This window comes from Leucopleurus acutus (genome assembly GCF_964270905.1).
Source record: "Leucopleurus acutus genome assembly, chromosome: 2".
In the NCBI taxonomy this organism is placed as follows: Eukaryota; Metazoa; Chordata; class Mammalia; order Artiodactyla; family Delphinidae; genus Leucopleurus; species Leucopleurus acutus.
In genome coordinates, this window is record NC_139143.1 from 26,924,839 (window position 1) to 26,989,863 (window position 65,025).

General features: G+C 39.0%; 1 protein-coding gene and 1 pseudogene across 2 annotated transcripts; both read right to left on the bottom strand.

The window, feature by feature from the left end:
- Window positions 1-8,749: 8,749 nt before the first annotated feature.
- LOC309973711 (prohibitin 1-like) lies at window positions 8,750-13,074 on the bottom strand (annotated as a pseudogene). The gene is made up of 3 exons: window positions 12,977-13,074; window positions 12,472-12,653; window positions 8,750-9,912 (listed from the first exon to the last, which is right to left on the bottom strand). The product of its transcript is annotated as a prohibitin 1-like (transcript).
- Window positions 13,075-18,368: 5,294 nt separating this feature from the next.
- On the bottom strand, window positions 18,369-58,867 carry DESI2 (desumoylating isopeptidase 2). The gene is made up of 5 exons (XM_082832944.1): window positions 58,645-58,867; window positions 30,872-30,944; window positions 28,198-28,291; window positions 26,498-26,639; window positions 18,369-20,218 (listed from the first exon to the last, which is right to left on the bottom strand). Exons 1-5 carry the CDS (start codon window positions 58,684-58,686, stop codon window positions 19,985-19,987), a joined length of 585 nt encoding a protein of 194 aa, XP_082689070.1. The 5' UTR covers window positions 58,687-58,867; the 3' UTR covers window positions 18,369-19,984.
- Window positions 58,868-65,025: the final 6,158 nt, after the last annotated feature.

Below are 65,025 nucleotides of genomic sequence, written 5' to 3' on the forward strand. Positions count from 1 at the left end.
TTTTCAACTAAGGAAAACAAAAGAAAAAATAAACAAATGGGACTACATAAAATGAAAAAGCTTTTCCACAGTGAAGGAAACTATTCACAAAACGAAAAGGCCACTACTGAATGGGAGAAGTTATTTGCAAATAATATATCTGATAAGTGGTTAATATCCAAAATATACAAAGAACTCATACAACTCCACACACACACACACAAAACCAAAACAAATAACCCAAATAAAAAATGGGCAGAGGACCTGAATAGATATTTTTCCAAAGAATACATACAGTTGGCCAAAAGGCACATGAAAAGATGCTCAACTTCACTAATCATCAGGGAAATGCAAATCAAAACCATAATGAGATATCACCTCACACCTGTAAGAATGGCTGTTATCAAAAAGACAACAAATGGCAAGTGTTGGCGAAGATGTGGAGAAAAGGGAACACTTGTGTACTGAATGTAAATTGGTGCAGCCACTATGGAAAACAACATGGAGATTCCTCTAAAAATTGAAAAGACAACTACCATATGATACAACAATTCCACTCCTGGGTATCTATCTGAAGAAAACAAAAACACTAACTAGAAAAGATATACACACCTCTATGTTCATTGCAGCATTATTTACAATAGTCAAGAAATGGAAGCAACCCAAGCTTCCATCCATAGAAAAATGGAAAAAGAAATGTGATACACACACACACACACACACACACACACACACACACACACACAGAAATATTACTCTGTCATAGAAAAGGATAAAGTATTGCCATTTGTGACAACATGGATAGGCCTAGAGGGTACTATGTTAAGTGAAATAAGTCAGACAGAGAAAGACAAATACTGTATGATTTCACCAATATGTGGAATCTAAAAAGTAAAACAAATGAACAAACATAACAAAACAGAAGCAAAGTTAGATACAGAGAGAAAACAGGTGGTTGCTAGAGGGGAGGGGGATGGGGAATGAAAGAAATAGGTGAGGGAGATTAGGAGGTACAAATTTCAAGTTGCAAAATAAATGAGTCACAGGTATGAAATGTACAATGCAGGGAATATAGTTGATAACCCTGTAATATATTTGTATGGTGGTATCGTAACTAGACTTATTGTAGTGATCGTTTTGAAATGTATAGAAATATTGAATCACTAGGTCATGTACCAGGAGTTCCTACAGTGTTGTAAATCAATTATGCTTCAAAAACAAATAAGCTCATATGGGAATGCCCTGGTGACACAGTGGTTAAGAATTCTGCTGTCAATGCAAGGGACATGGGTTCAAGCCCTGGTCTGGGAAGATCCCACATGCTGCGGAGCAACTAAGCCCATGAACCACAACTACTGAGCCTGTGCTCAAGAGCCCGTGAGCCACAACTACTGAGCCTGCGTGCCACAACTACTGAAGCCTGCATGCCTAGAGCCCATGCTCCGCAACAAGAGAAACCACCACAATGAGAAGCCCGCACACCGCAATGAAGAGTAGCCCCCGCTCGCCGCAACTAGAGGAAGACCTTGCACAGCAATGAAGACCCAATGCAGCCAAAAAATAAATAAATTTATAAACAAAAATAAATAAATAAAATGTTGAAAAATAAATAAATAAAAATTATATGGGAGGATGTGTTATATGCAAATAGTATGTCATTAAAAAAATAAGTAAATAATTAAACTCATAGAAAAAGAGATCATATTTGTGGTTACTAGAGGCAGGGGGTGGGGGAACAGGGAATTGGATGAAGACAGTCAAAAGGTACCAACTTCCAGTTATAAGATAAATGAGTAGTAGGGACATAATGTACAACATGGTGAATATAAACACTGCTGTATGTTTTATATGAATGTTGAGTATAAATTCTGAGTTCTCACCACACACAAAATTATTTTCTATTTCTTTAATTTTGTATCTATATGAGATGATGGATGTTCATTAAACTTATTGTGATAAACTTTTCATGTTGTATGTAAGTCCAATCATTATGCTGAACATCTTAAACTTATACAGCGCTGTATGTCAATTATACCTCTATAAAACTGGAAGAAAAAAATTGATCATGCAGTAGGCTATTAAACCTTAACAACTTTCAAAGAATTAGGATACAGTCAACATTTTTGGACTACAATGCAATTAAATGGAAAATCAATAAAAGATAATTGAAAATTCTCATGAGTTTGAAAATAAATGCACATAATTCTAAAAAAAACTTGTGGGTTAAAGAATAAATAATATTTTACATTACCAACTGTAAAATAGATAGCTAGTGGGAAGCAGCTGCATAGCACAGGGAGATCAGCTCGGTGCTTTGTGACCACCTAGAGGGATGGGATAGGGAGGGTGGGAGGGAGACACAAGAGGGAGGAGATATTGGGATATATGTATAGCTGATTCACTTTGTTATACAGCAGAAACTAACACACTGTTGTAAAGCAATTATACTCCAATAAAGATGTTTTTAAAAAAGAATAAGTAATATTGAAGACTAGAAACTATTCTGAACTAGATGATATCACCAATATTATGTAACAGAACCTGAGGAACACAAATATTTTGAGGAAAATATATGATTTAAATTAGACAACAAGATTGTGAATTCTGAAAGTAGCTGAGAATTCATGAAAAACAAAGAATAGCATAATAAACCAAAAAATAAAGAGAAAGAAGGAGCATTAAAAAAAACAAAAGCAGAAATTAATGACAGACAATATAGTCATACAAGAGAGTACAAATAAACCCCAAAGTTAATCTTTTGAAATTAAAAAAAAAAAAACTTGTAAAACGGAAAAACCAAACTGGCAGTACTGAAAGAGAAGGGTCGGGGAGGGGAGAGAGAGAAAAAGGAAAAAATATTAATAATAAAAAAGAGGACATAACTATATATCTAGAAGAAATACAAATGGTAACAAAAGAATATTATGAACAATTTTATGCACTATGTTTGAAAAAATAGATAAAATGGATAAATTCTTACAAAAGTATAACTGACAAAAGATAGAATTGAGAAACAATTGAATATCTGAATAATCTTGTAATTATTAATGAAATTGAATCAATATTTAAAAATATTCCCATGAATAAATCATCAGGTCCAGTCAGCTTAACAGCCTAGTTCTACAAAACATTTAAGGAATTTACCATTCTGCTCATACACAGACTTCTAGAGAACAGAAGAAACTTTTCCTAATTCATTTTATAAGGCCAGCACAAGCTTGAATCCAAAATCAGACAAGGACATTTCAAGAAAGGAAAATTATATGACAATTTCACTCAGAACTTAGAATACCTATCTATCTACTTATCTATATATATACTTACCTACCTGTCTGTGCTCCTGTCTATCTATCCTAAATCCAGCAATACATTAAGAAGATATAATGACCAAGTTGGAAGTTGGGTTTAGGCCAGATGTGCAAGGAATGCAAAGTTTAAAATCAATTATTTAGAAAATCAATTAATGTAATTCACCACATTAAGAAATTAAAAGAGACTTCTGATTCTGGCCATTATGGACTAATAGGGTTCCAACTTGCTCTCCTGCTGTAAGCAACTAAAAAATCGAATGTGAGATGTGGAACAACTATTTTCAGACATTGGACACAGGCAGTGCAAGACTGTGATCCCTGAAGGTGGTAAAGGAAGTATGTGAGGTGAACCTCACAACTGCCTTGGCTTTCTGCCTGTAGGCACCTTCTGGACCACAGTGTAGGGAGGGGGTTCCCAAGCAGAGCACGAGTCACTGAGTTGAGAAGATAGGGTTCAGAGTTCAGGAAGGCAGAAGATGCTGCAAGTTGTGGGACAGAGTTCTAGAGAGGATATAGTTACGTAGAGAAAAGAGATCCAGCATTCTCCATAGGGGTCACCTTGAGACTTTGCTTGATACTAAGTGACAAAGAAGTGGGTGAAACTCCATGAATCTGGGCAAAGAATGACCTGGAAGCTTTAAGCTAAACAATTCCCAGAGCTCCACAGGACAGAGTCAGACCAGTCAGACTCGAAAGGCCTTGTTAATCATCTGGGGTACTCCATAGTGAGACCTGAAGAGTCACACCTTAATAGGAGGGCTAAGCCACCCCTAGAGCATGGGCTACTACGAACCAGCCATAAAAGCTTACAAACAAGCCTCGGAAAGATCAAACTGATCTGCAAGTTATTTAATTGCCAGCCAGAAAAATACCCCTCAACATCCTTTAAAATACAGACACTCAGCAATGTAACATTTGAAACATAGAACATTCAATCAAAAAATATTATGTATGCCAATAAACAGAAGAATGTGACCCACAACCAGAAGAAAAATCAGTCAATAAAAACAGACAGAATTTAAAAACAAACAAACCAGAAATGAAAGCTATGATAGAATTAGCAAATAAGAACTTTAATATAATTATTACAAATATGCTCAAGGATTTAAAGGAAAACGTGAACAGAATGAGGAGAGATGGAAGATTTCTGGAGACTAAAACATATAATATACTAAATAAAAATTTCACTTATTGGGATTTATAGCAGATTAAGCACTGCAGAAGAAAATATCAATCAACATCAACACATAGTAATAGAATAGAAACTATTTGCAGTAAAGCACACAGAGAAAAAAAGACTAGGAAAAAGATCAGAGCATTTGGCCGTGTGACAATATCAAAGCATTCTAACATATGTGTAATTGGAGTTTCAGAAGGAGGAGAGAAAGGGTGAGGTGAGGGGAAGCACTGCAGAAAAAGTAGTTGAAGACATAATGAGTAAAATTTTTGAAATTTTTGAAAACTACAAGAAAACCACTGTATCACAGGAAACATTAAAGGAATTCTTCATGTGAAAGGAAAATGATGCCAGATGAAAACTTGGATCTATACAAAGAACACTGGAAATGGTAAATATGTGGGTAGATTTAAAATATTTTTTGTCATTTAAAAGTTTCTTTAAAAGGTAACCATTTTAAAGCAAAAACAATGACAAAGTATTGTGTGGTTTATAACATACATAGAACTAAAATGTATGAAAACTAGCACAGAGAACGGGAGAGAAAAAATTGAAGTATACTGTTTTAAGGTTTTAACAATATATGTGAAGTGGTATAATACTAGTTGAGTGTAGACAGTGATGAGGTAATGATGCAAGTTGTGAACCATGAGCAACCACTAGAGACAGAACAAAACAAAACCCAAAGACATATGAACCTAAAACCGCCCTAGAAAAATAATTTAAAAAAAAACCCGAAGACAGATTGTTAATAAAGTAGATAAAATGGAATACTAAACTGTGGTAAATAAATCCAAAAGAAGTCGGGAAAAAGGAATAAAGAAACAAAACACAGGACAAATGGTTTAAAAAAAAAAAAAAAAAGCTAAGTGGTAGATTTAGACGGAACCATATTGATAACTGCATTCCATGCAGAAGTCCAAGAGCTCCAATCTAAGAGATTGTCACACTGGGATAAAAATGCAAGATTCAATTATATGCTGTAGGTTTAAAAAAAACACCCACTTTAAATATAATGATACACAGATTGAAAATATAAAAGGATGGAAAAAGATAAAAAACATCATAAGAAAGAGTGGTTATATTAATACCAAAGTAGACTTCAGAGCAAGGAATATAACCAGGGATAAAGAAAGAGATTTTCATAATAATAAAGGGGTCAATTCATTAAGAACATAATTCTAAATGTCTAGGCACCCAATAATAGAGCTTCAAAGTACATGAAGCAAAACTTGACAAAAACTTGAAAGACCAAAAACTTTCATTTAAGATCAAGGAAACATTGCTTGGGAGGTCTTAACCAAAGGCATAGAGATAAATAAATAACAGACAACATTAAAATTATATGGGTTTGAAAGGAAGAAACAGAACTGTCATGATTTGCAGATGATATAGTTGACTATGTAAAAAACTCCAAAGAATCTCAAATATATAATTAAAACTAACAAGAGAGTTTTGCAAAATTGCTGGAAAAAACTTTACCTATAAAAAACAATTGCAGTCACAGGTAGGAGAAAATATTTGCAAAACAAATATCTGCTGAAGGACTGTTATTTAAAATATACAAAGAACTCTTAAAACTCAACAATAAGAAAACAAATAGCCCAATTAAAAAGTGAGCAAAGATCTGAACAGTTACCTCATCAAACAAGATATCCAGATGGCAAATAAGCATTAAAGAGATGTTCAGCATCCTATGTCATTAGGGAATTGCAAATTAAAATAGTGAGATACCACTGTACATCTATTTGAATGGTCAAAATCCAAAATACTGACAATGCCAAGCACTTACGAGGATGTGGAGCAACAGGAACTCTCACTTATTGCTGGTGGGAATGCAGAATGGTACAGCCACTTTGGAGAGCTTGGCAATTTCTTACAGAGCTAAACATATAATCCAGCAATCACGTATCTTGGTATGAACCCAAAGGATTTGAAAACTTAAGTCCACACGAAAACCTGCACATGAATGTTTATAGTAGCTTTATTTATAATTGCCAAAACTTGTAAGCCACCAAGATGTTTTTCAGTAAGTGAATGGAAAAACAAACTATGGTACATCCATACAGTGAATATTATTCAGAAAAAAAAAAAGAGGTATCAAGCCATGGTAAGACATGGAGGAACCTTAAATACATATTGCTAAGTGAAAGAAGCCAAGTCTGAAAAGACTACATATTGTACGATTCCAACTGCATGACATTCTGGGAAAGACAAAAATAGAGAAACAGTAAAAACACCAGTGGTTTAGGGATTAGGGGGGTGGGAAAAAGAGTAAGTGGAGCACATGGGTCTTTTGTTTTTTTCACATGGGTCTTTTGAGGCAGTAAAATTATTCTGTATGATGCTTCAATGGTGGATATGTGACACTATGCATTTGGTAAAACCCATAAAACTGTGTAATAGCACAAGAGTGAGCCCTAATATAAATGGACTTTAGTTAATAATAATGTATTAACTGGCTCATCAATTCATAAATGTGCCACACTAACGTAAGATGTTAATGGTAGGGGCAAGTGTGTGTGTGGGAGGCGGTATATGAGAACTCTTTGTTCTGATCAATTTTCCTATTAATTCAAATCTGTTTAAAAAAATAACATCTATCATTTTTCTAAAAAAATGAAAAAGTCAATGGCATTTTTACATATGAGGAACAATGAGTCCGAAAAATATAATTAAGAAATAAAAGATATCATTTACACTAGCAAGAAAAAGATATAAGGAACATAGGGATAGAGCTAACAAAATACATGAGAGCCCTTTATGGAGAAAATTATAAAACTTTATTGAAGGACACTGAAGGTCAGTATACATGGAGTGATGGATCATGTTTTTGGATAAAGACAATATCATAAAGATATTGGTTCTTTACAAATTGATAAATTAATTCAATGCAATTCCAATAGGATTTGTGTGTGGGTATGTAACTTGAGAAGTTGATTCCAAAATATACATGGAAGAGTAAAGGGCCAAGAATAACCAAATAACTTCTCGAAGAAGATGGGGAAGCTTACTTTACCACATATTGAGAGTTATTATAAAGTCTTAGTAATTAAGACAGTGTATCATTAGTCTGGAGACAGTAAATAGACCAATGGAACTAGAGAGCCCAGAAACAGATTCACATATATATGGAAACTTGATTAATGGAAATGGAACTTGTAGGTCAGTGGGTAAAGGGTAGACTATTCAACGTATTGTGTTAGGGCAAATAGTTACCTATATGGAAAAAAAGAAATAGATAACTCTCTCACACACACACACACACACACACACACACACACACACACAAAATCAATTCTGGTTGGATTAAATTCTTAAATACAAAAAGCAAAGATTGAAATATTGAGAAGAAAACGTAGGAGAATATCTTTCCAATTCAGGTGGAGAGAGGGATTTCTTAGGATTAAAAAAATATTTACCAAAGAGAAAAATACTGATATTACTGACTACTTTAAAACGAACTTGTTTATCAAAACATACTTTAGGACTTCCCTGGTGGTCTAGTGGTTGATACTCCATGCTTCCACTGCCACGGCATGGCCCAAAACAACCAACCAACCAACCAACCAAACAAAAAACACACTTTAAAGACAGTGAAAAGACAAGTAACAAACTGGGAGAAAATATTTGTAACACATAGAATTGTCAAAGAAGAGTAGGCAGAATATGTAACTATTTTCTACAAATCTGTAAGAAAAAGATAAATAACCTAACAGAAAAACAGGCTAAAGATAGGACAGACATTTCACAGAAAAAAAAAAAAAGGCCCAGAAACATAGAAAGATTCTTACTCTTATTAATAGTCAGGAAAATGCAAATTAGATGTGCAGCTAGATGCCAATTTATGCCTACCAGACTGACAAACATTAAGGAGTTAGTCAATATCAAGTCTAGGCAAGGGTGTGGAGTAATGGGAACGAAAATCTTCTGCTGGTGGGATTGGAGAGTGTTACAGCTACCTTGGAAAACAATTTTGATTACCCAGTGTTGAGAAGATGATACAAGGACTTTCGGATGATTTGTTAAATATTATAATATATCTAGCAGGGGCTTTGATTTTTCCATGATGCATGTAAGAGAAAAGTGCCATGATCCTCTTCTGATCTGTAAGAGAAGTTTTTTTCAAGTATCTATAACTTTTAGGAATACTGAGACAATTTATTATAACATTATAATTAAGTCAGTGAATTGAGACAAGCAACCAAATATTGGTTTCTTTGGAGGTTATTTTCACATGGTGGTTATTTTCACAGGATGTGGCAACAATTTCTAAAGTCATAGGAGTCGAACAAGACCCTGCTGCTCTGAGTTGCCAATAGCGATGAAGAGTCACATGTGTCCACTTTACATGGAAGAACAGGACACATTCCGTTAAAAGTTTTGAACCAAACAAGCAGGTTCTTTTTTTTTTTTTTTTTTCTTTGATAGAGTAGTTAGAGATCTGAAGTGATTTTACTTTTATTTTCTTCACTTTACTCCAATCATGAAGTTTCACAGTGATTTCTGGGGTGGAAGAGGGAAGGTGATGTTGAGAATCATCAGGGCTGTGGTCCAGATGGCCCCAGGAGGTGTGGGCCTCACTGGGGCAGCTGGAAGAGCACCGACTGCCCGGCGGGCTGGTACGTGATGTCCTCCGAGGCCTCCAACTTGCGCAGCTCAATCAGGCGGTCGCCTGCAGGGGCAAGTGAGTTGGCTATCAGCCCTGCTGCCTTGAAATCGCCCTCCGCAGAGATGACGGCTGCTGCTTCTGAGGCTCAGCCTTTTCCATCACAAATCTGGCTCCTCTGCTTCCTGCTGAGCCATCTATTTGGCTTCCACCACTTCTGGGAACTCCCTTCCGAAGGAGTGTCAAGGGTTATGTCATCCAGGATGAGCCTAAAGGTGGCTGCTCGCTCCATGAGGTCATTGCTCACCTGTCTGGAGACCAGCTCTCTCTGGTGATAAGTTCTCCAGCATCAAAGTGAGCCACCACGGATCTGAGGATCTCTGCAGCGTGTGCTCATCAGAGTCTTCTCTGATGCTGGTGAAGGTTCGGGGAAGTGGCTAGTAACCGGCTGGAAGACGATGAGCAGGGTGATGTGGACATTCTGTAAATCTTTGCTTCCAGTGATTACTGGCACGTTACGTGCTGGAGGGCGGTAAACAAAGATAATTGGTTTCTGTACCCAAGGGATGGGAAAGCAAGTCCCTTTTCCTACAACAATGTCCTGCACTCCACAGAACGGGTCAAAGGTGATAGGATACCTCTGTGCCCAGCATCTGTATTATACAAGGCAGAATTTGCCACGCCTCCTGCAACGGCTAAGGCCAGGCTGAACTTGACGATGGACTCAAACACTGTCTCCTTCTGCTGGACCCACTCATACCTTCGCGAGCCCTGGCTCCTCCCGGGCTCACCCCCTTCCCCTCCGACACGAGGCAGCCCATCCCCTACATTCTCACCTGTCAAGCAGATTCTTTGAACCACTTTTGTGATGTTGAGTATTGTCCTCCCAGCGGCTGTATGGGAGCAGGGAACAGCACTCACCTCTGAGTAATGAAAAAAATACTTTTCAGGCCCAGGCTCTGAAATTTCATTATATGAAATTATAAGAAAATAGCCTGTGGAGCTCTGTTTGACTAGCAGATGGAGAGAAGACTGAATAGGATTTTATTTAATGAAAGTGCAGTAAGAGGAATACATTGTTTTTTTCTAAAAATTAATAAAGTTGGATGTGTACATTCCCTCCAACTTTGCGGCTCCTCTCCCAGAGAAGCGGAAACCCTCCCATCTTCCCTCCAGCCTCACAGCTCCACCCCCAGAAGAACCCTTCCATCTGCAGCAGAAGGTATGCCTTACGATATTCATAGCCATAAATTGAAACAGGCCAAATGTCCATTAAAAGTCGAATATATAAATAAACCTGTGGTGTAGTTGTACAGAAGAATACAGCAGTGAAAATGAACTATAACTGTACACATAAACATGCATGAATTAAAGCAATACATAGAATTTTTAATTTTTAATTTTTTTTGGCCATGCCATGCACCTTGCGGGATCTTAGTTCCCCAAACAGGGATCAAACCCGGGCCCCCTGCAGTGGAAGTGCAGAGTCCTAACCACTGGACTACCAGGGAATTCCACAGTATGTAGAAATTTTTTAAATCACAAGGGAATATATACTAAATGATTCCATTCATAAAAAGTTTTGAAATAGGTATAAGCAAATAATCTTGGGATGCATATGTGGGTATTGAAAAACCATTAAAAAGAAAAAGCAAAGGAATGATTTACACAGAGTTCGGGATAGCAGTGGCGGGGAGAGGAGGAAGTGACTGGGGAGGGAGATGGTGCTTCTGAGGTCCTTCTCAGGTTCTACTTTTTAGTCTGGGTGTTGGGTACAGGAGGTGTTCGTTTTATTATTTTTCAGACTGTACATATACATCCTATATATTCTTTCATATATATGTGTGTGTGTATATACGTATGACACGTATATATATAAACCAAAGTGTTGTTTATAAGAGTGAATGGGACATGAAAGTGCATGAACTTTTGTTGTGGAGTGAAATCGGGAAATGTTGCCCTGCTTGGGATGAGGGAGTGAAGGGAAGGTTTGTCTTGGGTTTTCGGTTGTGGCTGAGAAACCATGGAACAGGTCTTATGCTCACAGGAATGATGCAGTGGAGAAAGGGAAGCTGGTGTTTTGAAGGAGAGAAGGAATAATGTGGGAGCAAGTCCTTCAGAGATGAGAGAGGGTGGAATCCAGTGACAAAGGAAGGCTTGGCTTTTGAAAATAGTAAGGACGTTTTCCCATTGTAACACAGACAGTGACTCTGGGTACGAGCTCCAATGAGTATGTAGGTTGAAAAATTGGAAGCTGTGAGATAATAGTAAATATATGTCTTGGTCTTTGGCCCCAATTCCAAGCACAGAGCTCCTAGAACTCTTCCTTGTAAATTCCTAAGTGATACAAGCACGAGGGGAACCTTTGTTCTATTGAGGCCACTCTGGGTGGGTGCCTGATGGCTCCTGGTCTCCAGGAAGACTAAGCTACGATTAGAGGCTTGGAATTTTTACCACCCTCCGATTCCCCACACCCCCTTCCCTCCACTTCTCTAGAAGGGTGAGAAGGGCTGAAAATTGAGTTAATAATTGATCATCCCTGCGTGAAGAAGCCTCCATAAAATCCCAGTGGTATGAGGTTTGGAGAGTTTCCAGGTGGCTGAACACATCCGCAGACCAGGAGGGTGATGCACCCCAACTCCACGGAGACAGAAGCTCCTGTGCCCAGGATGCTCTCAGACCTCGCCTTGCAGAGCACAGGCTCCGGACGCGCAGGCTCAGCGGCCATGGCTCCTGGGCCCAGCCGCTCCGTGGCATGTGGGATCTTCCCAGACCGGGGCATGAACCTGTGTCCCCTGCATCGGCAGGCAGACTCTCAACCACTGCGCCACCAGGGAAGCCCCGCTTGTATTTTTTAAATCATATCCTTTAATAAACTGTTAAATGGAAGCGTTGCCCTGAGTTCTGTGAGCCTCTCCAGCAAATCAGACTCAAACCTGGGAACCTCCGATTTGTACCCAAGCTGGACAGAAATTGTGGGTAACCTGGGGCCGTACTACTAGCAATTGGCATCTGAAGTGGGGGGCAGTCTTGTAGGACTGAGCGCTTAACCTGTGGGATATGATGTCATCTCCAGGTAGATAGTGTCAGAATTAAGTTGTAGGCCAACCAGCTGGTGTCATGGAGAATTGCTTGGTGTAGGGAAAATCCCCACACATCTGGTGAAGAAGTGTCCCAAATGAAGTGTTCTGTGTGACAGTAAGGGAGAAACACAAGGGAGGGAGAACTGGGTATTTTCCCCCATTACAGAGGTCAACTGCCTAAATTGTCTGTGTTTTCAATGAAGCATAAAGTGAAGTTCTCAACTGAAATGCGTGTGGGGAACGCGTGGGAGGTTTGAAGAGATAAAGTCTGAAGTGTCATCCGGGAGAGCAGCGAGCAGGCTTACAAGGGACCTGCAAGAAACCGCGTGTGGTGCTGAGAGACGGGAACATTAAGATAAAACTCGTCAGCCCAGTCGTGTGAGTTCACCCTAGCAACATTCAGCGGGTCAGGCACAGAGAGGTCTGGGTCTGAACAGGGCTGGGTTGGCCAGGCCATGAGATGAAGCGAGAAAAGGGCACAGAAGTGGAGGATCCTGAGACGGAAACAGTTTAATTACTGACCGTGGAATTTAGGCTGAGTGAGAAGAAAAATGAAAGATGGGGGAGGGAGTGATATTAGTAAAACCAGTGCTGAATTTAGTGGCTTTGGGATCTTAATGAGGTCAAAGACTTGCCTCAGTGTGTTGGGTACTCAGGGCAGCTGGGAAGTTAGTGGTCAGAGATTACTTGAAATGAAGATTTTAGCAGAGGCGCAGTTACTGGTGACGACAAGTCCAAGGTCTGCGTGCCTGGTGCAAGTGAGATCAGGAGCCTGAGACAGTGATGGTAGTTCTCAAGCCAGGATAGGGCTGCCTACCTCCTGGGGGCAATATGTGTGGGGATGCTTAACGTGGCCACGACTGTGGAGCGGGAAAAACGCTGGTAATTAGTGGACAGAGTGTAGAGATGCCACATGTCTTGTAATGGGCAGGACTGTCTAGCACAAAGGATCGTCCTACCCTGATGGCAATAGAGCCTCAGCTGAGAAACGCTGGGCTAGGGTATTGGATGGGTCACCTGCATGAATGCAGAGTCACTGATGACAGGAAGAAGGTAGAGAGGAAGACAGAGGAGGCGAGGGAGAGCAGAAGAGAGCCACGAGGCAGCAGCTGGCAGCACTCAGTAGCACGGTTTCAGTGGAGCCGGAGGTTTGGAAGCAAAGAAGCATGGGAGACCGAGGGCACACACCCCGAGGAAGAGAGCACCACAGGGGACGGCTGGGTTTCACATAAAGCAGAGATGTCAAGAAGCATTTGAAAAAGTGGAGGCTATTGGGCATTTTCCTGTCACAGACGGGGAGTTCCAGAGGGTACATTGGAAGGTGGGCCAGTAAGGATGAGAGAGAGAGAGAGCTGGCCAAATGAGAGCATGCCCAGAGTAGCTGGGGATGAGGATCTGGGCACGGAAACTTCTGGTGATCTAAAGCAAAACAGCAGGGATGGCCGCGTGATGGGTGTAGCCCTGGTGGTCTCTCACAGGAAGGTGGATAATCAGTTCAAACTACGGTCCAGAATCCTTAGTGCATGGATCAGGGACTTCTAGGTAACCATTCCTTGAAGTAACTCCAGAGGGTTCAAGTTTATCTTTCACATTTATTAGAGTACTCCTTGAATAATTTATATGGATTCGGTCAAACCCAGGAAAAATTCAGAAAATCCTACCACACCTCTATTGAATTTTGGAGAAGATTCAGCTACCGGGTCCTTCAGACATTCATGAGTCCAGGCTGCCTGACAGAGTCACCTCATCGAGGAAATTCTGATTTCTATGGGCAGAGTAGGCTGGAATCATGCAGAATAGAGTCCTATGGGCAAGAGCAGTACTTCTGAACCCTTACTGTACAGGTGAATTGCCTGGAGGTTTTGTTAATATGCTGATTCTGACTCAGTGGGTCTGGACTGGACCCGGGTTCTCCACTGCAGGAAAGCAGTGTACTTAGGTGGAAAGAGTAGAAGCCTTGCAACTGGCTAGGTTCAAATATGGGTTTTCCTTATGTTGTCTGTGCGTTCTTGGGCTACTAACCACTAAACTCCTTTGGTGTAAAGCAGGAATAACGTCATAGGCTGTTGTGATAATTAAATGCCCAAGGAGCACACAGCAGGGGCACTGTAGGAGGACTTCTCTTTCCCCTTTGTCTTGTCCACAAAACCCACTGCCTTTCCAGACTCAACGTCACACCTTTTCGTATTCGTGGGCATACTGGCCTTCTGTGGTGTGTCAGCTGCCTGCGAGGGCAGCTCTGTGGTGGCCACTCATTGACGCCAGTGGGAGAGGAAGGTACAGGAGTCTTCTTCTATCTTTGATTAGGGCCAAGCTGGCTGCCCTAGCTCCCCTTAGCTTTTCTTTTTTCCGTTTTGTAATCTGAAAATCCCAGTCCCTATTTGGGTGGATAATTACTGGCCACCAAGACTGAGGGTCCTAGGTAGACCGAATGGCTTTTCCTCGTCTAATTTTTTCACTGCCCTGTCCAATGCATATTCCTTTTCCAGTGTGGAATGAGTAGAGCAGGCCTCCCACCCTCCCCCTGTGGAGTCTGGCTTAGTGACTTTGGTAACTTTATCCCTGAGTCCACCTGCCTGCAAGGCTATAAGGACAGCCTGGTGAGGCCTGTGGCTTCCTCTGCATGGCTGCAGCTTCAGAAGCACCTGAAGGTTGCCCAGGCACTAAATCCCACTAATCACTGGGAGTTAGGGGTGTGAAGGATATAGCCTAGCGGTCAATGGCTCCCCTAACTGAGGCCCACGAAGGCCATGAGTGTTTTGTAGAACCAGGCACTTCTTCCTGAGTGAAGGGGTCCCGGGGTCAGGGAGATCAATGTAGACGGCTCTACGCCACTCCTCAACAGCCCGGGGGTGGTACGTTCTTGATTGGGTCCACAAAGCCCTCCAGGTGAGGGCAGGGCTGCAGGGCACAGGTGCGCCCATCTAGCCTTTGGAAACGAATGCCTCCCTCACCGCGTTGGGATCGAGAGGAGGCCCCGCTTAACCTTCGCTTTTCCCTTGGCCTTGACAAGATGGGCTCTTCACACCTCCCAGTGTAGGAACAAGGTATGGTCCTCTTTGGGAGGATTTTCCTTTGGGGGAAAGGCTCAAAGGGACAAGCTTGAGAGGGCTCAGCAGTTCTCTGGGTTTAGAATCCATAAGGAAATAAGTAGCTGCCTGCCTCTAATCTACCTCTTGGAATGCATAGCATGGAGCCACTCATCTTTATTAGCGTGGACTTCTGCACACGTAGAACAAGGTCCGTATCTGGGTGATACGGAGAACTTCAGGAGCAGATAATAATGGGAAAGAAAAAACCATTGTCCCTCAGTGTATTTGGTATCCTTTCTACAGGTAAAACCAGTTGCTTTACCAGATTTGAGTTGGTGATCAACTTGTTATAGTCTATCAAAAACCTATGTAGACTAGGGGAAAAATTCCCCTTCGGCTCCTGTCCTTGAGAACAAATGAGTTGTAGATCATTCCTACTTAGAGAGTGGGCAGGCATTGACAGACCACAAATGACCTCCATTATTATTTTTTTAAATTTTTAAAAATTTATTTATTTTTGGATGCGTTGGATCTTCACTGCTGCATGCGGGCTTTCTCTAGTTGCGGTGAGAGAGGATCCCTCTTCATTGCGGTGCGCAGGCTTCCCACTGTGGTGGCGTCTCTTGTTGCGGAGCACGGGCTCTAGGCACGCGGCCTTCAATAGTTGTCGCTTGCGAGCTCTAGAGCACAGGCTCAGTAGCTGTGGTGCTCGGGCTTAGTTGTTCCACGGTATGTGGGATCTTCCCGGACCCGGGCTCGAACCCGTGTCCACTGCATTGACAGGCAGATTCTTAACCACTGCACCACCAGGGAAGCCCTATTTTTAAATAATACTTAATCCAAGAGAGGTCTTTTGAGTTTGTGGAGGGAAATATTACTTGGCTAGGTACCAAAAGGCCAATGGAGACGGGGGAAGGGTCAGGTTGGAGGTGCAAAGCAGACTAGGTTTGTAGAAAACGAGGTGCGCAGTCACCCAGGCTCCTGCTTGCTTGATGCTTCTAGATGGGAAGTGTGTGTGCACGAGCAGTGGGGGCAATTCCCCTGCAGGTCTCTCTCCTGCGCTCCTGGCAGAGAGAAGAGGGCATGTTCTCCCTTCCCAGCCTTGTCTCCATCCTCCAGAAGCTGGGGCTGGCACTGCTGCCTGGGAGCAGGTGTGGTTATGCTCTCTGACAGTTAAGGACTTGGCCCATGGACCTGAGCTTGAGGGGAATACATGGGAGTAAATGTACATGCAAATACAAGAGAAATGTATGCTGGAGAAGGGCAGACTATATTTCTGCAGAGCAGATGGGATTCTTGGGTTTCAAAAATAATCTCCCTATTGGGCGTGAGACAGACTACAAGGACCTACTGTACAACACAGGGAATAAAGCCAATATTCTGTAATAACTCTAAATGGAGTGTAACCTTTAAAACTGTATAAAAATAAAAAATATCAAACAGAAGTACCCCTCCCCAACACAAATATATACCATTTGCAGTCTCCTGGAGGTCAAAAAGCACTATAAAACATTTCTTATAAAAGTATTTTTTAATAAATTGATGTATTTCAATGTTAACATGATAGCCCAATGCTATATCAAGGTAGCAAAAGTGAAGATTCCTGGTATTTTTTTTTTTTATATAAACACTATGAATGACAGTACATTTGCATTCAACTTCACAAGAAATTATCCTCAGGTTCATGAAGATTCTTGAACAGCTGTAACACCTTTCAAACAGTGAAGATGTGTATTGACTGAGTAGACAATGAAAGTCTAATGACTGAGCTGCACTCTAAACCATACTGAAGGAAAGGGGTACAATGGCAGTTTGGCCAGCTTGCTGGACAAAACCCAAGCCTTTTAAACTTAGTCACTGAAAGAAAACACAGCATGTATCAAAATTACAGAGTATCTTATAGAAATGGACCCATTAGAAGACACACAGATTAGAACCCTGAAGCAGTGAATGAGTTTCTACCCGTTTTGTGATGGAAAGAAGCCATGGATATAGAGTCCCGCAGCTGTCTGTAGGGTTGAATCTCCTCACACACACAATGCTATCAATTGGTGAAAACCAGAATTCCCTGCTATGTACAAATGCTGGTGAAGGTAACTTGCACTATTGCTGTGGGTCAGAACAATAGTGGGCTGGATTTCAGGCATCAAGTGGAGGCTCTCTTTACTGCTGTATCACTGCCTTCTACCATTCCACAGGCCACACTTTCCAAAGCTGATGCCCCTTTCTTAGGGTTGAAACAAAGGAAAAACAAAACCCAAGGGCACTGAAAACAAACAGTAGAAACCAGCAGCTTCTGACCCTCTTAACACTATATTACTGTCCAACCCACAATGAGAAATGTGTTTCACTTGGTTACAACTACGAAGAGAATATCTGATGCCATCATATCACATGTATCTTAATGACCGGATTTTTTATATAGGATTTTTCTTAACCGAGATCAGGCTGAGAACAAGATTCTTTTCCTCCAAGGGAAAGCTGGTGAAATGCTAGTTAACTGAATTCACCCTCAATTTTGAACTGTAGTGGACAAACTGACTTAAATGAGATTTTCTAAAGTAAAGACATTTATTTCTCAACCTCAAGTACCATTAGACTGCAAGCCATCTCACGTCCAGAATTTTATCTGGTGGTTCTATGATAATTGGCCTCAGGGCCATTATTTATTTTTACTAGGACCTTAACACTATTTTTAAACTCCAAATGCTGCAGATGAAAGTCAGTACAACAAAATAACAATATAATCGTTTGTGTGCTGAGGCGCTGGATTCTGGATAAGCAAAGGCTCCTGGCTACTCGCCAAGAAGTGCCTAAATAATGGCCACTCCTTCACGTGTGTCCGTAGCACAGATTTAAACTCATGTCTGTTTGAATGGATTAGAAAAAACTGGAATCCACCACATTATTAAAAACAAAAAATCCCAAGCGAATGGCATCAAACATTTTTCACTAACCTGGGTTTTAGTGATAGGACTCTTCTTTGAGTGAACTGATTCACTGTCAAGAGTCTTCGCATTTTATTCTAAATCTCATTTTTAGACCTGAATCAGGTCAACTTTTCATAAAGATCATAGATTCCTTTCTGTCACATCTCTTAAAACAAGTGCTCTGCCCCCCCGCTAAAAGAACTGAGAATAATTTGTAAAAGCTTTCCTCTCCAGCAACAGAACAGTCAAAAGCATAAATTAGGTTAAGTGGCTTCATTTTCCTCAGGTCAAACCCAAGGTTTATTTTCCCTATGAACAGGGTGTGCTTAATTTGATAAAATGACTCAAAATCAGCTTATGGAAAAGTTAAAAATGTAGTGTACTGAAAGATATGTATCCTTACAAAGAGCAATAGCAAACAATCCAATCTAGAAGTTTAAATAAAAGTAGATGATTTTAAAACTAACGATATATATATATATATATATATAAAGCTGAAGTCACTGCCTTGGATAATTTATACACTGCATCCAATATTTTATGTAGAACATTCATTCTTAAGGCAGAAAAATTGAATTTGACATGTAATGACTTGGCTCTTACATCCAAGGGTCAAACTGGGAGTAGACTTGAGCAGACAGATTCCTTGCTAATGAGGACTTATCTGTGGTGACAATTTTATTCTTCGAGTAGGTTATGTAAGAGACATACATTTGAGAGAAAGAAAAAGATGAATAAGACACATAAATATGAGTTTTCCACAAGAGGTCAATGAGACTAAGCTTTCTATAATGAGGTGAAACTACTCCCATAACAAACTAACAAACTGCAACATACTCTTTCTGGTATGGTACATAAAATGTTTAAAATATCAAAGTATTAACTTTTTGGAGAGTGTTACTTTAGACTCTAGTTTTCAAGGTGTGGTATAAAAGGTAGCCTGAAGACTTAAAAGCAGTTGAATGTCAACTCACACTGCTACTCAGAAGGCTACCACTTAGGATATTCCTGCCCCACAAACAAAATCCTCTGCAGGGAGGATATCTATATATATTAAAATAAAAATGAAGCCCCCAACACATGTGCAAAAACACTTGTTACTAGTAAGAATACCTTTAACGAAAAACATCTTACTTACAGAATCAGAGGCATCAAAGCCAGACTGACACGAGAGTATACCACCCCGTGGAGGTGGCCAGATATTTGGGATGAAAGCCACCGTTCGGTGGGAACCTCAGGAGATGTACCACTTGGAGTGGAGGGAGTGCTGGGTGCCCAGAGTCGGGCGCCTCTCACGCAGATCGAGGTCCCAAGCCCTCAGGGCTCTGTGTGCTCCTTCACCTCTGTGCACCCTGGTACCAAAATGGTAACAAAAACAAACACAAACCTAAAAGACAATTCTTAAGCAGGTGATGGTGACTGTAACTGTGTAAGTACCTTCTTGTGTGCCTATTATTTATGCCGAAGCTCGGGCAATTGTCAGAAGTGTACAAAGATTACCTGCCTAATTTTTGAAGACATGAAGATTTTCTTCTTTCATGGTGGCAGGAGTCCATGCAAGATTTGTAAACAGCGATACAAAATACTGTAAACATAACTTAACAGAGCTTATATAAAACAGAAGTAAATCCAAATTTACAAGTGGGTAAAAAAGACAGAGGGCAGCTTCATACAAAGTTCTCCCTCCTGCGCCAAGTGATTTTTTTTTTTTTTGATTACAAATATAATCCTGAGCTGAAAAACTGGGATTTGGGGGAGAGCCATCTTTGCATACAAAATATCCAGAGGACATTTACTCTTTTACTCTTCTCTAGTGATATTCAACTGCCAGAGACAGTTCTGAATGCGTGACTTTGGAGACATTTACAGTTTAGTGTGGCGCCCGGGTCTGGAGCCTGCGGCAGTGCTGGCCATGGAAGCGGAGGCTGCAGCATCCTCTGCTTCCTCCAGTTCGTCCTGGAGCTCTTGGCTGACGCTAGACTGCAGGGCTGCGGGAGTGAGCCACTCCTTTGGGAGGCAACTCTGGAGAAAGGGTATACAGGAGCTGAAGTAGGCAAGCCGATTGATCCAGCGAGGAATCTCTTTCCCACAAAGAATCTACAGGAGAAAGAGTGTAGTATTAGGTGAGAGGTTAGGGTTATCTGGTCAGCTGCCAAGGAGGGGAGGGTCGGGGAGGGAGGCGGATATACAAAAAGGCCACTGCGCATTAGTCTTTGGTGCTGTTACTTCCGGCCTTCGATGACAAGCAGCTCCCTAACTCGGAAGCCTGGGGTCCCCCTACTGTCAGCTCCATCCCTTCCCTTCTGAAGAACTTTGTTAAGTTGCTTACTTTTTACATCTATAAAATCAAGCTAATTCCATTTGGCTCCTTTCTTTCTTTGATCTTTGTAACTGCTTTGAGAAGCATGTAGAAGTACTTTGAACACACAGAAGACTTGTTAATACAAGATACTATTCAAGTAACAGAAGCTCCAGGCACTTCTCATCCTTATCCTGTTCTTAGGACTTGTAAGCCCCCTCTTTTCCCAACTGCAAATAATAAGAACTAGGTCTTTTATAATACTAACTTTACTCTTTATTATCCTCCTTTCCTTCTGCAGTCAAAACTCGGGTTAACTAATCCACGCTTTATTGTCCCTGTGGTGTTTTTGCCTCCAATCATGTCAAAGATTATAATCATACTTATGATCTGGAAGTACCATCTACTTTAGCTTAGTTGGTTTCAAAGTATCTTACATCCAAAAATTAGCTAAAATGTAAATAAGCTGGCACCTGTCATCAAGCAATATAACTTTTCTCCCTAAAGGTTTAGCCCTATGCCTTAAGGGCTACATTTAAATACTATGTCTCTGTCTTAACTACAGGGCTAGGCGGTGGTCTCAATGGAGGGAGGGTGGCATGTTTGGATCATTTTTGATTACCAGGCCTGGAAGCACAGAGAGGTAGACAGTACTTAAAAATACCTGAAGAATGTGCATGAATTAGATCTGGGGGAAAGCTAGCAATGCCCTTATATTATACCGTTCCTATCTGTCTATTCTAAAAAACACAGGCAAACAAGTATTACATTATATTTTACACCCAAGACATAATTGGGGATATATGTATATTTGAAGGTTACCACAGAGCGGTGACTAGGAATAGCAAGGTTAATGTAATGAGCCACTGCTGACTATCCAGCAGCTATTCTCTTCATTCTCCTTCCTAAACCCTGGTTTCATTCAGTCATCTGCCTTCCTCCATACATCAATGTGCTTCACAGAAAGCTGACTTCATCCCAACACCTGCAGGTGGCTTGACTAACCTAAAACAGAGGTCTGTGACCTAAAGCCACCTGTTTTTATAGGTAAAATTTTATTGCAACACAGCCATGCCCCCTCATTTTTTTTTTTATGGCCTACAATTCTTGGGCGACCATGGCCGAGTGGAGTCCAGGAATAGTCCACAGGCCTAAAATATTTACTATGTGGCCCTTTCAGAAAAAGTGTGCAGATCCGTGATCAAGCCAATGTCTTTTAAACTTTGAGTCAAGATCCATTAGTAGCTTTAGCATTTTAACTTGAATTCTTAAAATGAAATAGACTGTAGATACTAGGGAAATTGTGACACTTGTTTTAGTTATGTGTACATATCTGGATCATGATGTAAAATATATTTCTTACTGTAGGTAGTGGTCAAAAAATATTTGATTCATATAACAAAGTTACTTTTGCATTTAAGCTTCACCTTGGTAATCCCTCTTTCTAGGAATTTATTCCAGAGACACACTGGCAAAAATATGAAAAAAAGGTATGCACGGGGTTATTCATTACAGCACTTTTTTGTAGGCTAAAAATAATCCAAATGTCATTAACAGCAAACTGACTGAATACATTTTGGCACAAACAAGGAGGACTATTTAGCTGTGAAAAGAAGTGAGGACTATCTCTATATACTGTTACAGAATAAACTCCATGGTACAATGTTAAGTTAAAAAAACAAAATGTGTGTAGGATGCCCCCCAAATATAATGGTGGACCGGCACAGAGTAAGTTATAGACATTCCCATTCTAAAAGGGAGAACATGGAAGGAAGAAAGGAATCATTAGTCCCAAGCAATTTCCTTTTATAAATTTATTTTATTTATTTTTGGCTGCACTGGGTCTTCGTTGCTGCGCACGGGCTTTCTCTAGTTGCAGTGAGCAGGGGCTACTCTTCATTGCGTTGTGCGGGCTTCTCACTGCGGTGGCTTCTCTTGTTGTGGAGCATGGGCTCTAGGTGCAGGCTTCAGTAGTTGCAGCATGCAGGCTCAGTAGTTGTGGCTCGTGGGATCTAGAGCGCAGGCTCAGTAGTCGTGGCGCATGGGCTTAGGTGCTCTGAGGCATGTGGGATCTTCCCAGACCAGGGATGGAACCCGTGTCCCCTGCATTGGCAGGCGGATTCTTAACCACTGTGCCACCAGGGAAGCCCCCAAGCAATTTCAAAATCTGACTGGGCAACCTCCATTAGGTTTCAAGGCCTGGGACTAATCCTCTGCAGCCCTCAGTTCTGTCGTCTGGGCCCTTGAAATTACCCTTTTTCGCCAGGCTGTTTACTGCCTGTGAAATTTCGGAATCCAACAGTCATCTTTCATTCTGTCCTCTTTCAGTCCAAGCTGGCAGTGTTTCTGCTAATATAACATCCTCAAAAATGTTGAGTCTCCTGTGGGATTCACTCTATTGGATAAGAGGTTCCTCTACAGATCTTTCCTGGAAAATCCCATTTCTATTCCTGATTTCCACTGAGATGGCTGAGAGGATCCACGAGTCACATGTTTAATCTCTTCAGCAGCAGCAAAAGGTTATCCAGTCACACCCTTGGCCTTCTCTCCACAATATGCTTTCCTAACAGTAAAGCCCTCTGCTATGTTAATTTTTCTCTGCACAGCACAGGAACCAATTCTTTTTTTGAAGACTGTTAAGTAACGGAAAAGAATCAAGACATCCATCCTACCTTTCCTATGCGGACTGAACCTCATGGTAACAAGAGGGTATTTGGCCTTTATTTATCCTGATTCAAACAAACTGTTAAAAAATTATGACAAGTGGGAAAATTTCAACATTGTATATTTGCATTATATTAAGGAATGCATGTTAATTTTTTTAGGTTGATAATATTTGTAGTTATGTTAAAAAAATCTTTATCTTCGGAGCTACAAAGTAAACTATTTACAACTGAAATGAAATAACACCTGGGATTTGTTTCAAAGTAATCTAGGGATCAGTGTTATTTCAGAGTGGGCATTTATGGATGAAACAAAATTAGCCATGAGTTGATAATTTTTGAAGCTAAGCGATACGTATATCAGGCTCATTATACTAGTCTCTCTACTTTTATTCAGGTTTGGAATTTCCCACTGAAAATATTAATTTACAGGAGGTATTCAGGCCGGTGGCATTTAGTAACGGCAATGCCATTCTTCTTGCTAGTGACTGGTTTAGAAATGGCATTCGACCCAATTCTGGCCATGAAACATGACCTGCTTTGGAAAGGGTGGGAGGTTCTGGAGAAAGTCTCAGTTTCTCAGAGAGAAGTAACGGGAGAGACAGAGCCTTCTTTTTTCTCTTGATGTTGCCGTATCAGGATATGGCGCCGAAAATTGTTGCAACTACCTGAAAAGCATAAAGGGAGCTAGCCTGAGGGCAGAGCCAACCTAACACCCTAAGGATGGCAGCTCAGAGAGATAAAAAGACCTTAGGCCACTGGTGACACACAGTTGAGACACTGACCATACTGACATGGAGCCCACCCTATCCTGGACTTCTTGTTTTGTGAGATAAAATATTTCCTCATTGTTTAAGTCAATCTGAATCAGATTCGAATGCATCTGACTTGTAGTGTAGGGGTTTGGAAACTTTATCTATAAAGAGCCAAACAGTAAATATTTTAGGCTCCGCAGACCATTTGGTTTCTGATACAATTACTCAACTCTGCTGCTGCAGCCTGTAAGCAGTAAAGATGATAGGTTAAAAATATGAGTACGGATGTGTTCCAGTCAGATTTTAATGGATACTGAAATGTGAATTTCACATAATTTATACATGTAACTATATATTCTTCTTTTGACCTTTTCCCAACAGTTTAAAGATGTAAAAATCGGGACTTCCCTGGTGGCGTAGTGGTTGAGAATCCGCCTGCCAATGCAGGGAACACGGGTTCGAGCCCTGGTCCAGGAAGATCCCACATGCCATGGAGCAACTAAGCCCGTGCGCCACAACTACTGAGCCTGCGCTCTAGAGCCCACGAGCCACAACTACTGAAGCCCACGCGCCTAGAGCCCGTGCTCCGCAACAAGAGAAGCCACCGCAATGAGAAGACTGCGCATGGCAACGAAGAGTAGCCCCCGCTTGCCACAACTAGACAGAGCCCGCACGCAGCAACGAAGACCCAATGCAGCCAAAAATAAAATAAATAAATAAACAAGCAAACAAATTTAAAAAAAGGTAAAAACCATCTTTAGCTTGCAGGCCACACAAAAACAGGTGGTAGGCTGGTGCTGGTGTGCAGGTTGTAGTGGTTTGCTAATCCTTGTTGTAGAGAAGCATCTGCAATGATAACTATGATGCTTCTTAGAATTTTTGGAACAATTCTGAATAACAGAGTACATATATCAACAATCATTTATAATTAGCTATGGTTTTCTATCTGCAACTGGTTATACGACACATGTAGAAACTATGTTGTCAAAGATGTAGAAGCACATTAGATTTAATAACTTTTTAAGAGTGCCTAACGTTAATTTTTTTTGCCTTGATTATATGAGGTTTACTAAAAATAGCCCCTTACCTCCTCCACTATCCAGAATTCTAGTCTTAGTTGTCACTAACAAGCTGGCTAGGCTAAGTCCCCTAACTTCTGAGTCTCAGTTTCTTTAACAATTCAGCACTCACACGGGTGAAAGCATGAAAACTGTGACCTAAAAAGATGGCTCCAGGGGCATCTAGAATTGCTCTTCAGGCACTCATCTCCAATATGGTTTTAGGGTTAGACCAGGGCTGAGGTGGTGTTACAGATGCTCAATAAAGCTAATAATTTATTTGGGAGAGAGGATATGTTGGAACCAGAAGAAGTAACGATAAAATATAACAAGCACTGAACTAAGCAGTCTGGGTCTAATCTGAGTTCTCCACAATCTTGGTAAGTCATTTCCCCAATCAGGGCCTGTTACTTAGTCCATAAAATGAGGAGACTAGATTAGATGCTATCTAAAACCTTTGCTAATTTTAACGTTCTACGGATCTTTGAATGCACTTCCTACAAATGTAATGTCTAGGGTCAAGAAAGCTTAGAACTACCTTGTCTCTTCCTTGAAAATCAACTTGGTCACCTCTGCGGTATCAATGCACCCACTAGAGTAGTGGGTGCTTCTCCAACTTTTATGAGTCATCTGGGGATCATGGTAAAATGAAGATTCTGATTCAGTACATCTATGGTGCGGTAGAGATGATGTATATCATACAAATTCCTATGTGATGCTAATGCCGCCAGTCCTCAAAAAATAATTGGAGAAGCACAGCAGTAGTCTACTGTAGTCCTGTTTGAAACCTATGCTGTGGAAGCCATGAGGGCAGTGAAAAGGGCCAGGTAGCTAAGCAGCTCTGCAGAGGAGGTCACTGAAGCAGCAGCTCATTTTCTCTTTTACACATTTCACAATTTCTGTGGTACCTGATGTGGCTTCTGCAACCATCTGCTAAGGGTCAGAAAGCTGGGAAGCTGTTTCAAGCGCTATTTAATTCTCCAGACCTTATTTTATAACCTTTTGCTTTCTTCCCGTCATTTCCTTTTTTAAAGACCTTTAATTTGGATCTACTTTTGGTTTTCTGCTTGGCATTCAAGAACTGGGAAGGCAAATAAGTGTGTGTGTGATAAACTGGCAGAGTAAAATTTCAAGATAGGAGAAATGAATTACTTATTAATAAGTAAGAGCCAGAAAAATTTCAAGTTGGCAACTAAAATTTAGGAAAAGAGAAATCATAGTGGCTAAGAAGCAGAAGTCACTTAAGCATTAATTTTTTAAATTTTTTATTTTTTTTCTTCCCCAACCCCCTAGGCATTAATTTTTAAGTGAAAATATAAGATTGTAATGAAACAACTTAGAATAAGAAGAGACCCGTTACTGTATTCACTCTACTCACTGCAAAGTCATGAATAGAATTACAGTTTAAAACTGTGCTCACTCTAAAGTTACCAACTTTGGAAAGATCACTCATATAAAAGAAATATTCACATAAAAGAAATAAAATACCATATATTACATAACATAAATAATCAGAAAAAAATAACTGATTAAATATAGTGGGACAGTAAATATACTAGTGTTATTTATTTGAAGAACTTTTAGAATAAAATTTAACTTACCTCTGATAAAGCCGAAGAAAAGTGGTTGCAGTTTTTATGCATCAAATGGTAAGCGTTGCCTTTGTATTCTTTTCCCAATTCTTCTACAATTTTTTCTATATCATCTTCTAGGAAGTCGGTGCTCCCTAAAACAACAGCTTCTCTTAAAGAACAAAAAAAAAAAAAGAAAAAAAAAAGAAAAAAAGAATATAGCTGCGTGAGTTATAGGTATTATAGGCATGCTTAAAGACTCATTTCCAGAAATGCTTATTGCCAGGAATATTATGACTGATGTAACAAAGCAGGGTTACTGTGAGAAGACTAAAAGGTAAATGAGGTATTTTAATAATTTCGATTATTTTCTACTTTTTAAAAGCAATAAACTCTTAAGTATACCACTTCTAAATAATACAAATGCAAAATAAGTCATTTTCTTTATTAAACAGTGTCATATTAAAAATATAATGTCACAGTTATTTTTATTACTATTACATTAGCAGTTACATTATTAGAGAACCAGATCCATGCTGCAAATATTCTTGCTTAATTACACTCACCATCAAATGGCTGGTCATATTCTCACTTAGAAATAATCTTTTAAGTTATCTGCCACTCGGCTGCAGTGAGATGGCTGTCAAATGACTAATTTTTAAAGAAGCATTATAAACCCAAAACCCTCTAAAACAATACACCAAACCAAAAACACAATACACCAAACCAAAAAAGCAACCAGCCCCGTCACCACTCCCAAACTATTACCCTGGAAATGCAATAGACATCATTCAATAGAGAGTAGAATTTTAGTCAGATACAAGTCAGGCATCCAAGAAAGCTGACAATACTTAGAACATCCTTTTATCTAGCAGTTTTGACCAAAGGGAGACCTAAGGAATGGATTCAGGCTGGCATTATAGCACTTCTGTATGTAAATATTTCAAATTAGTTATAGGTTAAGAGAATAATTAACTCAGTAGTGATAAAAAGATACAACCCTATACTGAATTTCAATGTTATAACCTCATTTCACTATTTTTCACTTGGCAAGTTAACTATTATAGGTCCAGAAGTTTCTTTAAAGTTCCTTGAAACTAAGATTCTAAATATCACTTTAAATACAAAACTCAATTAAGGAATGGAAATTTGATTATTAGCATTCAGGTTTTCAGTGCTGTTTACTACACATAAGCCTCCACAGTACACTCAGATCCATAATTTTAGGTTTATCGATACATATAATACACGTACCTTAACAACAGTTTCTTGGCTAATCTACTCAAATTATTTTAGTTTAGTTATTTCAAGTTTGTAAACAGTGTCCCTTTCATTGGGAAAATGAAGAGATTTTTAAGAGTGTTAAGTAGGTCACAGTAAAACTTTCCTCCATCTCCCCCCAAATAGGAGACTGACGGGAAGCAGTCATTATATAGGAAATGTTTTCTAAAGCAGAATCTTATACCAGGTAAAAACACTTTTAAAGTAGACATAGTAACTTCTGTGGGTCCTGAATAAGAGCAACAGACTTCCTTATTTCAGGCACTTTATTTGGCTGATTACTATCTTTACACAACAATTTAGATTTGATTTTAAAGTGTCCGCAACTAAAACAACATTAAAGAAACATTTTAAGTTCCTAGATTTTAATCTACAGAATGAATTCTGTATGCCTGAAAACAAGCTTTGGCATCTAAGACAGTGTAATAAAAATTATCCTCCCTACTTACTTAAATTTAAATGTTTCTCCTAGTTCAGAAGCATTTCCTGGGGAAATTTCAAATATTCCAGAAAAGGGGTAAGGATGGCCACCATAAGCAAATTCTGAAAAGAGAAAACTCATGATTTTTAGTATTTATCACATAAAACTTAACCAGTATGCTGAATCAGATTTAATAAATGATGAGGATAATAATGATACCATCTAAATATTTTTCAATTTAGTAATGCTTTTACAAACATCTTATTTACCTATTGCTTGTATAGAACAGTTGACGTAAAGGACTTGAAACTCTAATAACAAAAGACGCTCAAAGGTAATCCTGACTTCTATATTTACTTTATATTGGCTAGAGGAGACTGGCTAACACTCAAAGGTGAAAAAAGTCCCTGCGTTTACCTATCACGCCAAAGTATGTAGGTGGTCAGTTCTGTGTTTTGCCACTTTCTAAATTAAAGTGATCAAATTTCAAACCTGGACTTTACTGGAAAAACTGTCTAATAACAATGAGTTTTCATGGTTCCTGAGATGAAGACTCTTGTTTTATCTTTGAGTAAGAGGGAAAAAAATTAGCAAACCAAAAAAACTGAATTCAATTCCCCTCATTCAAGAAAAGATAAGCTGCAAAATTAACATACACACCCACGCACACATAAAGACACACACACTTTCCACAGCACATCTTTAAGCTAGGAGAGAGCTACTTGTACTACAGTGAATGTACATCCAGCCTCATCAGATATAAACTCTCATTCAGAACAAAAATGGAGAATGGTTTCAAATCAGGAAGGAAATAAAATTTCTGGCTACAATTCTGGTACTAGATACTTCAATATTTAAGTGGCAAATCTTAGTAGACTTACTTAAAGTATTCCAAACAAATGCTTAAATTAATCTTGTCACTTAAAATTTATTAAATACAATCTTATAAGGTCAGAACAAAGCATGGGAAAGAAAAAGGCAATTCTACAATACATTTACTTTTGATTCAGACCTTTCAGAAAAAAAAAGCAATAATGTAGAATAAAAAAGTATTTAGCATTTAATTCTAAAACATACATTAAAAATTTAATGACAGAATTTTATAAAACACTGTAGATAAGGTTAGATGTGAAAAGATCGTATTTCAACTTTCTCAATTATGGTAAGGAAAGTTGTAGACCCACTTATTCTTCTATTCAAGAAGCAATAATTCACTTTTAGGAATGTATTTGGCCCTGGCTTTGCTGTTTTGAGCCATGTTTCTAATTATTCCTAAGTCATTTTATGAATGGGAGCAATGATTAGGCAGATAAATGGATAATGGACTAGTATATAAGAATACTTGGGTTCAAGTCCTAGTTCTGTTAATTAGCAGTATGACTTTCAGCAGGTCTGAGCTTTAGTTTCTTCATCTGAAAAATGGAGAAAATGTCTCATGCTCCAATCTACCTCAGAGCAGCGAGGTCATGTGGTCCAAAATTCGATGGCACTTAAAAAAAAAAAAACTGTAACACACATACAAATTCAGCTAAAAGGGAATATACATGCAACTTTGGCAAAAGCCAAATCAAACCGGGAGCAAACCCACAGACTACCATTTCATCAATACTCCAACCACTGGAACTTTCAGCACAAACCTCACTGCTTTTTGGAATTATCTGGTAGATGCAGTCTTTCAGGTAAAATGGAGCTTATATGGCAGATCTTTATAGCCAATATTTAATATGGTACACTGCACCTAGAAGCAGTTAATTTAGCATATAAAAAAGGGACAGTAAAACACCACACTGACACATTTAAGTAAATGAGCCTTTTCTTTGTATTAGCTGAAGTTGTTATGTAGTCTTCAGGGGTAACTGGGAGTAAAGTGCAGTAACATTATAGCAAAGACTTCCTAGCTGAAGCAAATAAAAGCATTTCTGCTATATGGTGAGTTTATGATTCAAACTAGTGTATTATTACAAGCTTGATGAAATCAGCAATGTGATCTGTCTTATGCAGAACATTCTACTTACAACTTGATCAGGAGATTATCTTGTATCAAGAGAGAATTAGAACAAAGGAAAAAGCTGCTGAAACAGAGCTGCTTGATTTAGTGGCTCCAGTTATGTTTATCATAACGAAGGGTAATAAAGAATAAAAAGGGCTGAGTTAATGACAAAGGCCATCATTCTTAAGCAAAAAGCTAGATGTAATCAAAGGCAGGATTTGCTCAGCAATATTTTTAAACTTTATATATTTGTAGGTCTACAAAAACAAATTTATTACTGAAATTCCCTCAGGAAATTGGTATTTCAAGTTTGACATTCTAGCACCAACCCTTTTCCAATCAAAATGATTATTTTTATCACACTATTTTTCAAAGTGCAAGGTTTCTTTGGAATGCCAATACATATTAAGGCAAAACTGTCATAGTATAACAATCTTGAAAGGAAAATATTTTTTAAGACATAGTACCTAGAATAAAAGATAACCAAATCAATGTACACTTGTGTACTTTGAGTACTTTCTCCCCAGATACATTCCACTTTGGGCATTTTTCCAAAATACAGTATAAACAAATATGGGGAGATTTTCTTCTACTTTTTAAAGTATGGAAGTACTTAAAAAAAAAAAAAAGGAAGAGCTACAGTCATGATTTTGCAACTCCTTTAAATGAGAAAAATCTTCAGAAAGTATATTTAGACTGTGTGTACACGTACCTCTGCCATATACTTCAATTCCTGAATGAAAAACTCCAATTCCAATGGATGAGGTGTATTCGTTCATCCAATACTGAAGAAGAAAAAAAAAGATTCAGAATATTTGTTCATTTATAATTCAAATCCACGTTATAGGAGGCTACTAATTTCCAAATCTTTTACTGAATATTTAGGCCTTTCTAATCCCATTTCTTGGTATTTTCCTTACAGGTCTGAAACTCCCATGATAACGACGCATTCAGTCCTAACTCTGTGCCTTTGCTTATGCCACATCCCATATGGAATTCAAATGAATGTCTCAGTTTGTGTATCAGCACCTTTTCTAAGGCTTAGCACATAAGCCATAAAATCTAAACCTGGTTAGGTTGGGGAAGTGATATAAAAGCTCTCCTGTTAGTGACTTTTTAAAGAATCACATATAATATCTGTGTTCATACCTATTTTTCTTCTATCTTAAGCGTTCCCTTTCATTCTCTGGTATGCTCCCTTAAGACAGGGATATTTTATTCTTTTTCAAAAGCGTTTGGCATACATGTCCTGATTCAGCTCAAAGTTTGATAATGATAATATTAGGAATAAATAACATGAGGCACAAAGATTAGAACAATCTTCTTACTGTTGGCATGAAGAAAAACTTCCCAGAAAAGGCAATATCTGAACTGAGTTTTTAGGAACAAATGAGATTTCCCCACACAAAAAATATGGAAGGTAAAGTGAGGTTGCTGGGGGGAGGTGGTGGGGAATGAGAAGAAATGCCAGGTAGAGGGAAGTGGATGTACACAAGTAATGTGATGTGAAATTCTGTGAGATGACTGTGAAAGGGGTTAGTGTGGAGGGGAGAGGGTTACACCTAGAAGGTAAAGGAGTTAATGCTAAACAAACACTTAGGTAACACTTAACAGTGTTACAAACCTATTTGATTTCTCCCAGGTTAGAGGGTAGATGATTTGATTTTAAGTTTTCTAGGTTTATTCAAGTCAGCCAGTTTCTCCCAGACCTGGGAAAATGCACATTCTCATACACTGCTGGAGGAAGCATAAACGATAAGGGAGACTTTTCCCCCTAAAATGTTACTGGAAGAAAAATTAAACAATAATAAACAAGAAACATTTAAAAAAGAACAAGGGACTGTCTCATCTAGATATCAAAATAATCATTAAAACAGTATGGTACTGGGCTTCCCTGGTGGCACAGTGGTTGAGAGTCTGCCTGCTGATGCAGGGGACATGTGTTCGTGCCCCAGTCCGGGAAGATCCCACATGCCGCGGAGTGGCTGGGCCCGTGAGCCATGGCCGCTGAGCCTGCGCATCTGGAGCCTGTGCTCCGCAATGGGACAGGCCACAACAGTGAGAGGCCCACGTACTGCAAAAAACCCCAAAAAACCCAAAAAGAGAAAAAAAACCAGTATGGTACTGTTGCAGGAACATCCTTGTATACATAAGAATCTGGTATATGAAAAAGGTAGTATTTAAAATTAATGATAAAGAATAAGTTATTATAAATGTGTTGATAAAATTGACTATGCATAAAAATACATTTCACACATCTAAAACTTTCAGTGTTTCTAAAAATAATCGTATAGAAGAAAATAAAATAGATTTAAAAAATCTTAAAATGAACTTATCTACAAAACAGAAACAGACTCACAGAATTAGGAGAATGAACTTATGGTTCCCAGGGGGGAAGGACAGACTAGGAGTTTGGGATTGACATGTACACACTGCTATATTTAAAAGAGATAACCAACAAGGACCTACTGTATAGCACAGAGAACTCTGCTCAGTATTCTATAATAAGTTTTAAAAATAAAGAAAAAAAAAATCTTAGATGGGAAAAGCCAACCTAAGCAAAGCAAAACCTAGCATAGAGGAAAACAACAGATATTTAACATAAACATTTACAACTTTTTATTGTGTAAAACTACACAAACAATAACAAAAGATAAAGAATACACAGGGAGAAAAAAGTTGTTAACACTAAGATCAGTATGAGAATACAAATCTTCCTCTCTATCTCATCCTATTTGATTCCTGATTTTGGACAGTCTGAATTTAGATGGCAAGTTAGGAAGGTGAGTGACACCTTTTTATCTGAAACAATTTGATTTTGGATGGAGAGTAGCGAGGGTACATATAGTAAGGGATTTCTCAAAGCATTTATCCATCTATTTAATTCCAGAATTTGGGCAGCAAAAGTTCAGACAGCAAGGGATACTATATACAAAAACTCCACTAAAAAAAATAACTCCCACAGACAAAAGTGAGCAATCAAAGAAGAAATCCAGTGGTTAACAAACATGGACTAGTAAACAGATCTCCTTAGTAACAGAAAAATGCTAATTAAAACAATAAGTTACCATTCATTTTTTTTTGGCCTCTCAGCTTGCGGGATCTTAGTTCCCTGACCAGGGATTGAACCCAGGCCCTAGGCAGTGAGAGTGCACAGTCTTAACCACTGGACCACAAGGGAATTCCCTACTTTTTTTTTTTTTCTTTTATTCATTGTATTGGCAAATATACAAAATATTGCTAATACTTAGTGTTGGTAAGGATGTCAGGAAGATACTGCAGAAATGTGAATCAATGACAATTAATTAACCATTCTACCTCCCGGAATCTAGCCTACAGAAATGCTTGAACATAGGCAGAGACATGTTCCAGGGTATTAACTGCAGTTGTCTATAGCACTGAAAAACTGGAAACAATCTAAATATCGATAGGGAAATGGCTACATAAACGATGGTAAATCCATATTATGAACTATCATACAGCTACTGAAATAAATGAGTTAACTCAATATGTAAGGGCATAAAAAGATATCTAAGACACATAAAGTAAAAACACCAGGTCATACTACATCATCTGTAGCAAGATCACATTTTTGTAAGTTAAATAAATTGGCCCCGAGTGTATGTTTACATGCTAAATATGGAAAAATAAAACCACCACCAATTACAACAAAAGAAAGTTTGAAGCATTACAGATCAAACTGTTAACAGTTTGGGGGAGGGGAGTAGATATAGCGCAGGGGTGGGAATACAGGTGTGTAAAGGAATACTTTCACTTTTAACTCCATACATTTCAGGACTGTTTTTCTGAATTTTATGAATTATGTGTATTACCAACTTTTATAATTAGAAAAATGTTAAAGTAAAATACTATATTCTCTTAGCTTAACAGGCTTCAATTTATTTGAACATTTATACTATCTTAAAAGAATAGGCTGCATATATATAAAACACAAGCAGCAGCATTATCTGTAGTAGCAAAATACTGGTAACAACTTAAATGTGCACATATAAGGTACTGGCTGAATAAACTATGATAAACAATATCTGGAATATACAAAGCCATAAAAAGAAGGGGGATACTCTCGAGAAACTGACAGGGAGTAATTTCTAGGATATGTTAGGCGAACAAAAGGAAAAGAAAAATGGAGACATGGCAAAATGATACAGAGGCTGGTCTGATGGTGCTTTCATTGGTCAACTTTGGGAAAATCTGAATATCAAAAAGAATAACGACAATAATGGACTATAGCATATTGAATAAGAAATAATCTGAGTCCACAGTAATATCAAAAAAACCCCCAAACCCCCATACAAAACAGAATAGAAAAACAAAAAGTGAAGGGAGAGAAAGCTCTTTTTACAGAGGAAAGTCACCTAATAAATATGAAGTAAAGGCAGAATTAAATAATTTTGCACCTCCAGCTGATGCAGGCAAGGATCATGGATGCTAAAACCATTGGGAGAAGGTTGTTGAAGAACAATGTTCCCATGGTCTTAAAGTATCAACCTCACATTTTCCTAAATTATAAGGAGAAAAGATACCTTAGCAATGGAAAATTATGGTGAGTATCATCTTATCCAAGTGATTAAACTGAGTGTCATCAACAGTTGGACAAACTGATGTTATGTGCCTCCTGATGTGATGAAATAGAAAGCGTTTCCTTTGTTAGTTTTCTTTTCAAATATATTAAACAGAATATAATCATAAGGAAAAATCAGGTAAGTCTGGACTGTGGGACATTCTATAAGAAAAACAGCCTGGTCTTTTAAAAAATAATGACATTAAAGTCAAAAGAAGGGCGGCTATTCTTTAAGGAAGATTAAAAGGACACGATAACTATCAATATATACAACGAAGGAGCTCTGACTGGATCCTAGATTAAAAAAGAACAAAAAGCCAAAGACATTATTGGGATAATTGGGGGAAATATTAATATGGATTGTTCATTAGATAAATTATTGTATCAACTGAAAACTTCTTGGGTTTGGTAAATAGTACTGTGGTTAAGTAGACAATGTCTTATTGGGAAATACATGTTGAAGTATTTAGAAATGAAATGTTATAATGGTGGTGACATTTTCTGTGTGTGTGTGTGTGTGTGTGTGTAGAAGAGGGTAAAAGAAAACAAATATGGTTAAAAACTGGTGAATCTAGGTGAAGAGTATATAAAACGTACTCTTCTTTCACTTTTTTTGAAGATTTAAACATTTTCAAAATAAAAAGTTAGTGAGAACCAAAGAGAACAATCTACTCCTTGTCTCCTTCCGACAGAAAAGATACCTTTCCAAGTTTCCTGCTATCCTCCTCCTTTCTCCCCTGCCTTTTACAGAAAGAGAGTAGAAAATACCACAAGCTGATCATACTAGTCTGCATAAAAATTCTGCTAGTCTTTTTTAAAAAACTGAGTTATAATTAACAAAATGTTATATTAGCTTCAGGTATACAACACAGTGATTCAATATTTTTATGTTATGAAATGGTCACCACAATAAGACCAGCTACCATCCATCACCATATCAAGTCATTACAATATTATTGATTATATTCCCTATGTGGACATCACATCCCCATGACTTCATTATTTTATAGCTGGAAGTCTGTATCTCTTAATCCCCCTTCACCTATTTCATCTATCTTCCCACCCCACCCTCCTATGGCAACTACTATCTATGAGTTTGTTTCTGTTCTGTCTTGTTTGTTCATTTGTTTTTGATTTTTTTTCAGATTCTACATATAAGTGAAATCATATGGATTTTTTTTTTTTTTTTTTTTTGCGGTATGCAGGCCCCACACTGCTGCAGCCTCTCCCGTTGCGGAGCACAGGCTCCGGACGCGCCGGCTCAGCGGCCATGGCTCACGGGCTCAGCTGCTCCGCAGCATGTGGGATCCTCCCGGACCGGGGCATGAACCCGTGTCCCCTGCATTGGCAGGCAGACTCCCAACCACTGCGCCACCAGGGAAACCCTGGAATTTGTTTTTCTCTGACTTATTTCACTTAGCATAATGCCCTCCAGAAATATTTACGTTGCTGCAAATTGCAAGATTTCACTCTTTTTTTTAATGGCTGAGTAATATGCCAACGTGTGTGTGTATACACACACACACACACACACACACACACACATAGACGCACCACATCTTCTTTATCCATTCATCCATTGATGGACATTTAGGTTGCTTCTATATCTTGGCTACTGCAGTCAGTGGTTTCCTTGGCAGCCAACTTCTAGGACTTAAATTGTCTCTTCCAATTGAGAAATCTCATTGCTTATACTGTTTACAACCAATAATTTGATCTACTAACTGATTTCCTTAACAATGACACCAACAGGCTTTTGTTCTGGATGCAGACAGCTCCTACTTAAAGTTACCTGTTCTCTTTTTACAGTGTGAGCACTTCTCTTTCAAAATATAGAGTATTTTAAAAAAGAGACAGATACAAAATTGTTGTCTGCAATAATCGAAAGGTTTTAAACTCTTAGTAAATCGAACATTTATTTCCATTTAATGTATAGTATCGCTTAATTTTAACAATTTATCTTTTGTTGATCAGTAAACAGCATTCTGAAAGTGCATAATGGGAATCTAAATGTTTTATTAAGAGATAGAAAGTCTTTCACTGATTAAAAAAAAAATCTGCACACTTATTTTTAGCCAAAGAGTTAAGAAAGGGTTAGGATGGGAATGCACTTGTCAGAGTGGGGATCCTGGACTCAGAAATCTTTTATTCTCTGCTGTTTCACAGTTGAAAATAATCTCTTCCACGTTAGAACTTCTGTATGTTGCCTGTGTGTGTGTGTGTGTGTGTGTGTGTGTGTGTGTGTGTTGTGTGTGTATACGTATATACATACTTTAGTTTGAAATTTCCCTGCATTCAAGATTTTACATTATACATATAAAAGGTTATGTTTTGACACATTTCATAAACTGGAAAATCTATAAAATGAGAGAAACTTAAATATGAGAGAGAAATGTACCATCTAAAAATCTGGTCAGTCCTTTGGAGTTTACTATAATGAGATTTGACCTATGTAAGGTTTCTAAAGAATTGCTGAGACACTGCAATGAAAAATGAATACCTGACAGGCTTTGCAAGTGGTAATGTTACCTCTACTCTCAGATGGAAAGTTGGACAATCAGGTAAAGTGCTTCTGCTCAAGGGTTAGGCAGCCGGCAGGTTGCTAGGAAAAGGATTTCTTAACCCAGAGATATTCCTTTGAACAGTATTAAAAAGCAGAAGCTACCCGCTCTTAACATTACTTGTTTCCTAAAGGCTCTGTCTCAATATTCTGTGCCAGGCAGGAATTAACGCTGATGTTGCTTATTCACTGTTAGCAATAACAATGAGGGACTCAATAGTTCTTTGCTTTTCATGTTCTTTGTACCTTCTATCCTTAGAAAGGGCCCCAAATGTTAAGAGTTAATTCATTTTCTAGATTAAAGCAACTATTTACTAGTTAGAAATCTATTACTAGATATCGCTACTGACCTTACAGAAACAAAATGATTATAAAGAATACTATAAGCAACTGTATACTAACAGATTAGATAACTGAGATGAAATGGATAAATTCCTGGAAAGACATGAAGTACCAAAACTGAATCAAGAAGAGAGAGAAAATCTGAATAGATCTATAATGAATGCGAATAAAAAAAAGAGAATAAATTAGTAATTTTAAAACTACCCTCAAAGAAAAGCCTACAACCAGATGATTTTGGTGAATTCTACCAAATATTTAAACAAGAATACTAATTCTTCATAAACTGCTCAAAAGAAAAGGGGACTCTTCCCAAATCATTCTATGAGGCCAGTATTAATTTGACACCAAAACCAGACAAAGACATCATAAGGAAACTACAGATCAGTCTCGTATGAATACCCACTCAAAAATCCTCAACAAAATACAAGCAAATTGAATTCAGCAACATATAAAAAGGATTATACCACGACCAAGTGGTATTTATTCCAGGAATGCAAAACGGATTTAACATCCCCCCAAATCAATTAATGTAATATACCATAGCACTAGAGTAAAGGACAAAATCCACAAAATACAACACTTTTCATGACCAAAACACTCAACAAACTAGGAATATAAGGAAACTTCTCCAACTTGATAAAGGTTATCTATGAAAAACTCACAGCTCACATCATACTTAATGGTGAAAGACTTAATGCTTTCCCTTTAAGATCAGGAACAAAACAAGGATATCTGCTCTTGCCACTTCTATGAAACACTGTACTGGAGATTCTAGCCAAGGTAAATAGAGAAGAAAAAGAAATAAAAGACATTCAGATTGGAAAAGAAGTAAAATTATTTCTATTTGCAAATGACATGATCTTGTATATAGGAAATTATAAGTAATCTACTAAAAAAATACTAAAACCAATAATAATAAACAAGTTCAGGAAGGTTGCTGGGTACAAGATTAATATACAAACATCAACTGTAATCCTATATACTAGCAGTAAACAATACAAAAATGAAATTAGGAAAACAATTCCCTTTAAAGTTGCAGTAAAAAATATTTAGGGATAAATTTAACAAAGAACTATATAACTTTGTAAGTGAAAACTATAAACATTACTGAAAGAATTTAAAGACCTAAATAAATGGAAAGACATTCCATGCTCACAGATTAGAAGACAATATTGTTAGGATTGCAGTACTCTCTGAATTGACCTGATTCATTGCTATCCTTATCCAAGTCCCAGCTGCCTTTTCTGCAGAAATTGACAAGCTAATGCTGGAAATTCAAGGGACCCATGATAGCCAAGACAATCTTGAAAAAGTTGGAATACTCACACTTCCTGGTTTCAAAACTTAGTACAGGGCTACAGTAATTAACACACTGTGTAACTGGCACAAAGACAGAAATACAGACCAATGGAAGAATCCAGTTCAGAAAGAAACCCTTATATTTATGGTCAACTGATTCTCAACAAGGGTGCCAAGATAATTCAATGGGGGAAATGAACAGTATTTTCAAGAAATTGGACTGTGACAACTGGACATTCACATGCAAATAAATGAACTGGGACTCCTACCTCACACCATATACAAAGATTAACTCAAAATGAGTCAAAGACCTAAATGTAAAAGCTAAAACTATAAAACTCTAAGAAGATAACAAAAGTATATCTTCATGATCTTAAATTAGGCAACAGTCTCTCAGTTGTGACACCAAATATACAAGCAACAAAATAAAAAAATAAATTGGACTTCATAAAAATTAAAACCTTTCGTGATTCAAAAGACACCATAAGTAAAATGAAAAAGCAACCCACAGACTGGGAGAAATTTGATAAGGGATGTATATCCGGAATATATAAAGAACTCTTAGAAATCAAGAACACCACAAATAACCCAATTAAAAAATGGGCAAAGGATCTAAATAGGTATTTCTCTAAAGAAGACAGACAAATAAAAACTACCATTAGATGCATTTCACACCCACTCAGATGACTATATTCAAAAAGACAGATATAACAAGTGTTGACAAGGATGCAGAGGAACTGGAATCCTCATACACCGATGATGGGATTTTAAAATGGTAGAGCAGTTTTATTTTATTTATTATTATTTTTAGTTAAAAAAATTTTTAATTTTATATTGGAGTATAGTTGCTTAACAATATTGTGTTAGTTTCAAGTGTACAGCAAAGTGATTCAGTTATACATATACATGCATCTATTCTTTTTCAAATTCTTTTCCCATTTAGGTTATTACAGAATATTGAGCAGTGTTCCCTGTGCTATACAGTAGGTCCTTGTTATCTATTTTAAACACAACAGTGTGTACATGTCAATCCCAAACTCCCAATCTATCTTCTCTTCCCACCCTTCGCCCCTGGTAACCATAAGTTTGTTCTCTAAGTCTGTAAGTCTATTTTGTAAATAATTTCATTTGTATCATTTTTTTTTAGATTCCATATAAGCTATATCATATGATATTTGTCTTTCTCTGTCTTACTTCACTTAGTGTGATAATCTCCAGGTCCACTGTGTTGCTGCAAATGGCATTATTTCATTCTTTTTAATGGCTGAGTAATATTCCATAGTATATATGTAAAACGGTACAGCAGTTTTGGAAAAATTTGGCAGTTTCTCAAAAAAATATTAAGCCTAAAGTTACTATATGACCCACAATTTCACTCCTGGGTTTATACTCAAGAGAAATGAAAATATATAGTCACACGAAAACTTTTCATCTATGTTCACAGTAGTATTACTCACTATAGCCAAAAAGTGGAAACAACCCAAATGACCCTTAACTGATGAATGAATAAATACAGTGTGGTATATCTATAAAATGTAGTATTATTTCTCAACAAAAAGGAAAGAAGTACTGATGCATGCAGCAAATGAATGAACCTTGATAACATTATGCTAGGTGAAATAAGTCAATCACAAAAGACCACAGAGTGTATAATTCCATTTATATGAAATGCCTAGAATAGGTAAATTTATACAGATAGAAAATAGATTAGTGGCTACTTATGACTGGGAGGTTTGCAGGGAAATGGGGAGTGACTGCCAATGGGTATACGGTTTCTTTCTGGGGCAATGAAAAATGTCTAATATTGAATGCAATGATGGTTGTAAAACTCTGAATATACCAAAATCCACTGAATTATACACAAAGGGTAAACTGTATGGTATGTGAACTATATCTCAATAAAACTGTTTAAAAAATGCTAGGAATAGAAGTAAAGGATCTACTAACTTGTACCAAATGGTAGAAGAGTATATACTTTCACAATTGGCAAACCTAAACAAAAACTATTCTATAAATATCATGAATCCTCCAAGGACAAAATTTCCTGCAGATACTTATCCCCAATCAAAAACTTTAGATTATTTCTCAAATTACAGACCGCATTCCTAATTCCAGATAGCTGCCTTCAAAAACATGCAGAAAACAGACTATAAACAAATAACATATCAAGAACAGAAAAAAAAAAAAAGGAATTCCCTGGCGGTCCAGTCGTTAGGACTCTGCGCTTTCACTGCCGAGGGCCTGGGTTCAATCGCTGGTCAGGGAACTGAGATCCCGCAAGCCACGCAGCAAGACTGAAGGAAAAAAAACCCAGGAAAAAAATATCCTCTAAATATACATATTCTGGTCAACCACCGCTCATATATAAACAGCAGCACATTACTGAATAAATTTATGAAGTAAATGTGATGTTTTTCTTTGGTGTGATTTTTTTTCTGAATGGACTCCAAAGAAAAGTGGGTAAGCCTTCCACAGAGATGCTCTCTAAAATGTTCTTGTTTCTGTTAGGGTTTCCTAGCTCTATTATCAGAGAACACGCCTGGAAGGCTCACTCTTTAAAAACTGGGCAGGCTGCCTGTGGAAGACATGTGTTTAATTCAAGGTCAGCAAGCCTTATCTAGTCCTTCTGCCTCAAAGTCCTGCCAAGGCTATGCAGACAATATGGATGATGCCTACTTTAAGTGGAGATTTAATGATATAACTGTAAACAAACAGAGAAAGTACAGCAGTCCCATTGTACCCACGGGGGATTGGTTCCAGAACCCCCCCAGATTCTCAAGTCCCTTATTTGAAACGGTGTGGTACAGTCAGACCCCTGCATCTGCGGATACGGAACGCCGGCTGTGTATGAGGACTGAGTCTTTTACTGAATGATTTCAGTTGTGAAACTCTCCTACAATGATTTGCTGTTGGTAGTTATTCATGTAATTACTATCGTCTCATAGTTTAAGATTTTTGAAATTAATAGTAGTGTTTCTCAATGCTCCTCTAACTTGTTTTCCATCCTTTGTCATTACTTTAAAAAATTATTTACCACTGTCAAAACATTTCACATGGCATCTCTGGAATAAAAATCTCCCTACAAAGCTCAAAAGAGCTTCTCAAACTTGCTATGTGGAAATTCATGCTTTTGTAGAACCACAAAACATTGATATTTTCTAACAGAAGATATAAATATGCAACATGAAATCACAGCCAAGAAAATGTATCCATGAAAAACAAACAAACCAAGCTGCTGAATTAGATATGACTGGATGTTAGCAAGATTTCTGTTAATTTTTGTTGGGTATGTCTTCATTGATTTTGTTGTCTAAATAGCAGCAGATGCCAAAAGTTTAAAATTATATACTTGGGAAAAATGGATAATACAGGACAATTTTATTTAAAGGCTTAGCTTTTTATTTGAATTGGGAAAAGACCACTTTTATTGCTAGAGTTTGTCCAAGTCTAAGAATACAACAAGTATTCAGGAGACTAGTTGAACTATTGCTCTGAGACAACTGCAGAAGCTGGGATGAAGAGGTATATATAATGACACTGGGGCCAGCCCTGCAGAGAAAGCTTACCACACAGGGCCATGCTGTGTGAGGCAGGAGTGAAATGGAACACTAGGGGCAGATCCACTAAAGGAAACTATACATTCAAGTTTACCCAATGCTGACAACTATACAATCTCTCAAGGATTATATGAAAAATCAGATGTTTTCATTTGAAAGTTTACAGTTTGATTCTTCTCAAACTTTTCCCAACATACCAAAGGAAAACAGTAAACCAGCCAGCTGCTACCACAAAAGAGTATCTCTCGAACCACCAAACAACAGCAGAGTTACCACAACATGTCCATGTCAACCACCTACTAAACCATTTGGTTAGCTTAATCTAAGGCTATCTTTCCCTTAGGATCAAACAGGAAAGCCCACAACGTTCTTGTGTTCCAGTCTGGATCACAAGAGTATTGCTTCTATTATCTTTGAATTTACTTCAGAGTTTATTGCTTGGATAGAAAAAGGTTGATCCAAGCATTACAATGAACAACGCTGAAGCATTTGAACTATAGTGGAAAGACACTGGGCTGAGTGTCAGGAGATGGGGGTTCTTTGCCTTGTTTTCTTCACAGATATTTGGTAACTTTAAAAAAGTTTTTTTTAATTTTATTTAAAAATTTTAAAAAATTTTATATTGGAGTATAGTTGATTAACAATGATGTGTGTTAGTTACAGGTGTACAGCAAAGTGATTCAGTTATACCCATACAAGTATCCATTCTTTTTCAAATTCTTTTCCCATTAGGTTATTATAGAATATTGAGCTGAGTTCCCTGTGCTATACAGCAGGTCCTTGTTGGTTATCTATTTTAAATATAGTAGTGTGTACATGTCAATCCCAAAGTCCTAATCTATCCCAATCCCACACTAATATTTGATAACTTTTAAAGATACCCAATATGTCTCAAAAAGTGTTTGATTCCAATTCAGATCCTGGAGCCAGACACCTTGGTTCAAATTCTGACTTCATTATTTACTAGTTGTGTGACCTGGGTAAAGATATTTATCCTCTCTGTCCTTATTTATAAAATGGAGATAATAAATAGTATCTTCCACAGAGGACTATTATGAGGATTAATAAAGTAGTATGTATAAAGTACTTAGAACAGTGCTTGACCTATAGTAAACATTAAGCATTAGTAGTAGCAAACACATATATTGATAATATGATCCTTCCCTAATACTCTGTTCTACACATTGGTAAAGGGTCGTATGCACGTGTAAATAATCAGATTGGTTCTGGCTACCTGTTAATTCTCAGAATTTTCAAGAATCTTTGGGAGTTGATGTCAAATTACCAAGAGCAGTGACTCACTAAACTGAACAGCAAACAATGGCAAAGTTAATTTGACTCTAAGACTCCTATAAGCAATGATTTATATTCTTGAAAAGTACAGATCTGAGTAAAAGGTCTCTGTAAATAAGGCAGTGGTTTTATAGGATTCTTATATATTCATGAAGGATATGAGCAGAGGGCTGGAGAACCAATCTCACTTTGGTGCTAGGACCTTACAGTCTTGTACTTCCTAAGTCTATGGAGGTGGCAAGTAAGTAAAGAGAAGAGGGCCAAGGAAGGACCACTAATACACGCTTTACCTCCTTTGATACCAGCCAGTGTCACTGAAGTTTAGAAGGCTTATCAAAGCATTCCAAATTATTAATATAAAAAGGTAAGAAGAAACCATTCACAGAAAAGTTATCATCTTGAAATATGTGGGAAGGCAATAAATACATAAACTATAGTTAACTTTTTTTTTTTTTTTTTTGCGGAGCACAGGCTCTGGACGCGCAGGCTCGGCGGCCATGGCTCACGGGCCCAGCTGCTCCGCGGCATGTGGGATCTTCCTGTACCGGGGCACGAACCCATGCCCCCTGCATCGGCAGGCGGACTCTCAACCACTGCGCCACCAGGGAAGCCCCAACTATAGTTAACTTTTGAGCTCAATCTTGCTTCAATGAAAAAACTGGCCTAAATATTTCTATTTATTATTTTAAAGCATTGCTTATAGAAGTGAACTGACTGTACTATATTATAGTCATATATTAAAATGTTAAGTTCTTCTTCTGATAGAGAACTTTCATTAAACTTCATTTCAGTCAGTGATTTGCTTTATTCATTTAATAAAATGTTACGCTTCCTGTTTGAAAGCAACAGCAATGATAAATGCTATCTCCCTAGTCTGGAACTTAAAACACTTAATATAACCACTTAGAGCCTGGGTCTGACTTCCTTAAAAGGCAGTATTAAATGATCTAAGTATAAAGTATGACTGTTTCCCCTATAAACTAGAACCAGTGTTCACTGGATTAAAAGTAAACATTTTATTTAATTCCCAAAAAAAGGTGTTTAGGACAAGGCATTTCAATTACTGAGTTAAAATTCCAAAATAGGGCTTCCCTGGTGGCGCAGTGTTTGAGAGTCTGCCTGCCGATGCACGGGACACGGGTTTGTGCCCCGGTCCAGGAAGATCCCACGTGCCGCAGAGCGGCTGGGCCCGTGAGCCATGGCCGCTGAGCCTGCGCATCCGGAGCCTGTGCTCCGCTACGGGAGAGGCCACAACAGTGAGAGGCCCGCGTACCGCAAAAAAAAAAAAAAAAAAAATCCAAAATAAACTGTGACTAGTAGAGATTGTGGGATAATTATTATAGTGTCATCTAATATAAAACTGTCCTTGATGTTCACACTGTTAAACTACCTTATGAAGTCTTTCTGGTACCACTGGATTTAGCCCAAGATAACCTTACAGCAAATGCTATTTGATACTGACAGGAAATCATATTTAATTCTATCTATGGTGCCTTAGCATCAGGTTAGTCATAAAGCAGAGAGACAATAAAAACTCACTGAATGAAAAGATTTTCTAGTATCTTTTTTAGATGAAATCACGAATATCCAGTGCTATGTCTGTTAATTTGCTTTATACTATAAGAAATATATAGATTCTATTCCATAATAATTATTTCTAAGAAAATGTCCAATCTTTTCACTACCTGAAAATATTATCTAATAAGCACATGGCCAACTTTCTGTCTTAGAAAAAAAAATCTTTATGTAACAAAAACATTTTCATTACAAAGTTATTTATAAATTGTTGATAACAGTAGGTATTAAGCCTCAATTTTTCAGAGTACATAATCTCTCCTGATTATGAAAGATTTGTAATTTTTTAGTTAATAGTGTTTTATAAATGTAAAGTGTTTTATAAATATAAATTTGGTTTTTTTTTTGCAGTACACGGGCCTCTCACTGTTGTGGCCTCTCCCGTTGCGGAGCACAGGCTCTGGACGCGCAGGCTCAGCGGCCATGGCTCACGGGCCCAGCTGCTCCGCGGCATGTGGGATCTTCCTGGACTGGGGCACGAACCCATGTCCCCTGCATCGGCAGGTGTACTCTCAACCACTGCACCACCAGAGAAGCCCTAAATACAAAGTTTTATAAATGTTCTGTAAAAAAAAATTTTTTTTTTCTTTTTGACACAGTGTAGCCAAACACAAACATATGCACAAAAGCTAGCCTAGCCAAACTTCCTTGTTTGCTGGGACAGTCCCAGTTTATGTTTGCTTCAATACAACTATTATGCCTGCACCCTCTTTTACTCTTTAGTCTCAGTTTTGATGATGAAATTTAAAGTTAGCCTAAGACTGGCCTTCTTAAGAACTGTACTCTGAGTCTTAAAAAGCTCCTAAGCACTGTCCTGACCTCACAAGTGTGAATATGCCTAACTACATACTGACACGATAATCTAAGAAACCAAGGAAAATGTGGTGACGTGTATTTTGTACAGAGCTAAAGCTTCCTCCTGTTTATTAACTATGCAAACTAATTTTCAAAAACAAATTATTATGTTTACCAAAGGATCTAATTTCTAAGACCCTCCCACAACAAGCTAGACATAGGATGACTGTGAATTAAGTTATTTAAAGGAGAACAGATTTTTAGAAGTCAAATCAACAGTGAACCAAATGCCCCTTGAATATTTTTAAGACTAACCCTATTTTATATTAGCCACCGTTTGACTCTACTAGTGATGATAAGTAGATGGGGCAGGGTACTGCCAATTCTTGGTCCTGAGCCACATCTACACCAGAAAACCATGTTCTGGAAAATCTCTCATATCAGGCACTTAATTTAGTTGTGTGAAATAAAAATTTTGGTAAAACCCTGAAACTCCTTTTAAGAAGGCCTATTTGCACCTGACTGTCCTCCTGGATTGGGTTCTAAAACTGTATGAGATCTGAGACAAAGTCTTACTTAATTCTGTACCTTCCATGTTGCTTAGTGTACTGTATTATATCGTACTTAGATCACTCAAATACTTGATGAGCTGAAATGTAGCAAGGAGTATGTAATGCTTTTCCCTTTGTCCTGTTCTTAAACGTGACCCATGGGAAAACAACTCCATTCTTTCTCTCATTCAAGAAATATGTACTGAACACCTATTATGTGCTAAGAACTAGCAATACAGAAGTGAACATGATCAAGTTCCTGTTCTCATGGAGCTTGCCTTCCTGAGAGGTATCTTTTAAACTGTAGGTTTAAAACCCATTAAAGAATCCTAAAATCATTTCAGTGGGTTGCACCAGCATTATTTTAAATGAATGAAACATAATGCAATAGAACTTATCAGAGGACATCACACACAGCAAGGTGTTTCCTGATCATCTGGTTTCAGTTACATGTGTGTATAATAAGTATTATGTAAAATGTGTATTTTAGTTGGTCCAGGATAAAATTGAGAAACAGTTCTAGAAGGTTCCCCTAAATTGCATCTCAATTTAAATCTCATTTAAAATTTTTACTTACCTACAAAGCTATAAATAAAGCAAGTTAGAGAACTATGATTCAATAAAATGTATGTCAGGGACTCTGCTAGACACTGGGGATACAAGGATGATTAACTCACTGTCCTTGCCCATAAGGAACTCATTAAAAATGTAAACAGTCAAAACTTGACAAGTGTTAAAACAAATATGTGTATATGTAATAAATTAATAACTCTTTTTGGGTTACTCTAACACATGCTTTCACTTATTCTTTCATAATAACAGTCCACATAAAATATGTAAATCAATTATGGGATATTCAAGCAAGTAATCTGTGCCCAAGGCCACATAATGACTGGCTAAACTGTAAACAGAGCCCAGGTTTCTTAGCCTTCACCTAGTGCTTTTTGAAGTCACATGACTACTTCCTAACAGTCTCATGTGGCTTTGATTTTCTTTACATGATCCTGAAGTACCCTGAAACTTCAGAATAAGATGGAGATCAATACTATTAGTTCATTATGTGAAATTATGGTGACCCATCATGTACCATTGCAAGTAAAAAGAAATAGCCATCACTTACTCTTTGCCTAAATGCCATGTGACATGCCTACCTTATTACTAGTTTAGTAATGTAGAGACCTCCTATTCTGGGAGCTATAACTAACCCTCAAATCTGAAGGAGTGGGAAAATCTAGAATATATGTTCCTTCTGGAAACTAGAATTTCGACTGTACTTCAACCAGACAACTCTTTTTATACTATTCAGTAGACTAGAATACACACAACATTATACTGAGAACTGCTGGAGACAATTAACATGTTAACTTTATCTGGTGGTTCATTTAACTCAGTGTTGGACAGTGAGCTAGAAATTATAATTACACTACAGTATACAAACCAATCTCAAGCTAAGTTGTTTATTTTTAGTTTCCACAAATTTTTAAAGACTTATATAAATTAGAAGCATTAAGTTCATCTGGCAGAAAGGCTGAAGACCAGCTGTCAACTCTAACACACAAAGGGGAAAAAAAGGCTATACAATTAACCCCAATTTTATACATATAGTACGATGGAGATCTTGGAGATGGTTTCAAGTGTGCAACAGCCCGCATTTTTTTAAATCTAAATTTACTATTAATTTTTTTATACAATTTTTAAAAGGTTGCTTTCCACTTACAGCTGTTATAAAATACTGGCTATATTCCCCATGTTGTACAATATGTCCTTGAGCCTATCTTACACCCAAAAGTTTGTACCCTTTTGCACACCCCTGCAAACTGGTAACCCCTAGTTTGCTCTCCATTCAACAGCCTGCTTTTAATGCTTCAATCTGGGTAGCACTTTGTTCTGTGTACTAACACTCCTTTAGATAAACTGATGAAATTCCAAAACTCGAGTTATTAAGTGTTGCAATGGCTGAAAGTATACAAATGGAAGCTCATTTAGCTTCTACAATCCTGCAAATAACAACACTAGCGATAACAACAGCTAACACTTTCTAGTGCTTATCATGTGCCAGGTATCATTCTATGCATTTTACACAAATTGACTCATGATCCTTAAAAAAACCCTATGAGCTAGGTACAGTACTATTCCCATTTTATTTTTAAATTTTTTGGCCGTGCTGCCTGGCATGTGGGATCTTAGCTCCCTGACCAGGGATTGAACCAGCACCCCCTGCATTGCAAGCGTGGAGTCTTAACCACTGGACTGCCAGGGAAGTCCTATTCCCATTTTAGAAAGAAATAGAAGCACAGAGAAGTTAAGTAATTTTCCTAAAGTCACATAGCTAAAACGCAGGAGGTAGAATACAAATCCATGCAGCCTGATGCCAGGCTAAACCACAAAGAACTGCATTTCACTACTTCCGATAATAGATTCCACACAGTAAGCGTGACCAAGGAGAAGGTAGAGAAGGTGTGACCAAGGAGAAGCCAGGTCTCAGCCCTGACTCTTTCTCACATCGATACTCTTGTTCTGAACCAGTGTGGATGCTTTGGGACTCTCACTTGCCACCTGACTGGCTAGGGAGACCCGTCAAGACACCAGAGCAAAGCACGTCCCCGGAGGTGAGCAGCCAGCCACAGGGTTGAAACCCAAAGCCATTGCAGGTGTCCAGCAGCATGCTTCTCCATCCTGCAAGTAGCAGCAATGAACAAGAGGACACAGTGGAGGAAGAAACTGTTTCAGGACGACAAGTCCTAGGGGAACTTCAGGTAAGTCCACAAACCTTTTTAAAGTGATCACTATGTTCCAAGCTCTGGGAATAAAAAGAAGAGTAACACACTGTCTCTACCCTCAAGCTCACTGCAGAGTGAAGAATTTATAAACAGAGATAATAAAGACTGGAAAATATTACAGCATATTCATATGCTGACTGGAATGACAGTAGAGGGGGAAAAACTGAGAGAGAACAGAAGAAAAGCAAAGTCCTTGCATAGGAGAGCATGGGCTTCAGCACACAGTGGAAGGTTTGACCTCAGGCAGGGACACTGGCAATGCGTTCCCTTTCCATGTAATAGGAGGGAGGTGAACAGCGGTGGTGGAAGGATGAGAAAATTCTCTTCAATCACTTTTTTTTTTTTTAATTTAAATGAAATAAGCAGTGAAGCCATCAGCTGACAGTAAGGAATGTGGGGAGAGAGTATGAAATACTGTAGTTGTCTTGGAGAGTGGGAAAGTCAGTTGACCATAGAAATAAGGAAGCACTGCCAGACGGCACTTAGGGTCCTCTTGGGGTTTGTGGTCATGATTTTAAAGTGAGATTAGTCTGTATGGTTGTATATTTTTCTCTAGCTGCATTTGTCTGCTGAGGTGTAGAGTTCAATTTAACAACATTTGCCAGACAAATATGACAGAGGGAATGATTAAAATGGCAGACTACAAAATCTAACTTAGACGGTAGGGGGAGAACAAGGGAGTGATTATTTTAAGGAATTGACTCACGTGATAGTGGGGGATGACAAGTGTGAAATTTGCAGGGCAGGAGAGCAGGCAGGAAAGGCAGGGAAGAGGTGATGTTACAGCTCGTCTGGCGGCAGAATTCTTTCTTCCTTACGGACCCGCAGTCTTTTCTCTTAAGATCTTCAACTGATTGGATGAGGCCCACCCACATTATGGAGGATAATCTGCTTTACTCAGTCTCCTGATTTAAATATTAATCACATCTAAAAAATATCTTCATAGCAACATCTAGACTGCTGTTTGACTGAAAACTGGGTACTCTGCCCTAGCCATGTTGACACATAAAATTAACCATCAGAGAACCATTTACAGAAAAGGTTTAGGATGTAGGGGATTTTAAAAATCACTGCTCATTCATGAGTTCCAAAGAGCACAGTGAAAGTTAGTTTAGGAATGGGTGTAAGATTAGGACAAATAAAAAGAGAAACACAGCACTTTCCAAGGATGAGGGCAGCTATATGGTGGTTAAGGGCACAGATTTTAGTGTCAGAGCTCTTGGTTCAAGACCTCTCTATCACTTATGGCATGATTCTGAGCACATTCTTCAACTAAGCCCCAGTTTCATCATTTTTAAAAAGGATATGAGGGAATGGCTTATTGCAATGGCTGGCATACAGAAAACATTCAAAAATTTTAGCTCTAATTTTTTTTAAAGGTTTATTTATTATTTATTTTTAATTTATTTATTTTTGGCCGCGTTGGGTCTTAGTTGCGGCACGTGGAATCTTCGTTGAGACATGCGGGATCTTTCACTGTGGCACACAGGGCTCTTTGTTGTGGTGCGTGGGCTTCTCTCTAGTTGTGGCGTACATGTTTCTCTCTCGAGTTGTGGCGCGCAGGCTCCAGGGCACATGGGCTCTGTAGTTGTGGCGCCTGGGTTCCAGAGCGCGTGGGCTGTGTAGTTTGCGGCACGCAGGCTCCAGTTGAGGCGTGCAGGCTCTAGCTGAGGTGTGCGAGCTCAGGCTTAGCTGTCCCGCAGCATGTGGGATCTTAGTTCCCCAACCAGGGATCAAACCCCCGTGCCCCGCATTGTAAGGCGGGATCTTTACCACTGGACCACCAGGGAAGTCCCGTTAGCTCTTATTATTACGGGAAAAGACTCAATATTGTAAATCTATCAATTCTCCCCAAAATTATTCATAAATTTAATGTCATTACACTTAAATTTTCAATGACATTTTTTACAAATTGATTTTAAATTTTATTTGAAAAACAAATGTGTGGGAAAAATAAAGAGAATTCTGAAAGAGAATATGAGAAACTTATCACCAGTTATCAAAACACAGTAGAATACTGCAATTAAACATCTGTAATGGTGCAGGAAGTGGTAACTAAATAAATGAACAGTATAGAAAGTCAAATAGATTTATATATCCATGATAATTCAAGACAGGATAAACGTGGCACGTACCTCCAATTAACATGGGGAACCATGGATCATTCAATAATTAGTACTAGTTTTCCACCTGGGAACAAACATGTAGATTATTGCTATAATTTTAGGCTAGGGGAAGCCTTTCTAGGGATGACATGAGACTGAAATGTCATAAAACAAAAAAAATCTTGTGGGCTACTGGGTATACAGTTAAAAAAACTGAAAGCAAAGATTTGAACAGATTTATTTGTAGACCCATGTTCACAGCAGCATTATTTACAATAGCCAAAAGGTGGAAGCAAACAAGTGTCCATCAACAGATAAACGGATAAACAAAATGTGGAATATTATTCACCTTTAAGAAGGAAGGGAATTCTGACACATGCTACAACAGGGATGAAACTTGAGGACACTATGCAAAGAAAAATAGGTCAGTTACAAAAAGACAAATAATGTATGATTCCACTTATATGAGGCATCTAGTCAAATTCACAGAGAAAGAAAGTAGAATGGGAATAACCAGGGACTGAGGGGAAGGGGAAGTGGGAAATTGTTTCATGGGTATAGTTTCACTTTTGCAAGATGAAAAAGTTCTGGAGATTGGTTGCACAACAATGTGTTATACACGGAACTACACAGGTAAAAATAGTTAAGACAGTAAATTTTATGTGTATTTTAACAAAGTCAAAAAAAAAAGACAAAAAAGTATGCAATTTTTTCAGAGCCTTACAAAGTACTTCTAAAAAAGAAAATGAGTAACAGCCATGAAAACTTAGGAATGATAAAAAAGGGAAACTGGCCCAGCCATATACTAAATATATTGTGAGATTATAATAATTAAAATTCTGTAGTAATGAGACTAGAATCAATCCTGTATGGGCAAGAATTTAGTATTATGATAAGGATGACATCACAATTTAGTGAGGAGAGACTTTTATTTCAAATAATGTGGGGTTAATTAGTTAAGTTTTGAGTTATTGTTTTGGGGGTAGGGGACTATCACAGTCATACACCAAAATACATTCCAAATAAATTGAAACAAAATTATTGACATGTATCTCGTTTCCCTTTATTATTGTTCTGCCTTTCTCATAGTTTAAGATTATTTTGGCAGTTTTCTCTTTATATTCTAGTAACCAACTGGGTGATACTTGAACAATAATGGTGCTTTGGAATTTAAATATTCTTATAGAAAATCTGACAGTCAACAAATGGAAAGTGTAAGTATAACCTGTCTTAAGAAAAATCCATTTAACAAAAGATTTCACCTAAAATAGTAGGCTCTCCTTAGTATTTAAAGTACTTAATTTATAAGTTTCACTGAATTCTATACTGTTAACTTTATCCATCAACACGTGACCTCGAGATTGATATACACTATACCACTGCAGTTTGAAGGGTCTGTAGTCATCAGCATGCTTGGACCCTTAACATCGGAGTATTTGCCAATCATAAAAGATTCCCATACTTTACTTTCTGAATACAGGTGACGGTTGAACAACACGGGACCACTTAATACGTGGATTTTTTTCAATAACATACAGTCAGCCCTCCGTATCCACAGGTTCCACACCTGCGCATGTGGAGGGTCAACCACAGGATTTGAGCATCTGTAGATTTTGGCATCTAGGGTGGATCCTGGAACCAATTCCCCCATGGATACTGAGGGATGACTGTACATCAAATTTTCCATTTTAAATTACTAGGTTAACATTTATTCCATGCCAAGTCAAGGGACTGCTAAAAGGGAACACTGAACATTTGGGGGTTTACAAAATACCTTTCACAGATGGTGTGGTAAGCAGAATGACTCCTTAAGATGTCCAGATCCTGCTCTCCAGAACCCGTGAATATGCTATATTACGTGACAAAGGGACTTTGCAGATGTAAGGATACAGACTTTAAGATAGATACTACCCTGGACTATCCTTGTGGGTCTCATCTAATTATAAGAGCCCTTAAAAGCAGAGAACTTTTACTGGATGGAGGTAGGAAACATGTGGGAGAAGGGGAGGCCAGAGATATGTGAAGTGTGAGAAGGAATCAATGCATTATTGCTGGTTTGAGGATGAAGGATGCAAGAGGCTTTAAGCATCTGAGAGAGGCTCGGCTGACAAAACAAGGAATGGGACCTCAGCCCTACAACTGCAAGCAACTGAATTCTGGGAACAATCTAATGGGCTTAGCAGCAGATGTGTCCCCCACAGCCTAGGCCAGCTGACACCTTGCTTTCAAGCCTTGTGAGATCTGGAGCAAAGGAACCAGCCTAGTCCACCTGAATGCATGACCTACAGAAGTGTGAGAGAATAAATCTGCATTACTTTAAACCACTAAGTTTTGGGCAATTTGTTATTGCAGGAATATAAAACAAATATATAGAGGGACTGGATTCTTTTATACACTAAACCAAAAAAAAAAAAAGAAAGAAAGAAAACAAAAAAGGAGATACTGTCAGAGATAACACAGGAGGGCTGATTTATGATTGCCCTTTTTTTTTTTAGCTAGACTCACGGGTCACTGTTTCTATATCAAGTGGTAGGAAAGTCACTGGCCCAAGAAGCATACTTGGTACAAGAAAGTTAAGACTAGTTCCTATTAACTAGTTAAATCTTATTAAAATTCAGGAACTGACAATGTTTTTGAAGGGATTATCTTCCAAGGAGTGACTAAAATCCAAGTTCAAAGAATAAACAGATTAAGAACATTTCTTCAGTCTAGTTACACAGTGTTAAAAACAAAACAAAACAGAACAAAAAAACAATGTCAAAGAAGAATAATTGATGTTATTTTGCTATCTTACTTCCCTTCTTGGTCCAATAAAGCTAAAATCCTGCAATAAACTAAGTAAAAGTACAAGGAAAAAAACCCAGAAATAGGCATTTGACACAGGAAGAAGAGGGAACAGATGACCTTTTCAGGCCATTCAAGTACTAGCACCATTCCTAACAAAACTGCCTAGTTAAAATCCCATTCATCTGGTAAAGATTTACTTACAGAACACATTCTAGCGACAGGCCCTGTTCTAAACACTGGTGATAGTATGATGCTATCAAGGAACTTACAGTTTAGTGGGATGCACAGAATTATAATACATGCAGTGATTGAGACATGTAGAAATTACAACTAGGGCACAGAAGTTAAGCCAAGTCTGATGAATAAAGGCTAAGCTACAGCTAGGAGCAGGGGGTCATACTGATCAACGCTAGAATAGGATATTCCACACAGAAGGATCAGCATGTGTGAAAGAACCTGGGTACAGTATAGCTTATTCGGATAACTTAAAAATTTCATTGTGTGAGCATAAAGAGTATATGTTGGGGGGAGGGGAGATAGTGGGGGATTGGTAGGAAATGGGCCTTTAACAAGAAATGTGGGGGACCGGGGGGGGGGTTCGGTAGAGTAACGGGGAAGGGTCTGAAGTCAGGAAAGGAGAAAAGGGAAAAAGAAGTTTGTTCCTGGACATGTTGTTTTAATAATATTATGGAATCACTTAGGTGCAAAGTATATTTAAATGAGTCTGAAACTCTTTCAGAAAGTCTGAATTAGATCTACAGATGTACAGATCTACAGATGTACAGATCTACAGATGTACGGGAAGTCAGACCATGTCACACCTGCATGGCCTCACACTCTCTAGAAGTGTAATGCAGACAGGAGGATCAAAAGAATGGAGTCCAGACAAAAACTTCCTCATTTGAAGAGTCCTAGAAAGTGTTTCTTTTCTGTTAAGACTCTGAAGATGTACAGGTACTGTTTAACAATAGGAAGAAAATTGTTTACGGAATGAATCTACAAACGTCATCATATTACTGCATATTCTTACTTTATAAAAATTCCTTAGTAGCACAAAATCTGGATCTATGACACATGAAGACTTTGTGCTAAAGTGACTATACCAGAGACTGGCCCAGCAAGTGAAACTAATCTGAATCACCTGCTTTACTATGTATGCCAGTAAGTTAGCAATATGTGAATAACCTCATTCCCAAGACTTGGAAAATAACTCCAGGACATGTTTTATTGGTGGTAGATTACCCCAAAGTACAGAGAGGAACATAATCACTGAGAAGGCAGCAAGCAATAATTAAGCAGCACTATGTAAGATTAAGTAACCTTTTGAGGATTATACTGTTTCTTCATGAGAAGAAAGTTAATTCAGATGACCCTGATACAATTATTTTCATGTATGTGGCAGAGTTATGGGAGAAAAGAAATGATGAACAGCTCCCAATCTACTGAACAGGAAAATTACAGTCACCTAGAGCAAGTAACAGTCTCACAGAGAAAGATGTACAAGGATACACCGCAAGAGGTCCCTATAAACAGTGATTATAAGTGCAAATTAAAGGCTGATTTTCATGTTTACCAAGTCTGGACTAGATAGATAGTTGATGTATTAGGCCTGTACAGACAGACCACAGCAATCCTCATCAAAGTCATTTATGATGAATAGGAAGTACTACCAAAGATAAAAGGAATTTGCCCTTGACATCAAGCAAAAATGTTTCAAAAACCAAAACTGGCTTGAGAAAAATGAGAGTGTAATAGATACAAATTTGTACCTCAACCCACTGGTCTTAATTCTAAAACGTAACTCTGATTACATTGCTCCTCCCCACAAAAACTTTAAATGGTTCCCCCTGGCTCGCAGCCCAGCCCCTCAGCCCCAAATAATAAAAATTCTAATCAAACTGAAAGTTTTGTCTCCTTTCATGCACCCTACACTCTCACTATACTGGATTTCCCAAATCTAACCTATGCCTTCCTACTCCTGCCAGTGTTCATGCTGAATGTTCCCTGCCTGCGGAAATCCTACCAATCCTTCAGGTTTTGCCCCCTTTATCTTTCAGCATTCCCTGATCCTACAAGCACACTCAGTCTTCTCCTTTACATCTTGTTCTCCTCTTATCAAAAGCATGGTATTCTGTTTTGAATTGTTACTACTGTTGTTAACTCCCCTATGACTTTCTAAATTCCTTAAAGAAAAAAAGGGTAATTAATTTTTGTGACTTTTACAGGGTCCTAACTAAATAACTGTAGGTTGCTGAGTTAGTGACACAAAACACTCACAGACCGAAAGCCCTTAAAAGAACATATAAAAGCAAGTTTATTAGAAGTCATATAATTCAGCTAGTTTCCATTCTGATAATAAACATTCACATGCTCCTTCTCCTCCTGTTGACACAGGAATTATTCAGTAGAGAAAATAATGAAACAGACTGTGGTCTAGAAATTCTAGATCCTATTCATAGTTACCTGGGAAGGTTTAACCTACCCTATTCTCTGCTTCCTTTGTAACTACCTACTTTACAAAAGTGATGTGAAGAATAAGATATTTGTCATCCAGTTAATATTTTTAAAATCTTTCAGAACACTCCTCCCTTTAAAATATACTGGTTTTAATATCATCTCTAGCTTTTCCTACATTTACCACATGGCAATGATTTTTGTGATTCACAGAATACCTAAAGTGTAAAAAAGGCCATTAAAAGCCAAAGAATGTACTTTCAGTTTTATTAAAAAAGCAAAACACTCTCTTCCTCTACTTTCACAGACTTCTTTTAGGCTATGAAACCGTGGTCCTCTGGCCATTGCATAATCCTAATTTCTAACGGGGTTTAATAATCTAGAAGAAAAGGGATAATGTGCTCTCAAGAGCAGAATATATCCCGAGGGACAGATGGTTTGTAACAATCTTCACGAATAAACAAGAAACCAAATTCAGATCACTGGGGGCGTGGTAGGGAGGAGGGTAAACAGAAACAATAAAAGAGCAATAAAAATTCTTGGAAAATAAAGGCATCCACAGCTATCCACAAAACGTTTTACTCTAGAGAATTATTACTCTAGAGAATTACAGTCTTCTCTGTAACTTCTTCTATCATGTGCCACTTTTCTCTGTATGTTAACCCATCTCCTTTCACCTCCCAAGTTTATATGTGAACTCAACAGAGATCTGATCTCAAATCTCAAGCAGTCCTTATGGCCTTCTCACATAATTCCCAGATTGTGGCATGGGAATCCCTTTCTACCCAAGATGTTACACTGTAAATTTAAAAACTTAAAAACAATACAAGGGAGCAAAAATGTTAGATCTGTGAATGAGAACCGAGACTCCTGACCTCCAGTATTTTTGCTCTTCTGCATCTTTAAGACAACAAAAATAATGTTGGGGACTTTTTCATTTGTCAATCCACTTAACAAGAAATTTTAAACATCGCAGGTAGAAGGGAATCACTTATAAAACAAAAACTTATCAACCGAAAGCAAACAAACCCAAGCACGCATCTAACTGCAACAATAACTGTGTACTGGGTATTTCAATGGCAATTATAATGCAAACCAATCCTTGGACTCAATTCTGTGTGCTCACAGTACTCCAAAGTTAGATGACAACAAACAAGTTCTTCCCGTCCCTCTCTTGTGGTCACGTCACATACCTGTTGCGTCACCTGGAAAGTGGTCTCCAAAATCCAGGAAAGGAGCACCACCATGATCCCTAAATAATTCTGCTGGGCTATTTTCTGGATAAATTTTAGCCTCATTCATTTTAATGAGGTTGCCTTGGAGGCAAGGGTGTCTTGGCTCCTGTTCACCTTTAAAGAGACTCTAACACAGGCATCACAAGCGGTGACTTTGTGGACTTACAAGAGCTTGGGAGTTTTTGAAGTCTTGGGCTGGTCTGGCAGAGTAGGCAGTCGGCGTGGGAGAAGCGGGGCTGCCCCGGAGTCCGTGTGGAGTGGGAAGTCCGGCCCGCGACCCAAGCTTCGCGGAAGGGACAAGAGGTTCGGGCCCAGGGTCCGGGCCAAATCGGGGCACGCGAAAGGTTCAAGACGAACCGAGTCTTGGCCAAAGCCCCGGGGCAGACTGGGCAACGCTAACAAGCGCGTCGACGTTTACAAGGATTAAAAAATAATACTCCCCTCCCCCCACACCAGAGAACCAAGCGGGAGACAGCGACGCGAGGCAGGAAGCGCGTGGGGCCGGGTCCGAGCCGACCGGCGAGAGGATGCGGGCCTGGGCCGGGCTCCCGCCGCTGGCGCCGTACTCACCATGTCGTACACGTTGAGCACCACTAACTGGTTAGCCCCCATCCTCCTCCCGGCGGCCGCCGCCTCGCCCTCCAGCTGCTTCGTCTCCGCGGGGCCGAGGCCGCTCTCACCGCCCCCCGGACGCCTCAGGGGGCCGGAGCCGGGCACTAAGCGCACAGCGCGGCCCGCTGCAGCCGGGGCGGGAACATCGGGAAGCGACTCGTTCCCGGGCGCCGCCAACTACACCCTCTGCGCCGACCGGGCCGGACCGCAGGCGGCCCGCTCCGGCTCAGGCGCCTCCCCCGGCAGCAGACACGTGGGGGAAGGCGGGGCCCAAGCGAGGGGCGGGCGCCAGGCCCCCGGGGGCGGGGCCGGCCGGCCGGCGCCTGGGCTGAGCCCGCCTGCGCTCTAGCCTCCACTGCCGCACTCGGACCTAAGATGGCGCAGCCTCGGTGCCTCTCGGCCCGGGATGAGCGGGTTCCCAGAAAGACTACAGTTCCCAGCATGCAATGAGGAAGCGCAGAGGCGGAGTCTTAACTGCGGTCCTTCCTCGCGGCGTGTTGCCAGCCGTCGACTACAGTTCCCAGAATGCTGCGGGGGCCCGGTGCTTCGAGCCAGGCCTCCCCGGGAGACTACAGCTCCCAGCATGCAGTGCTTGCGGTCAGCCCCCCAGCACTTGCAGTCCGCTCTTGCGGCTGGTGAGGTCTTCTAACTCTTCTACCTTACCTCTCCGCTGCTGCTGCGGTTAGTTTCTGTCACGTTTAACTCGATGAAGCCTTCGGAATGTGGCAGAAGACCATATTGATGACGCCGTTTTCCAAATCTCTCCTCATTATTATTATTATTTATTTTTGCAAGGGGAGGGGTGGGGAAATAGGGGAAGGCGGGTTACTGGTGGGGGAACCGGTGTAATATGCATCCAGTTAATCCTCAGTGTGGAATTTTACATTTACGAAAGTATCCTGCTGAGATGGGAAGAGAGTACAGTACTCATAGATTAGCACAACCGTGGGACGCAGTATGTGCTTTTGTATTCGTTCAAAAATTATTTATGTGCCTGCCCTTTGCCAGGCCGTGATGTAGGCCCTGGGGAATATAGAAATGAACAGGAGGGAGGACAAACAAAATATCGGTGATATGTGCTTTGTAGAGAGTTAAAATAGGATGAAGTGATTGAGAGTAAGCTTAGATTGGCTGCAGTGCGAAGGTCTAGGTGTAAGCTCAGATCCGAATAACAAAAAGCCAGCCCTGCAAAGTTAATTGATTCAACCAGTTAAGAAGCTATTCCACAAGTGCACGCCAAAAGGTGGCTTGGATATTGGGGGTAGTGGGTAACACTGAATAAATTAATTTGGACTATTTTGGAAGTAGACTCTACAGCAGGGGTTTCGCCCGCCCCGCCCCCCCCAACACACACACAGCAGGAGGTGAGCAGCAAGCGAAGGAAGCTTCATCTGCTGCTCTCCATCGCTGGCATCTGCCGCTCTCCATCGCTGGCATCTGCCGCTCTCCATCGCTGGCATCTGCTGCTCTCCATCGCTGGCATCTGCCGCTCTCCATCGCTGGCATTACCGCCTCAACCATTTCCCCCCGACCCCCTTGAAAAATTATCTTCCACGAAACTGGTCCCTGGTGCCAGAAAGGTTGGGAACTGCTGCTCTACAGGACTTGCTAATGAATTGGATGTTGAGTTTGTTAGGGAGAGAACACTCAAGGCTAATTTCTAGATTTTTGACTTCAGAAATTGTGTGGATGGTGGTGCCATTCATAAGATGTGAAAATTGTGAAGAACAGGTTGGGAAGAGGGAAATCAAGAGTTTTGGTTTGGTCTTGTTAAGTTGCAGATATTGAGACATCCATGATGTCAAGTCGGCATTTGGAAAAAGTGGAGACATGGCCATGATAAATGGACTCTAAAGCCTTAGGACTTACTGGATGACAGGAAAATGTGTAGCTTAGAAAAGGTAAAGGGGTCAAAGACAAAGATCTAGCCCCCATCATGTAGAGGAGGAAGAGGAATCACAGAGGCAGGAGGAGTACATGGTAGCACAGAAGCTGTTAAGTATTAGATTCAGCAGTATGGAGGTCACTGGTAGCATTGACATGAGCAGTGTCAGGGGAGGAGTGGGATCCAGAGAACATTTGGAATGGTTTGAGGGGTGAGTGTATAGTGAAGAAATGGAGACTGTAGGCAACTTGGGGCAATAGTGGGATAAGGCTGTGTGGTCAATGGAGGACATTTTAAAGACGAGAGATACTAAAGTATACTTGTATGTAAAAAGAGAGAAATTGATGATGTAGGAGAGAGAGGGGATTTCCATGGGCAAGGTAAGAAGGGGAAGAGATCCAGTGCATAAGTGAGGGTTTGGCCTTTAGTAGGAGGGATGCTTTATCTGTAGTGACAGCATATAAGGTAGATGCAAGTGCATAAGTGAGGGTTTGGCCTTTAGTAGGAGGGATGCTTTATCTGTAGTGACAGCATATAAGGTAGATGCAAGTGCATAGTGATGGTATGGAAAGTGTAGAAGACAAATGAGGGCAGTTCTTCTCTGATTTGTTTTGATCTTCTCAATGAGTAAGAGGCAAGATCACTGGAAAGTTGGGGAGGGGTGAGGTGTAGGGAATTTGAAGACAGAGGAGAAGGTGTAAAATAGAGAAGACAAATATACCAGGGAAATAGGGTTGAATTGCCAGGCAGTGTTGAGTGACAGTAAATGCTGCGTGCATGATTGTTCTTTGACTTATCCTCAGGTTGTGGACAAAGTTCTAAAATTCATTTTTGGTGTACCCAGCTGCTTTGCTTCCCTTCCCCCGCCCCCGTGGCCTTCCTTTCCTCCTAACCCAACTGAACAAACTACAGGTGTGGGGAAAGGCAGGCACTCTCCATTAACACGTCATAACACCTCCTACTGAGGGCTCAAGCTACTGGTTCATTTCACCTCTTACTCTAAACACTCCCTTTGCTCTTTGTGATCTCAGCTACTCTGTCAGCTGTAAGGATCACCTGTAAGCTGAAAAGTCTGAGGCCCCCATCTCCAATCCCTGTCTCTCTCTTGAGCACTAGGCCAGTATAACCTGCAGCTATTAGACGTCTCCACCAGGTGTATTAGTTTCCTATTGCTGCTGTAACAAATGACCCCAAACTTAGCGGTTTGAAACAACACTACACATGTTTATTACCTTACAGTTCTAGAGACCAGAAGTCCAAAATGAGTCTCCCTGGACTAAAATCAAGGACTATGTTCTTTCTGGAGGCTCCAGGGGAGAATCTGCTTCCTTGCCTTTCTTATTCATCTCCTAGAGGTTGCTCTCATTCCTTGACTCATGGCCACATCACCCTGACCTGTTTCCATCATATCTTCTCTGACTCTCCTGCCTCCTCCTTTCACTTACAAGGACCCTTGTGGTTACTTTAGGCCCACCTGGATAATCAAGGATAATGTCATCTCAAGATCCTTAACCTAATCACATCGGCAAAGTCTTTTTATCCTATGTAGAGTAATATATTTGCATGTTCTGGGGAACTGGAATGTGGACATCTTTGGGGAGCTATTATCCTGCCCACCATACAGGATGTCCCAAGGTCACTTCAAATTAACCAGTTACAAAATTGAATTCAGGGCTTCCCTGGTGGCGCAGTGGTTGAGAGTCCGCCTGCCGACGCAGAGGACACGGGTTCGTGCCCTGGTCCGGGAAGATTCCACATGCCGCGGAGCGGCTGGGCCCGTGAGCCATGGCCGCTGAGCCTGCACGTCCGGAGCCTGTGCTCCGCAACGGGAGCGGCCACAACAGTGAGAGGACCGCGTACCGAAAAAAAAAAAAAAATTGAATTCACTGATGATGAATCGAGTTGTGTGGCTCATGTAATTTAGGTACTGATCTGCCAGTAACTGAAATTATCCATCATTCATTCATTCATTCACTGTGCAAGTATTAAAGTCCTCATGAAGCTTACTAACCAGTGGAAAACAGAAAAAAAGTATGTATTCATTAATTTTTAATTTAAACCGAAGGGCACAAGCAGTGGTAGAGCATAATAGGAGACTTATTTGGGGTGGTTGTCAGGAGACAGTAATACTAACAAAGAAAATGTAATTAAATAGTTGTAAATGGGGTACTGGAGGCTGAAAAAGACATAAAAAAGGAACACTAAGGTATCAGAGAGGTGGGAAGCACCAGAAGCAGCTATCACCCCTAGGCCTGGAGGCACAAAGAGGCTGGGATTTAAACAGTTTTAAAGCTTGGAGGAGAGTCCCGTGGAGGTGGAATCCAGAGCTCTGAAGGGGAAGTTTGGCAGGCTGGTGCTGCTGGTGCCTCTGAGTGGCACGGTGACATGGGTCCTGGAAAGTTTTAAAAACTTCAAGCTGGAAATCAACCACTGCTCCTGAAATCTGCTGCCACTGCTGGGATGAAGAAGCATGACTAAGCTCACGCTGACAGGAAAGGTGGGAAACAGGAAGTACTTTTCTTCCTCCAGTACCTGGTACTAGAGAAAGCTACCAGGGAGCTAGGTCTGGAGCAGAAATGTGGTTTGCAGAGTCCTGGCCTCAGCAAGGAAAGGCAGATTTGAAACTAGAAAGTTAGATTTGAAACTGAGAGATAGTAGCCTCATTACAACCTACCACAAACAATTTCTTAGGCCACCTGAAGGATTTGAAGCATTATAAAGGAAAATACATTTTAAAACTTATTGCTGCCTGAACTGTGTTGTAGAGATGAACTGAGTCCAAGCGTGTTTTTTCAATTACCTGAAGTATAACTGACAATATTATATTAGTTTCAGGTGTACAACACAGTGATTCAATATTTTTATAAATTACAAAATGATCACCACAATAAGTCTAGTTACCATCTCTCACCATAAAAAATGATTCCAATATTATTGGCTATATTCCCTATGCTGTACATTACACCCCTGTAACTCATTTATTTTATAGCTGGAAGTTTGTACCTCTTAATCCCCTTCATCTATTTTGTCCTTCCCCCAACCCCCTCCCCTTTGACAACCACTCATTTATTCCCTGTCCCTATGAATCTGTTTTTTGTTTTATTTGTTCATTTGTTTGTTTTCACATGTTAGTGAAAACAAACAGTATTTGTCTTTCTCTGTCTGACTTATTTCACTAAGCATAATACCTTCCAGGTCCATCCATGTTTCACAAATGCCAAGATTTGTATATATATTTTAGTTTTCATTCTCTATTTCATTAGAAAAAACAAAGCCACTTTGAATCCTTCTTACAAAGAGGTGTACATACATTTTAGAATACAAAAGATGAAATAAACTTTAAAATCTAAATAAATAGAAACAATAATGCTACGCTATTTATTTTATTTTTTTAGTTTTGTCTCTGTTGAAAAAAGTTGGGTTTTCTTCCTGTTGGATGTTTGTTTCTCTAACTTTTAAAAAACTAAAGTATATATATTTTTTCTATTGTCAACTTGCTGTTAACAATTTTTGCTTTAAGATATGAATTACATTAATACCTCACATTACATATATGAAGCCAAATTACACTAACTTAGTTGTTTACAACCTCAAATCTTACTCCCAGTACACATTCCAATAAATTTATTCTGTAAAAACAATACTTTTTTTGGTTTTGATTTTTTTTACAGTAAAGTTTTCAACTACAAACCTTGAATACGTGAAAGATGTTCCAAGGACAAGCATAACAGGATTGATAAAACCCAAACTGACTAAATGTGTTCTCACAATACGAGCTGGCATAAAAATAAACAAAATTTTCTATTATCACAATTGCAACAATAAGGTACAGATAATAATGGTTTGTGAATATTAGCTATTCTAATTCTAGTTCCAAAAGAAAACAACAGATCATTTTAAAAGTCTGTATTTAAAAGGCAATGCTTTGTCTTACTTCCCATAGGGCTACTGCTGATTCCAGCTTTAAAATGTAAAGTATCCAGCTTGAGTCACTAGCTCAAATTGTATTGAGACTGGGAAAAAATAAATCATTGCCTTCGTTTTGGAGTAACACAAAAGACTCACTAACTTCACATACAGAAACTGAGTTTGTGTACATTAACAACATGAGTTTTGAAAAGTATAAGCTGTCAACTAGCTATTTCTAATATGGAATAGATACTTTACAATATGATTAAACTTTACACATGGCCTCAAAACTGAAGAACAATTTTAAGTTCATCTTCAATATGCCAACATTATGTATCTAGGAATTGGTTCCTGGGTTCTGTCACAGAGAGGAAATCCCTTAAGCATTATGTTAAGTGGTCATTTTAAAAAATGCTAACTTATATTTAACTGGGTGTTTGGTGATGGTGGAGTAAATGCAGGAGAGTGATGAACATTAACTGCCTCGATAAAGGAGCCTAGACTTGTATAAACTTGTGGAAAAAGCTGGATAATCCTTAGTGGTT

Coding starts and splice junctions, on each gene's coding strand:
- DESI2 (XM_082832944.1), bottom strand. CDS start 58,686: ATGGGGGCTAACCAGTTAGTGGTGCTCAACGTGTACGACATG. Junction 30,945..58,644: donor TGCTCAACGTGTACGACATG/GTGAGTACGGCG, acceptor TTTCTTCTTCAG/TATTGGATGAACGAATACAC. Junction 28,292..30,871: donor AATTGAAGTATATGGCAGAG/GTACGTGTACAC, acceptor TTCTCTTTTCAG/AATTTGCTTATGGTGGCCAT.